The 72,089-nt window shown below is 43.1% G+C and overlaps 1 protein-coding gene across 1 annotated transcript; it reads right to left on the bottom strand.

Annotated features, from left to right (window-relative positions):
• Positions 1 to 23,166: 23,166 nt before the first annotated feature.
• Positions 23,167 to 61,561, bottom strand: CPEB4 (cytoplasmic polyadenylation element binding protein 4). The gene is made up of 8 exons (XM_082291581.1): positions 58,797 to 61,561; positions 49,995 to 50,076; positions 33,245 to 33,418; positions 32,081 to 32,170; positions 31,497 to 31,615; positions 30,574 to 30,688; positions 30,208 to 30,389; positions 23,167 to 27,550 (listed from the first exon to the last, which is right to left on the bottom strand). Exons 1-8 carry the CDS (start codon positions 59,916 to 59,918, stop codon positions 27,323 to 27,325), a joined length of 2,112 nt encoding a protein of 703 aa, XP_082147707.1. The 5' UTR covers positions 59,919 to 61,561; the 3' UTR covers positions 23,167 to 27,322.
• Between the last annotated feature and the right edge of the window lie 10,528 nt (positions 61,562 to 72,089).

The raw sequence follows: 72,089 nt of genomic DNA, 5'->3' as shown, positions 1-72,089 counted from the left end.
CTTCAGACACCGGAAGGTGCTGTGATGTCTCCACACAACCTTCTCCAGGCGGGACGTGCCTGATTTTCTCATCCTGTTCCTAGGATAGGGAAGGTTCCCCAATCCCTTTATCACATTCCTGGCCGTCAGTCACTCTCCCCGATACCCACTCAAATACCCGGGAGGTATTTGACAGGAGGCTGGGCCCAGCTGGGGGTCAGTCACTTCTCCCAGCTAACACGAACAGGAGAAGAGGAAATGGCCTCAAGTTGCACCAAGGCAGGTTTAGATCGGCTGTTAGGAAGAATTTCTTCACTAAGAAGGTGGTCAGGCAGAGGCTGCTCGGGGCAGCAGTGGAATCACCATCCCTGGAAGTGTTCAAAAACCGTGTAAATGGGGCATTTACAATTTAACAGCGGACCTGGCGGTGCTGAGTTAATGATTGGACTCCATGACCTTGGAGGTCTTTTCCAACTTTAGGGATTCTGTGATTCTCAAATGCTGGGATGGCAAGACAACACCAAACCCTGGCTCTGCTTGGCTTTATACTGGGCTCTGCTCCTATTCCCAGCAGCCAGACTGGCATCACATCAGCACCACGCACAGTCACACCACCATCATCACCTCAACCACCACCATCACCTCAACCATCAGCATCACCTCAACCACCACCATCACCTCAACTATCACCATCACCTCAACCATCAGCACCACCACAACTATCAGCATCACCTCAACCATCAGCATCACCACAACCATCAGCACCACCACAGCCACGGCACCACCACAGCCACCATCCCCTGCAGTAGGAGGCTGAGCGCTTCTCTTGGAGACACAGGATACTTCGGGATGACTTCAGCCTGATTTGTTTATAAATTTAGAATTTGCCTCCAGAGCTTGCAACTTGGCACTTTTCATGAGACCTAAATATACTCCTTGAAGGCGTGAACTGTTTCCATAATAAAGCCTTTTAGAATTGACTTGTGAAAACTCATTTAAAGCTGTATTTTGGCAGAGTGAGGGGAAGTGCTGACTGCAGTGGTAGAGCTTGTTCACAGTACAGAGGGAAGAGCAGAGAGGAAGGGAGTAGAGAAGGGCAGCTAAAACTACCTGCTACTAATATCCTGTTAAAGATCCTGTTTGCAACAGTTTCACCTGTTCTTCATGCTTGGGTTGGAATTTTCTCTATCATATTTCTGGATAAGGCCAAACTTCTACAGTAAATTTCACCCTAGAGGGTTTTTCTGGGTTTAAGAATAAAGTTGTGTCATAGATACAACTTAACATTGAACAACTTTTGCTTGGAGTGTTACGAATGTTTGGCAGGTAGTTTTTTGATATTCTCAGAATATCGGGGGGAAAAAAAATCAATCACATCAGAAGGTTTTGAGATTTCATGTTGAGGAAATTCAGGAAAGATTTCTTAAGCGGGGATCCCCTTAGATCTGATCCAGCTCAAGACTGAACAAGATTTCCACTGAAACTACAACTCCAGGTTGCTGCAGACCAGACCAGGAAGAGATGCCTACAAAGAAACTGGCAGGCTGTACCCCACAGGTAAGGGAAAGTGTAGGATTTAGGCTCCATAGGTCTGAGGAAGCAGGTAAAAAAACCATACACTAAAGATTATTGATTAAATGACTTATATAATGTCTAAATATTGCAGTAATACCAGAAATCAGCCATCCATGCCCACCTGGGATAGGATCTGTGTAGATACACAGCAAGTTATACACTCTGCAAAGTCTTTTTCTCATGTCCCTGTGCTGGTTTGGCTCAGGATGGTCATTAGGACCTTCAAAATGTGGAGGCTGTAAGAAAATCCAAGAGCACACACTTTGCAAGTGATGCCAGAAGCCCAGTCTCATCCCAAATCCTGAGCCAAAGCCCTCTGGCCCTGAAGGCTTCTGTCAGAGCATTTGGTGCTGCTCCTGTCCAGCGTCAGCAATGCTGGAAGGAGCCCATCCAGTCCCTAAGGCAGGGACAGCAAGAGCAGGATGCTCAGGGCTGTTTCCAGTTGGGTTTTGAATAATTCTTGTGGGTGGAGACACAAATGCTCTGGGAATGCTGTTCCAGTGTTTAGTCACCCTTACAGTAAAATAGATTTCTCATGTCTAAATGAAATTTCCTGTGTTTCAGTTTGGGCCCTTTGTCCCTTTTCCTGTCGCTGGGCACAGCTGAGAGGAGGCTTCTCCAGCCTGAACAATCCCAGCTCCATCTGCCTCTCCCAGAGGGGCAGATACTCTAAACAAGACAGTGCAATTACAGCAACTCTTTCCCCACATTCCAGTATATTACATTACATGATCTGAAGTGATTTGACCATCCACAGAGATTAGCAGATCTATACTTACCTCCCATTGAACATATGAATTTGTACTACTATGGCTCTTCTGTCAGCAAAATGGCTATTTTCAAAGGAAGGACTAGGAAATATTATTACATAGAGCAAAGAAAACATTGCATTGCAACTACATGAAAATGGCATTGTGGTTTTCCACCTTTAGCTGGTAATTACCAACTTGAGGGCTCTGTTGAAAAGCAAAGTGATGTCTTTCATAGCTTACAAATGCATCCTGTGATCTAAAAACTAAATAATTTTCATCCACATCAAGCAATGAAGATCCTGCTTAGCCAAAATTACATTAATGACACCTAAGCTGATGCTCTGGCTTAAGAGAGGTCTTAAGCAACACTTCACAAAGACAGTGATGTGAAATCTCCAGAGTCACCTGAGCAAACCCATGGAGACTGGGGTTCCATCATGAAAAAATAAGGTTGCAAATAAGGTTACCTGCTTGTTCCTCGTCTCTACTCAGTTGAACTCACAGAGTTTAATGTATTAACTTTTGTTGGTTATGCCTGAATACTCTTCATGCTAACAAACCTAAGGGGCAGTGAGGGGAATCTCCTTCCTTTTTGTACATTTTACCACTGTAAAACACCTTTCATGGAGCTCCAAATCTACTGATAACTAATCAGAGCTAAACTCTGCTGGAGAGATTCCATGTGGCCCAGAGAGCCCAGCTCAGCATGGCCATCACTCCAGCACTGGCGCTTGGAGCCACTTTTCCCCTCAAGCCTTCTAGTTCTGAGTGCCAGCAGCAAGAACCTGCAAAAAATGAGCAGATGCTGCTTTTACCTTTTGACTTTTCAGGGTGGAAGCACATTTTAAGCAATATTTTTCAGTGGCACCATCTGAGAATTTTGGCAGTGTGGTGGAGGGAGATGAGCAGAGAGATAGCCAAAGCCTCCCTCGGAATTACATCCAGTAACTTCCATTTCCTCCAGGAGACTGGACCAGCCCTGTGACTACTTAGGGTCAGTATGGCCCATTTCAGTTTGAAAATACCTCTTTGCAAAATCCCTCTCTCACAAACAAACAAACAAAGAGACTACCAGGAGTAAATTTATGTAGCACGATGCTTCATGGCAAAAATAGATGTCTGAAGTTGCCAGCAAGATCCCAAAAGTGAACATTTTGTAGGGACAACATTAAAGCAAGCCCAAGTGAGTATGAGAAATCAGAGTAACACACAGATTTTCTTACAGAGCCAATACAGAGCCTGACATTTCCGCCCACACAGCACAGCTCAGTGACAGGCAATAAGACACAGCAGCAATATGAGCAACATGAGACTCCAGAGGAATAAACAATATATTTCTTCTGTCAACAAAAATATATGCCTCTCTTTATTCCTTTCATAAGTCTCCCACGATATATTAATGCATTGGGTTTGTGTGGCAGGGGGGCTGCAGGGGTGGCTTCTGTGAGCAGCTGCTGGAAGCTTCCCCCATGTCCCACACAGTGGCTCCAAGGGGGTAACACTTCTGGAAAACAGATTTAAGCATGGGGGGGAAAGCTGCACAGCTGCAGGCAGGAGAGAGGAGTGAGAATGTGTGAGAGGAACAGCTCTGCAGACACCCAGGATGGGGGAGAAGGAGGGGAAGGAGATGATCCAGGTGCTGGAGCTGAGATTCCCCTGAAGGCCAAGGTGAAGTCCAGGTGAAGCTGAACCCAGGAGGAAGGGTGGGTAACAGGGCTTGGGTAGAAAGGTTTCAGTGTATTGCAAATTCTGCATCTTGTAAACAAAACATCAGTCACTGCACGGTTCCTCCTCTCCCCGCTTCAAGCCTGAACACATAAATCAATTTCTCTTCAATGTTAATGAATATTATTCTACTCACTTGCTCCTTGATCTATGAAACACTCATTGTCTCCCTTCAAAAAATACGTTTCCTGCACACCAAGCATTTTTCCCTATAATGGTTCTGCTCATTAATATAAGGAACAATATTTTATCTGTTTTCATATATTGAAAATCTGGGACCAGGCTTTCAATGAAAGCTTTGGAAAATGTGTGAACAGGAAGTAGGGGTTACTAAGAAGAGAAACTACAAAACTTATAAGCATTGATTGAGGACGAAGTTTCAGGAAGTCACAATAGTCATGATAGGGCAATCCTAGGAGTAACATCATCCACCTCAGACTGTTCTACCAAAAGATCCTGTTTGTTTCTCAAACATTCACCTGAGTTCATTTTAAAATTAGTCCAATACAGCAGTAAAAACCAGTACAGTTTCCTTGGGAGATCACAGACAACTTAGCACCATACTCAAAATTTTTTACCCTTTCTGTAGCTGAAGGAATTTAAAATACCAGGAGGTGTAAAAAGTGACCATGTCCATTTTAAGCTGGGTCTAACTGCTCATAGTCACTGCTGTGAGGATCTCATCCATTCCACAGAGTTCTATCAGCACCACTGTTTTCTTGTCACACACATTAGGAACCAGAAAACAATCATACAGCAGAACAGGGAAAAAAGCTAAAAGCCACGTTAGTTTATTATTCATTTCAAAATACAGGAGATTACAAAGATTCTGGAAGAGAGGAAACATTTGTCAGTGCCACCCTGAGCCTTCCAGCACAGCTCTTTCAATCTGCCTCTGTTCCCCCTCAAACAGGACTGCCAGGACTGCAATAAATCTCACACATTCCCAGCACGGAGGGATCTTGTCATGACCTCTGGGAGATGACACAAATCAGATTTCTTCACAGCCCAGCCCAGCAACATCCACAGCTCAGCTGAGCCCCTCGGGTGAGACACAAACGTGGGGTCCAAATTTAGAGAAAGGAGATCCTCTCTTAATCTGCTTCACATATTCAGCACAAGAGACATGATAAAAGAGGTGCCACAGTCACTGGGAGGTCAAAGCACTCAGCATTTTCCAGGAGGTATTCACCCTCCCTGGATCAAGCCATATTCTTTTTTTCCTCAGGGGCCTCCAAACTTTTCTCCCAACAAAACGAAACTGCAGCTACACACATTAATTTTCCCTAGGCTGAAGCTTTCAAATGTGAATTTTTCTGCCTCAGAGGAGAGGGTCCTGATGCTGTCACTAACGAGTGAGAAACTTCCTGTGAATATTTATTAAAAATCCGCTCTGGCTGTAATATACTTCAATAAAACTTGCTCTTTTCCTCCTAAAGTAAAACTGCACTTAAGCCATGGATTCTCCTGCTGCTTCAGTTTGCTGGAAAGCCCATGATGTTAAACCCATCCATGGCTGGTTTGGTTTTTATGCAAATTCCAACCATCACAGTTATACAAGTGCTTATGCAATGAAAATAAACATAATACACAAACCTGCCCATGTATGTCACTGAGAATTATTTACAAGAGCTATAAATCAAAAGTTCTGTTCTGCTTTATATTTAAGGGCCTACTGCACAGGCAAAATGTCATATATGCCCAAAATTTGCTTTCAGTCACTTCCCCCTCCCAAAGAAAAAGAAAACTACAATTCAACTGCCTGCTGAAGGCTATTCCTTAGTCAGAGTCCATGCAAAATTGTATTAGAAGCTTTGAAGTTAAAACATGCACATTGACTACCAGGGAGGGCCCTAAAGACAAAGACATTTACTGGATGTAAATGTTCAGTGAAGATAAAGGTCACCTTCTACATTCCCAAAATCAAACCATGTTGGAAACTCCACCGCCTGCTCTCAAGTTTTGCTTCAGAGCTGAAATCTTTTCATGGAAGGAATCAGCAGTGAAATATTATTAACCTTGGTGATTTATTATGTTGTAATGGCCAAGTTACGATAACCTCAGAGGCCATGGGACTGCAGAGCCTCAGTTGGTGGGACACAGGAATCTAATTCATCCCAGCTCCAGAGCAGATGAGGCATGAGCAGAAGAGCTGCTGGGCAAGCCAAGCCTCCAGCCTGCAGGAAATGAGGTCTTATCTGAATTGGTGGCTTTGGGCCAAATCAAGCAGGAAACAAACCCTTTTGAAAATGCCCACAAACTGGAAATTCCCAGAAAGGTCACTTCAGAAACATCAAAACACTTCCAAAACACAGCTCCCAAGTTCTCAAGGCTGCAGCTGATCGGTGACATTGTCTCTGGCAGCAGCAGCAGCAGCATCTGCACACAGCAGCTCCACACAATAGCTGTGGGAGCTCCTGAAGCTCCCTGGCTCCTGTGCAGCCTGGATGCTGAGGACACCCGGGGAAGGCTGCCCAGAGCCACAGCTCCACAGCAGGGAGTGCAGGAGCTCCGGCAGTCCAGCTTCAGCCAAGCCTCTCAGTGCTTCCACACATGGAAATCACTGTGGAGTTCAGGCTCCCAGCATTTCCCTCCTTCCAACTTTACAGCCACTGGAAGTCGTAGCCCGAGGCCACCAGCTGGAGTTTTGAGCTCCCAAGCCCTGTACAGAGAACTCCAAGGCAGAGTTGCCTGGGTCGAGCTGCTCCAGGAACCAGGCAAGAACTCCCCGAATGGGATAACTTCAACCAAAACATGTCAGGATGTTCTATTTCCAGCTAAACTTTGACCCATCAATCTCCAGCTAGCATGGAATAGTGACACAAACCCCAAAGGCTTTTACTCTCCACTGCTTACCTTCATCCAAAATCATTTGTATTTATGACACACAGGGAAAAGAGCTTATCCAGACCAGCTTTTGGATCATGAGACAAGTGTCTGACACCATTATTTACAGATAACAGAAGTTCAGCAGCAATGCCTTCGGCTACTCTGCGTGCCCTGGCTGCTCCCTCCCACCTCTGTACCACAAGGAGCCTCCTCAGATCTCTTGGCAGCTGTTCACAGAGTTGAGACAAAGAAATGTCAAACTTCTAGAATAAGCTGGAGTTTGTGTTCTGTGTAGAAAGGTAAATTATGCACTGAGAACAAGGCAAAGCAAAGACAAAGTGTGACCTCTGTATTTGCACATCTGCTTCAGTTCACACTCCAAGGGAGATTTGTTATTAAAAACTTCAGGTAACTGATCTGCATTTTGAAGAATGTGAAGGAACAGCAGTGCTGCCCAGGAGCCACAGCAGGACAGTGTGACACTTGCTCTTGGTTCTGCAGTGATGATTAAGGACTTCAGAGCAGAATCAGTTCTTTTCTGAGTCTCTCCTCTGTGATCCAGCACCCTGAGGGTCCCTTATTTACTTCTCACTCCTTTTAACAAAGAGGGTTTCAGTAAATATTTTCATGTTTATCCAACCCTTTTTCTCTTTGTTGAGCACGTTACTTACTTGGAACATGCAAGATATTTCAATGCAGCATTACTTTTCTTTTGCAGTTGACACTTAAATGATCACATGAATTAAAAAAAGAATGCACGGAGGTCTGGGTTGATGGGGATGGTGGTCTGGTTTGCAGAGCTTGAGCTGGGTTCTTCTCCAGGCCCTTTTTTCAGCAGTTTAACTGCTCTGATAACCCTTGTTCCCAACTGTACCTTTGAAATCTGGTCACTACAGCAGAAAGTTGAAATTTATCACCCAAAAAGTCAAAAATTGAATGTGAATCTGCATTTTTCCCCACTGCAACAGCTGTTCTGGCCCAAAGTGATTTGAAATGTAAGAGCCTTTTCAAAGTACTGCCAAATGAAAGTTCTTGATCAGTAGATTCCAACCAATTAATTATCTCATCATCACCACACAGACCCTTTAGACTGAAGGAGGAACATAAGGATGATTTAGTGCCATACTTATCTTTTATAATTTCTTTTAAAACAGTCATACAGACAGAGGTCTGTATTTATCCAAAGAATCTTAATGTCTTGGCTAAAATTCATTCAGAGCTTTAGGTTAATGCACCTCATCTATCCTGTTAAAGCAGCAATTATGCATCTGGAAGAAAAGTGTTTCCAGGGCCCCTGAAGTCTGTGCCAGTAAAGTACCAACTGCAGCTGCAGTTTACAAGAAAAGAAACATTAGAGCAACAACTCTACAATTTACAAACCAGGATTATAAACTAAATAACTCCCCATGCAAACATTTCATTGATAGAACTGTGGGGACAGGGAGATAGTCTCGTTTAGTCAAAAAACCCCCAAACCCCCCAAAATCCCACGTGTGACTCTAAACATGTGTTCGGAAAATACCAAAGAACTATGACATTTTTGCTCTGCCAGAAAAATGATCATGTCTTGATTGAATACTTTGCCTTCTCATTTCCTTTTCCAAGCTGAAATGTCAACTATTTTAAGTAAAATCCGAATATTACTCAACCACAAACCAGAAGAGAACCTTGACGCCGCAGCTGTCCCTGAAAAGGCACTTTCCAGTTCCCCACTTGCAGTTCTACTATGAAGAAAACAGAGATGAAACCTTTCCAAATGCTTTGCTGCTTAATGACACAATCACCAGCATGTTATTAAAGCTCAACACTCTGACACTGCAGTCATTATATCTGCAAACACCAAGGCATTATGCCAGGAGAAAACAATCTTTTTATTGAAAGCAAGGACGCCTCACTGTGACAGGTGAATGTTTTACTCCCAAGATGAACTCCATATACATAACTATTTTTATGCAGTTTTCATGTTCCATTTACACAATTTGCTGGCTTAAAAGGCTTTAACAGTCAATCAAGAGTTCAAGTATTAAGCTGCATAACAGAAGAAAATTATATTGTGTTATTGAAGTCAGGTAGATAAACAACGCCTCGTGATTGTGATGGTACCATTATGAGCCTCAGGATGAATGGGGAGAGAGAAAACATTCACCTGGTTTCATATTCAAAATACTTGCTGAGATTCATGTAGAAATGGATGAAAGAACAGAGGGGGTTATTGTGTAATACTTTAATATCATAAAGTCAAATTTATTCAAATCAGGAAGAAAGGAAAGTGAGGGTTTATTTCTTGTTGAGGAGCTCTGCCTTTCTGAATTTGTGTTTATTATCCTGACAAGCTACAAAAATAAAAGATATAAATACAGAGACAACACTAAATGTGTATCTCTTCTTTTGCAAGCAAACTGTCACAATATTATGCTTATTAAAAAGCTTTCTGAAACTAATAGCTCAGTAAAACACCAGCCTTAATGGCTTGAGATAAATATCTTGCAACAGAGCTGTTTAAGCCACTGTAAAAACAAACCTCTTAAACAGCAGAAGCACAAACACCAAGTGAACAACAGAGAACCTGTGTTCCCTGAAGTCACTTTGCAATCTTGCACTGATTCCAGGAAGAACTAATCAAAATAAAAGCTTTCACTACTTTTTTATTTCCATTGGAGCTGAATCTTCCTTTCTTTTCCTGCTACACCCAGCCAAAGATGAACTCGTCCTAGAGAAAAAAAGTGATAAAAGTGAGTTGGTACTTTCCCATTAATATAAAATAAAAATCTGTATCAAGTGGGACAAATAAAGACTGTTCAGATTCTTCAGATTGTACTCTCGACCATCATGGAAGGATTTAGATCAAGAAGAAGGCAAAATCCACCTCCCTTTGCCTTGGCAAAGGGCAGAGCCCTCCCTGTGAGGATGGAGCTGTTCTGGTCCCCAAACTTCACTGAAATCTTGAAAATATTTGAGCTCAATGTCAGTAATACTTTAGAATATAACTGGCACTTATTATAATAACATTAAACAAGATCAGTGCATGTTTTTAATATTATTAATTTGCTTATTTTAGCTTTTTCTTTGGCCTTTAATGGACTGCCTACATACCCTGTCCAGGTATGCCCCATTCTGTGACCTCTGGATCCTGTCAGAGCCTGCAGGAGAACATCAGGTGGAGGAAAATCATCATTTGCAGTCACATGGAATCTAATCTTAATTGCAACATTCCAAGGAGTAAATAGGTAGCATTAAAATTCAAGTAGACTTTTGTTCTCTCAAAAAGACTATTTATAGAGGCAATAAAATGCAGCATTAATTTTCTGGCTTTAGTAATCTAGGAAAAAAAAGAAGATAAAAATGAACCCAGTTTATTCAGACTTGTTGATCCATATCTAAATATGTGCTAGAATTATTCCATTTGCTTCTTGATTAATGAAAAACTCAGATCAATAGGAGACTTATGCTAGATTTGATGTTGTGCAAAGTCTGCTAATTAGAAAGAAGGTATTAGAATTGATGGTTTTCACTGAAATAGGGCTTAATAGGAGATTCTCAATTAAAGCTCCTGAGAAATGGGGTAAAATTACAATTAAGGCTAGAGTAAGAGGCGAGGGGGAGGGATTGGTTGGTTGGTGAGGTTTTTTAAGTCACTGGAAGTTATATATAAAGCAAATGCTCTTTCTCTAAAAAGAAATGAGTGGCTGAAAAGGGGACAGGCCCTGTCCATAGATCCAAGGTTAAACAGCACATTGTGTGCCCACAACAGGAAAGCAGCCATTATGGTAAAATGGCAAATCCACCCCGGAAATCATATATAAGCAGAATTTTGGGGGGAGGTTTCTTAAAATAACTTGAAATCTAATAATCTATTAAAGATTTCTCCTCCTTTTTTCTTGACATTTGTTCTCCTTTCTCTTGAAATCAAGCAAATATAAATCCAGAAAGATTTTTTTTTTTAAATTTACTGTCCTACACATCCATGGATATATGTGTGTCTTAGATATATATCCAACATATACATTAATAGCTGTGCACAAACACTTCTGCAATGATCTCAGCTGTGGGAGAAAGCACATGGAACAGTTTCCATGGGAGGAGAGATTTATTAGATTGGAACTTCTTAGCACAGAAATGTCACAGAGGCCAATGGAACCTCGACTGATATAAAGAATATGAACAGCACATAATGGATAATTAATGTCATGTCATAATTCCAGAATTAATCAGGAATTGGGTTTGAAGCCAACAGAAGAAGTGTTTTTCCACACAATGCAGAGTATTTGCACAATAATTGCGGAATAAGTTGTTGAAGCACATTGTGGAATTTCTTCTCCTATTCAATAACATCCACTGGGGTAGAGATTTCTGTTCTGAACCAGAATTGCACTTCTTTTGTTCTCATGAAGAAAAATTTTGTGGGAGTGTTTTCTTGTTACATATGTGGAAATCTAATCCAACATTTTACAGAATAAGACACTAGCAGGAATGGTCCTACACATTGGGATACACCCTAACATGCCCCCATGTGGAAAACATCCAGCAGCAGCAAAGCAAGCAAAGAAAAAGTGCTGTGGGTGAACATGGCATTTTTTACTTGCCTGGTAGCTTTTCATGGATTAGTATATTCTTTTTCCTAATAATTCATCCAACTGTGAGGCCTGAAATTCCAATTCCACTTGTAAGCATACACGGTATTATCTTAAATTGTGCAGCAGCTACAATGCCTCTAATTGAAATTGGCTGAATGCAGAGCACCAGTTTTAATTCCCAAGTCATTTTCCAGTAATGAAAGAGCTGCATTCAGGGCACAGAGTGAGAACATGTTTGATGGTTTCGTTAAATTGTGTTACAGCAACCTTTGGGGAGCATCTAATTTATTTATTGTCTGTATGAAATCAACCACTATTTTCCTACGTGAAAAAATAAATTATTATTCATACAAATACCACCTCGGACCCATCTGTGAATAAGTTTAATTACGTATTTCACATGTTCAGAAAAACTTGCAGATGATTTATGTGCATGTCTTTAATGTCAGGCTGCAGCAAACACTTCCACTGTCCTTCCTGAAAACTAATACATACAAGAGTCTCCATGAAACAAAAGGGTTTTTTCCAAAAAAGCTGGAAGTGCCTAAAATATGGAATGAATTCCATTTGTGAGTTGTAACACCTACTACCCAAAACAAACAGCTGAATGGACCTTAAACCTTGGGATCTTCACTTGTATTAATAATGTGTTTTCTCTAGTAAAATAAAATGTTATCGGCTCATTTCCTACCTGTTTCATTAAACTGGCTGCAGCTCAACAGGCGACTTCTGAACCTTTCATTTTCTTCAAGCATTTTTGAAATCACTCTCCAGACCTTGTGCCAAACTTTGGACTGAAAGATGAAATGTGAAGCATATAAAGTTTGCATTAAAACATCCATAGGGCAGAACTTTAAATTCCCCACAATGACTATGAAGTCTAGATGGGCTTTTTTGTTGAGGACTGGGAGGGAAGAGAAGAAGGGATATATATATATATATATATATATGTATGGGATATATGGAAGAATCACCTCTATTTAAAAGTCAGAAACAAAACTTCCTCCATGATTTTTCTCATGAGGTCTCCCCTCCTTTCTTGCCTGGAACTCTTGTGCTTATCCAGGACTTGAGAAGTGCCCTTCTAGATAAGCAGAGCTTATGAAAACATGTGTAGAACCATTAAACTCTTTTCAAAGTCATCCAAAATGGGGGGAAAAAATAAGATTGTTTATTTTTCCAGGAACAAAAACTTACCCATGTGGTCCCTCAGCAGCAGCATAACTCAGGCCCCAAACTCAGATTCCAGAATAGCAACAGTGTTGCCCTTTTCCATATCAAATCCATATTAATCTGTTTTATAGATATTGAAAACCTTTACTTTAGAGGCATAAAGCTCTGTCTGTAGTGGGCATGTTTCAGACTTGTACATTGAAAAGATTAAATTGGAATTGTGGACAAAAGCATTCAGTCAAAGGTGGCCTAACAAACAGAAATGGCTATTGACATGCTGATGTTTGGACTTTTGCTGGACCTCATCTGAGAAACTTGCTTAAATCTAAACATAATTCCTTTCTTGAGGACATTTATTGCTAAAACATAATATATATTCCTCATTGTTTTTGAAGACTATTCAATGCACCAGGAGAGCCATATTCCGGGATGTTATTAGCTGTTCCTCTGCAGTTGGTAAGCATTTTGCTGTTTTTAAATCAAATATCTATGACATAACTCTGTTCTAGTCTAGCTGATTACTTGTACACACATTACAGAATCTCATAACGAGTAACTGCTTAATAAATGTCCCTCTTAAAATTTCAAGCCTTTGTCGAACTACTGAACAGGAACAGAAACACGTTTGTGAAGCAGAAGGTAATTCTGCATTGCTACAAGGATGGCGTTAATAGCTCAGATTCCTGCCTTCGCTTATTTGCAACCCGTGGGATTTCTTTGTTTAAAACATGAGAGGAAGAGGAGCTGCAGATCTTTCTCCTGCTGGGTTTCACCCAGCAAGGTGTGCTGCACCCTGGCCCCAATCCAGCAAAGCATTTCAGTACAGGCTTTAAGTCAACAGCATACTCTCATTTTTCAAGGTAAGCACACACTTAAGTGCTTTATTGAATAAGAGCCAGAATTTTAAAGCCTCCAGAGAGGGAAGATAATACCTTTTTTTCTTTTCTGTAAGTAAGGTTTTCAGTAACAGGCTACCAATTCCATCTTTTAATCTCCTTCATGCTCTCACACACAGAGAACAAGCAGCCTTCTCAAATGCCAAGGCAGCTAATTGAGCTCCCACACTTTGTACCTTTTTCTTCTTTCGTTTAATGACTTTATCAACGTTTCTTGAAGGGATGGGAAAGTCAAAGGTGTCAGTCTTAGCCTCTTGTGGGCCACCTAGAAAGAGTTTAAAAAGCTTTTTTTGAGTATTTACAATACATCCCTAAGGAAGCTGTAGATCACTGGCGCAGGTTGCCCAGAGAAGCTGTGGGGGCCCTGTCCCTGGAAGTGTCCAAGACAGGTTGGATGGAGTTCTGAGCAGCCAGGTCTAGTGTAAGATGTCCCTAGGAAGGAAGTGGAACTGGATGATCTCTAAGGTCCCTCCCAACCCAAACCATTCTATGATTCCAGAGGGATCTTTATTTCTGGTCCCGGCAGATTATAGGATATCAATCCTTACATCCTGCAGATTTGTCCCCTTCTTTACTCCATTATAACCCTGGGGCAAGTGGATGTCTCTCAAATGCCACAAAACAGATTTCAAAATTGCACAGCACCCACACATTAAGATAACAGGCTTCTGGGAGCTTTTAATTTCCTCTTTTTCCCAGAACTGGACACAGCACTCGAGGCGTGACCTCACCAGTGCCCAGAACAGGGGAAGAATCACCCCCCTCCCCGTCCCCGGTTCCTGCTGGCCCTGCTATTCCTGGTACATACAATTAAGACAATACTTGAGCCACCTCCAGCCCCTAGAGGGCCCGACACAAGGGGGTTCTCCCGGGGTCTCACGTACCGGGGGTGCGGCTGCCGGGTCTCCCCTCGCCGCCGCTCCCCGCCCTCCTCCCGCCGCCGCCCGGCTCACGGCTGGGCCCGGCCCGCGGCTCCGGAACGGCCCTCGGGCCCCCAGCCCGACCCGGGGGGCTCTGCCCGGGGCTCTGCCGGCAGCCCCGGCCCAGGCGGATCACGGAGCCGCAGCGGTGCGAGCCGAAGGTGTTCACGTACACGAGCGGCACGGGCGGGAGGGCGCGGCGGCCGCGCTCCATTTGCGGCGGGGCCGCGGGCATAAGGGGAACCGGGGCTGCGGGCTGTGAGGGGAGCCAGGGAGAGAGACTTAGTGAGGGCAGCCGAGGGTCGGTGAGGGGAACGCGGGTGAGGGGAACCGCGGGTTGAGAGGAGCCGGAGCTGAGGGAGCAGCGAGGGGAGCCTGGGACCGAGGGGTCAGCGAGGAGAGCCGGGGCTGAGGGACGGTGAGGGGAACCGGGGGTGAGGCTTAGTGAGGAGAGCCCAGGGTTGTGAGGGCAGCCGGGGCTGAGGCGGCAGCCAGGGGAGCCGGAGGTCGGTGAGAGGGGCCGGGGCTGAGGGACTGATGTCCCCCTGCTTCTGGGCCAGCGCTAAGGTTTAGCACACAGTGCTGCTGCCCGAAGCCATGTTTCATGCAAGTTATTGATCTATTTGTAACACTGATAAGGGGACACCGGGCTGAAGGTTGTTTGATGTCTTGTTTGTCTCTACAGAGGAACCGGCAACACCTCTTTGGTGCAGGTGCTGCTGCAGTGCCTGCACTGATACAAGGAATTCCTCTCCAAGCAGTGCACCTGCTCCAGCCACTTGCTGAACAGTAATGAAACATCAAATACCTTTCTGTCCTTCAGGCAGCAGCAGATGTGTGACCCCGACAGGATGCCCAGTGTGGTCAGTCCAGCCCATGCAGGTGCTCGACATATCCCACTGCAGCCATGGGTTTGTTGGATATGGACACTGACAACTGGAGTTCTCACTGAAGAGCTCAAGTCATGGAATTATAGAATGGTTTGGGTTGGAAGAGACCTTAAACACCATCCAGTGCCACCCTGTGCCAGGGGTAGGGACACCTGCCACTATCCCAGGTTGCTCCAAGCCCTGTCCAGCCTGGCCTTGGACACTGCCAGGGATCCAGGGGCAGCCACAGCTTCTCTGGGCACCCTGTGCCAGGGCCTCCCCACACTCACAGGGAATAATTGACATCAAGCCCCACTGATGTTTTCTTTGTCACTAGAATACTGCTCCGGATTATTTCCCAGAGTTCAGCACACTTTTCAAAGGATTGCAAACTAGAAAGAATAAATTCTCTGAAAATACCAGGTTTTTTTCTCCTAATTGTTTCAGCAGCACTGGCAGCATGAATGGTGCTGCCCTTAGGAATGGATCCAAAGAGATCACGAAGCAAACCGTGGTCATTCCCCAGGCTTTGAAGAGGCTGAGGGTCCCTGTGTGTGTCCAGGAGAAGGGAATGGAGCTGGGGAAGGAGCTGCAGCGGCTGAGGGAGCTCAGGGGGCTCAGCCTGGAGCAAAGGAGGCTCAGGGGGGACCTTGTGGCTCTGCACAAGTCCCTGACAGGAGGGAGCAGCCGGGTGGGCGTCCAGGACAAGAGGAAATGGACTCAGCCTGGAGCAAAGGAGGCTCAGGCTGGACATCAGCGGGATTTCCCCATGGAAAGGGTGCTCAGGCCCTGGAACTGCCCAGGGAGGTTTGGAGTGCCCATCCCTGGAGGTGCCCAAGGAAGGACTGGAGGCGGCCCTCAGTGCTCTGGCCTGGGGACAAGGTGGGGACGGGGCCCAGGTGGGACTCGGCGATCCTGGAGCTCTTTCCCCCCTCAGCCGTTCCCGCTCCCGGCCGCTGCAGTGCGGGCGGGCCCCGCCAGGTGGCGGCCGCTCCCGCGGAACCGGCGCTGCCCCGGTGCCGCCTCTCCGGGCCGGCAGCGATGCCGGCCTGCCAAGCATCCCTGGACTCCCAGCTATTGTACACACTGTCGGGAAAAGGCATGCCGCGTATGCAGCTGCAAACGAGGAAAAACAACTCGCAGAGGCACAGCCTGACAGCTCGCCAGAGTAATTTGTTGTTTCCCACTTATAAAAGGGCATCGCCTGCAGGCTCCAAGGGGTACGGACTAAAAAGGAGGTTGTAGATATAGCACAACCACTGAGTTAGGAGCCTTGAGATCAACTGTGACCTCAATTATCAACTCTGACCTCCTATATCAGGGAAAGGTTCTTCCCCCAGAGGGTGCTGGGGCACTGCCCAGGCTCCCCAGGGATGCCCCAAATCTGCCAGAGCTCCAGGAGCATTTGGGCAGTGCTCTCAGGGATGCACAGGGTGGGATTTTGGGGCTGTGCAGGGTGAGGAGTTGGACTGGAAGACCCTTGTGGGTCCCATCTGCTCAGGATTTTCTCTAATTCCACAATTCTCAACTCCACTCCTTCACAAACCCAAACTCCCTCCTTTGTCAAAACCTGCACTAACCAACTGGCCCAGAGAGGCAGCAGCCAGTGAGTTCATTTTGGGATATTAAACCCAAAAACTTCATTAAAAACTGGTCCTGGCCTACAAACTTCCCCCATTCCATCCATCACAAAGCCCTGGTAAAGAAATCCCTCTTTTAGCTGCAACGCAGCCCACACCACAACCCCCCAGTGAATCCTCACACACAAACCTAAAGAGTCCCGTGTTCATTCCATGACTGTCTCTGCATTGTGCAGGAACACTCGCTGCTGTATCTGCCAGGGCAGGAGCTGCCTGTGCCAGCTGGCAGCTGCTTCCTTCCTGCGGCCTCCTCAGGGCACCACGGCTGCCAAGGCAGTGGTTTCTCAGCACCTGTACTCATGGAAATGTTTCTACCCTGCTAATGCAAACACACAGACCTCATGGGGCACATTTTGTCCACTTTTCCCAACAACACATTGCCAACACTTTGATCTCAAATGCAAATTCAGTTCAGATCCTTTTTAGGATCTGTTGCTACTCAGAAAAATCAATGCCACCTAGAATCTCTCTGCAGATCTGTCAAGTTCAGCTATTTTAGCTGCATACTGCTCTTCACCCACCTTTCCACATGTGTGAGCTGACTACCAGCTGGCCACTATCTCTGTATTAATCACTCTGAGCAAACATCTCAGCTTTTCACCACAGCTGCAACTGTCTGGTTAAAAATAGCCCAGATTCCAGCGTTCAGCCTGCACCTCACCGTGCGTTTGCTTTGTGTTCCACCGGCAGCTCCTCCGGCTCACAACTTGCGTCGGTTCCTGAATTCCATTGTTCCAGTTTTGCTTTGGCCAAGGATGTGCCATCATCTGTGAGCCCTGACAGTCCTTTTAAAATGAGGCAACTTTTGGTGCCTACAGCTGATGCCAAGGAGAGGGAAGGAAGGAGCCATTGGGACATTGCTGCATGCATGGTCAGTGATCCCTGAAAAAACTCTCCATTCTGCTGCTGGTGGAGATTTGAGTTTCTCTGAGCATTCTTTGCAGTGAAAAGTACCCATATGATTCCACAGAGTTCATGGAATCACAGAATGGGTTGGGTGGGACATTAAAAATCATCTCATTCTGGCCCTGCCACAGGCAGGGACACCTTCCACTCTCCCAGGTTGCTCCAAGCCCCATCCAGCCTGGCCTTGGACACTGCCAGGGATCCAGGGGCAGCCACAGCTTCTCTGGGCACCCTGTGCCAGGGCCTGCCCACCCTCACAGGGAGGAATTTTTTCCATACATCTCACCTAAACTTACCCTAAAATTCAACATAACTCAGGCAAGGCCATTGCTCATTAACTGTAACATTATCTTGATCAACTGCAAAGAGTGAATAATCTGAAATAGGACTCTGACACTGAACAGGGAAAAGTGTGCTCATTCTGACAACAGCTACACTCAAACCTTGTTAATTATACCCTCAGCAGCAGCACAAACAATTATTCTATCACCTTCGTTTTCACAGAATATTTAATAAGAGTCACTGGAATGAGGGATTTCATTAGAATGTGGTTACTGTACAAAAGACACTGGGGACCATTTATTAGTGTAACCAGGAATCATTATAAAAACAAAAGTCACGACTTCTGCTAAGTCAAAGCAATGAATTTGCCTTCAGCTTCTTCTTCCTTGTAAAATTTCATAATTTAGCCTGCCTCTCAGTTAATTGTGTGAGCAGTAATGGGGCAGAAGAGAGAGAAAATGGAACAGCACCCGCATTTCACAGCAGTGAACCTGCACAGCTCTCACTCCTTTACAAACCACACGCATGGGAATCGCTTCCTCCACACCACTCATGAGAAGAAGCCAGTTCTCCCATCTCTTCATGCTGTGCATAAAAATATTTAGCAGACTATGAACTGTGTTACATAAAAGCCTGAGCCTCCCCTGGAGAGATTTCCATATCACCGAGAAGATCCACAGGCTTTACAACAAAACCGTCAAGGAGATCAAACCCCCTGGCTTAGCAGAACTTTGTGTTACATCATTTCAACAGATTGCCAGTTGGAAATAAAACTATGGGGAAAACTCAAGGAGACAAAATGAGCCCTGCAACTGCACCAGAATTATCCAGCCTGATTTCCAGGAAAGGCTGGTAGTCAAGTGGATAAAGCAGAAGGCAGCTCAGGACTTCACTTGCTCTGATTTCATTTTTCCAAATGAAAAATGAAATAAATGTGCAAGTTATCGGTTATTTGTTTCCAAATCAGCGACAGGAAAACTTTACCAAGTTTTAGGCTGCAGAGACTATAATATTAAAGACTAAACATCTGCTGTTCTGGGGAACATACACAGTTAGATCCTGAGTGAACACACAGCGGAGGAAATTCAGCCCTACCTGCCACAACCTCCAGATGCTGAAAGAATCCTGGCTCATGCAGGACACAAAAAGCAAAAATCAGTAAATCATCCCCAGATTCAGCATTAATGCAGATAACCCAAGTCCAGGCACAGAAAGCTCACGATTTCTTACCTCTCCTCTAACAGGATCCCAGGCCAAAGTGTGGCCACCAACACATCTGGCTGCAGGAGTGCCCATCCCTGGAGGTGCCCAGGGAAGGCCTGGACATGGCACTCAGTGCTCTGCTCTGGTAACAAGGTGGGGATCGGGCACAGGCTGGACAATGATCTTGGAGGTCTTTCCAACCCAAAAGATTCTGGGGTTCTCAGCAGCAAGGCCACCCTATAATAGTACTGGGAACTTTGAGACCTGCTCCAGATACCGAGCATTTCCTCCCTCCCTCCCTCCCCCCAGAGACATCAGGATGCTGCCAGGAGAGGAGCAGAGCAGGGCTCTGTCTCCATGGATTGCTCTCTCTGCAGAGAAAATGGGAGCAGTCACTGCTTTGTTCTGCCCTCACATTCCTCCACAGACACCCCCTGTAAAAGCAACGCTTGAGCAAATTCCCTTTCCACTGACTGAAGGGCTGGGCTGACTTTGCCAGTGTACAGAGCAACATCTGTCCGTGCACAGCTGGCCCGCTGCAGCAGAGCTGGGGGCTACTGCCTGCTGCTTAGAGGAGAATGCCTCAGAAACCTAAGGAATCCCAGTTAAACTCAGAAACACTGGGCATGAACGTGCTCCCAACCCAACCCAGCGCTAGGCATCAGCTTAAAGCCACGAGCACTGCCTTGCAAAGTGACACTTGGCCAAACTGACAACTTAATGCACAGCAAGGCCTCAACAATCCCTGAGCAAACAGATCCTGGCCCATGAGTCAGCAGCGATGTCAGATGGTGATTTACACCAAGCAAACATTTTTTTCAAGCTTTGGATTGGAGAAGGCTGGCAGAGACTTTTTTTTTTAATGCATTGCTCTCCTTCCACTGATTTCAGATGTGGCTGAGTTACTGAGGCACACAGTGCGTGTCCACTGCATCTACCCCAGCACTCTGCCATTTAAACCCAATGTTCTTCACTCCCATGAAAAGCAAAGCAACTCAGGCTGTTGTAGTTTTGGGATGAAAAAATACCCCATGACTGAGAGCAATAAAACTACACCCATTTTAAACATTAAGAATAATACAAACCCAAAATGTGTCCTCACAGTCATCCTTGACCTGTGCTGCGCTCAGAGGATTTAATCTCAGTTTTCATGACTCACCAAAATTAAATTTCAGGAAGAAAAATGCAATCAAACACTGACTTAATACATCTCTATATTTTATGTATACCAAGAGCACTGAGAATTCTGGACCAGCAAATTTTGTGGAGGAACCTTAACAAACACGGTCTCCCACGCTCCATAAACAAAGTGACTGAGGCAGCTTCCCTTAGGGAGAGATGCATTCAAATAAATCAGCATTTAGTATCAAATTGTCTCTCTGACAAGCCCTACAAGAAGTCAGGAAATTATAGTTCCTGTGCCATGAAAACAGGTGATATCTGATGGCATCAATCAGAGCATGGGGATGCAGGAAGACTTTCCACGATGTATTCAGAGCACTGATTCACCCCCTTCAGTTTCTCTGAGTGCACAGGCAGCTGCGAGGATATTCTTATCCCACAGGCTGTTTTTCACTCTGACAAACTGAATCAGCTCATTTCACACAGAGGAAGGGATGTCAGTGTTTCTCCTCATCTCCCCTTTCCGAGGCTATGACTCGTCCCAGATTCCCTGGAGCCGCACTCAGCATTTTGGGAGAGTCAGGACTGAGCAGAAAGTGTCCGACAACTTCACAGCTCAGAGCCTGTCCTGGAGATCAGCTCAGCCTTTAAATCAGGGGGAGATGGGTTCCATCCACCTCCTGCACCGCCCTGGAATGTGGCAGCTCGTTCAGTGCAAGTGGCACCCGAGAGAGCTCCCGAGGACTGTGCTGGAAGGAAAAAGCTGGGATCCACACGCGGTGGAAATTCTGGAATTCCACCCAGCAGCACCTACCTCCGTCTTCTCGAGTCTGCCTGTAGCATTTACTTACAGCTTCCGTGCAAAGTGAAACCCAGAAGGGATTTATTGGGTCATCTGCCCTAGAAAGTTACCAGCAACTCAGAATCAGCCCATCACTTCCCACAGTGGTTATTTCGAGTTTTGAATGCTCCAGACCTTTCCCCTCATTGATTTAAAAGTTTTTGACTCTGCCTAGGTAAGAAAACTTCATTTATTAAACATTCACCAAGTATTTTGCAATTTTCAGAATAGGATTTTAGAATGAATATACACTGTAATCCCCAACTGTAAATCAGACCTGTTGGATCCTGATAAACATCTCTAAATTTGCAGCACTTTGAATTGGAATGAGTCAGGGAGTGCCCTGATTGTGAAGGACAAATTCACAAACTGATTCCACCACCACGGCATCCAAAGCCTCGAACCCTCCAATATTCCAGGACCGAATTGGAAGTCTGCCACACATGTGAAAAAACATGAACACATAAATAAGCACATATTGTCTAAAAGACCATTGGCACTCGAAAACGATATCAAGAACATGTTAATCCCTGAAAGAGGCTGAACTGTGACTATTTCCTGACAATCCCGATGCAAAGAACAGAGGGATAAAGTTTCCCAGCTAAGTCACACGCTGGAACTGGTCAAGAGCGCCTGGTGCTGCTTGGCTGGCTCTGAGCACCGAGGAATTCCTGGCTCCCTGGGCAGGCACTGCACCGCAGCCACGCCTGATCCCAAGCATCCCAGCGTTCTGTTCAGTCACGGTAAGGGAATCTGGAATATCTGCATGGAATCACCAGCAAAACTTCCCATTCCTGTTAAAAACCAATTTCCAAAGGCAGGAGCTGCTCCACGTGCACCAGGTGAGGCAATGGCGAGTGATCAGCACTGGCAGAACTAATCCCATCACAGCTCCAGGATCTGCTTTTCCCGGAGCACTCATACAAAGGAATGAGACTCGCTATCCACTGAACATTTGCACCACAATTCCTTCGGTGATGGCACTCGAGATTAGCGGCACAACTCTGGAATTCCTTGAGTACCTGCTGGACAGCCCTTGAAGAGCAGATACACAAGGTAGCAACGCTTCACATGACTTTCTAGGTATTTCAAGTTTAGATATTTTAAATTAAGGCTGAAACGAGCAAGTTCTCTAAAATGCCAGATGTCTTCCTTCTGTTACTGTCAGATCACAAGCGTGAGACAATTAAAAAGGAATTCTTGACTATTCCTGCCTTGCTGGGCTCTGCCCTGGCCCCACTCTGGCTCTCTCTGTGTCCCAGTGTGGTTTCTGACAGGATAAAGGAGTTGGGATTGTTCAGCCTGGAAAAGAGGAAGATTTGGTTGACCCAACTGCTGCCTTCCAGTAGCTGAAGGAAAGATGGAGAGAGACTATTTACAAGGGATGGAGTGACAGGACAAGGGGGAATGGTTCACATTGATAGAGAGAAGGTTTAGTTTGGATATTGGGAAGAAATTCCTCCCTGTGAGGGTGGGCAGGCCCTGGCACAGGGTGCCCAGAGCAGCTGTGGCTGCCCCTGGATCCCTGGCAGTGCCCAAGGCCAGGTTGGACATTGGGGCTTGGAGCAGCCTGGGACAGTGGGAGGTGTCCCTGCCCATGGCTGGGGGTGGAATGAGATCAATTTTAAGATCCCTTTCCAGCCATTGTGGGGTTACCTGAGCCTCAGTGGTTCTCTCCTCTCCTGCTGGATCTTCACCTCTCCAAGGAACCTTTGCTGCATTTGTGACCAGAACAGGGCAGCAGAACTTCCCCTAAAGCCCTTTTCACCCCACACAGCCCAACAAAACCCCCTCCCCAAGCCCCACGAGCTTCGGCCACAAAGGAACAAGTTCCTACAGGAAGCTCAAAAAAAAAAAAAAAAAAGGTTTAAGGAGAAACATTGAGTTAAAAGTTTTATTCATTCAACATCTCACATTACAAATATTTAAAAATTATATGCATACTGGTATAAATAGTCATTTGCAAACTATTTAATAACATTAATTTTCACTAGCACTTCAACAAATGAACTCTTTAAAAAAAGTAACTTGTGTTATATAACTTAGAGTAGAACATACAAAAATATGAACTTAAACGTGAAAATGACTTTAATAAAAAATGAATTACCCTTATTTAAAATGCTATAATAAATACTACAACCTCCCCATACACAGTAAAAACTATATGGAAATTCAGCCAAGTAGTACAATTAACTGACATACTTAAATAACTTTTCCTTCTGATAATATGAGCAATACATTGGGGGAAAAACATATTAGGGATTAGTAAAAACTAGACACCCACTTGCTAAAAGTTTCACTTCCAAAAAATATAACAAAAAAATCTGATGAAAATTATAAAAACTAATTATACTTTAAAATTCAAAAATATAAAAAATAAAACAGTTGAATACAATATTGTCCCAATTCTTACAATGCTATCACAGTAGCTTTAAAATAAGATAATAAAATAAAGCAAATGACCAAAACCTTTTATTCCATTTTTTTTTAAAAATAATCTCAAATTTACATTAGTAGAAAGATTGATTTCTGATTCTTTTCTTTAGAAACACCAGCAAGAAAGAGGATTTACTAGAACAGTAGAAAATGACATTTTTAAATGTCTGCAATTAAAAACAAAGAATTACACTGCAAAGATCTTCCAGAAGTCTGAAATAGGTATTGCACATAACTTGAAGTTAACTTGCCACAATTCATCACATTCAAGTTTTAAATCACCTTTGAACAGAAGGTTTTAACTCTTCAAAAACACAAGGGGTGAATTATCAAGTCTTTCCAACAGCATCCTTATAAAACGCTAGATTCAGTCACTGCAAGGTTGAAATTTGCATTCTGCAGAGGTCTGTGTATGGAGAAGTAGAGACTATACCAAAAAAGCACGGGGCAGTGGGGTTCCTTTACATATAAAATAATCAGAAACACTTTATTTTACATTGCAAAAATAACCATGGAATTACTCTGTAACTCCCCCGGGAACGCCGCTGCTCGTTAATGACACCCCCCCACCGGTACCTAATTACACGTTAATGAGCCTGGGGCTACACGGTAACCCCAGAGAGCCCCGTGGAATCAGAAGGCTTTGCCAGCACTGTTGAAGCACAGAGTAATGGAGAGAATTGTTTATGCCCTGTAAATCGAAGTGTAACCAAAGGATCTGTAAACACGCTTGTCACACAATCACAAGTGAGTATTAGTAGAATAACGATTTCTTACATTAGTCATGCATACTAACATTACGTGCCTGCCACCTAGCAGGCTCTCTTTTATTCTTTAAATATAATTTAAAAGAGCAGACACAGTTCTGCATCAAACACCTAACATCGATTCTTTAGTAATAATAAAAATGGCTAAACATTCACCAAAAACGTCTGCATTTGTGTATAATTTTTAAAAACTCAGTAAGAAGCGGTAGACAATTTTGATGGTTCTTGACTTTTAAATTTCTACACTATATTTATGCATTTAAATTTCATGGGTCTAAAGACAAGTGTCATTTGTCACTTTCATGCTTTTTCTTCTTTAATTCTCAACTTTACATATACTATTTCTTAAATTATATGTACACCAAATACCTGGTGCTGGGCTAAGATGTTTAAGCAACATGCTTTCTTTTCTCTGCAGATTCTAAAATAGCATTGCCAGTGCACAACATCCATAATTCAAAATGTATGCAGAGCACTGAAATGTATAAAAAGCAGAATATAAGAAAATAAAATTTATTAAAATTATTTATATTAAAAAATGAAGTATATGAAGATCTCTCAGTAATAAAAGTACAAAAAGCTACTCTTTGCAATATGAAAAATTGAGGTATTGCATAAAGAGATATCCCGTCAGTGAAAAGTGTGCCTAAAAATGCTCACTGTTGGAAAAACAAGATATACAAAAGTAGTGCATAACAAATATACATTATGTGCATGACAAAATAAGTTAGCTACAAAAACACTGTACCGAAATTCAGCAGGTCATGTACAAAGGGAAAAAATTATTATTCAAAGCTAGTTCTCAAACAGTGTTATTTCTTGTAATGGAAACCCACCTCACCTGTTTGCTGGGTAGGATCGGCACAATAGCACACCCCAAGCCACCTACAAGCATTAAAAAAATGAAAGGAACATTCCAACTATAATTATGTACTTCAGAGAAAAAAAAGTCCCTGACAATCTACACAAGAGCACTCTGCATTTGCATTACTGTTGTCAATATTTTCAGGGATTTCAGTAAAAGCAGCTCCCTTGCTATACTTGACTAATAGACAGCAAATGTCTCCATTTTGACCTTTGGAACTTGGTAAGGTATCAGTTCATTAAAGCCTGTATTGAACACAAAAACTGCTTCTCATAAAGATAATGGGGGCTGGGGGAAGGGGATGAGGGGGGCTTTGAAGGGAGCAGATGTTTTCCAAGCAGTGCCAGGGCAAATCTTTGGTTTGGGAGACTCTCAGGTGGTCCCAGGCCCCTGGGGCCGGGCAGAGATTGCCACAGAATCACTTTGTTTGCACACTGCTACATCCTTGGTGGAGAAGTTGGCCAGGGCATTTAGTTCAAAAGTACTAAAAATAAATTTTCAGAACTACTCCTTCATTCATCTGTTTCAAACTAAACCCTCTGCACCCGCTCGTCAGCGTTCGGTTCACGTGTCCTGGGCTGATGCTTCTCAAGGTAGGACTGAGTTCCAATAAAGCCGGCGTTAATTAGCGATGTTGGCACTTCAAACACCTGCGTGTCTTTATCTCCCCACAATTAGTTCTGAAGAGCTGGGATCTGAGCTGGGATTCTTTCTACAGCAAGAATAAGAAAGGCATCTGCACACTTGCACCATTCCATGCACAAATTCAGCCCACAGTGCAAAGCAACATTTGGAAACTCCTGGGTTCATGCCTTCTGTTATAGCTAAATTTGAGGGGATTGAAAAGTGACTTTACAGCCGAGATGGGAAACCAATAAGCAGCCAATTTGAGTTTGTGTGCCACAATGGAATATCAAAACTCCAGTAAAAATCAGTGATATCCTTGAGGTATCTTTAGGTTTTCTACTTTTTCACGTCAAAATGGAGAGCAAAGGCTGGCCCCTGATGAATGTTAGTATATTAGGATATAGAGTTATATATAGCCATCAAAAATAAAATCTATATATTTATCCTTCAGGAGAGGAAATGCCAGTTCACTAGTTGTCATTACTCTAGCTTTGGTAGGATATCTAGGGCTGTAACCAGACAATTGAGTTCTCTTAAAGAAAAAAAAGTGCACTCCCCCCTCAGTAGTAACTTTACTCAACTTTTACATTCAGGAATTCTTAAAATGTAATCATTTTGATGAAAATATAGTAAGCTCTGCCTATCTCATTAGAAATTTGGATGTGGGTGGTAGCCAGAGGCACGGTCAGATACACACCGAGCTAAAATTTCAGCCTCGAAACCCTTAAAATATTTAAAAAAACCCAAAACAAAACAAATCATTATTATAGTGCTGCTTCAACTTTGCTCATGCATTTTTGTTGCTTTAAACATGCTCTTTCCTGTTGGTAGGTAAATGCTAACTTCATCTGTTGCTGGAAAAATCCAAAGTCCAAACAAACAAAAAAAAAAAAGAGGCAAAAACAGGCTTCCCTGGGGGAAAAGTGTCAGAACAGACTGATAGTGTTATTGTTACACGGTTATTTAATAAAAGTATTATTATGTTCTTTATTAACAATAATTTAATTAAAAAACCAAAATACTCTATTGTTTCAATTCTCTTCTCTTAATATTTTTCTCTCCTCTAAGAAAACGTTGCAGGAAATTAAGTGTTCTCTCGGTAGTAAAGACAAGAGAATGCAACTCGCTTGCAACATGTTATCGATACGAAAAGGAGTTCCCAATACAGTTTTCAATGACAAGATTCTATAAAATACCCATTATAGGTCATTCTTTCGTTAGACTATTGTTAAATTACAGACTACTACAAAAGGACATGCTGTGAGTGAGGGACGGGGTGGGGAGGGCAGTCGGGAGAACAGAAGAGTGCACTTAATTGGAGGCCTGCAAATGAGCGATCCTTTAGTTCCAGCGGAATGAAATATGTCTCGGGCGGTCCCCTCCCTCCTTCACCAGGGGCTTGTGGAATTCCCTGCCGGCCCGGGAATGGATAGCAGCCCAGCAATATTCACAGTAATACTGCAGACACGTCACGTTAGCACAGAAGAACGGGGCGAACTTCCCGCCGCAGCGGGCGCCCTGACACTCGTCACACAGCTGATCGTCCAGGACATATGGCTTAACTTCCACCTGCAGCCACAAAACAAGACAATTTATCATTCTTCGTTGCAAATTCTTAATTGCACACCCGTGTTCTAGCAGGCAGCCAGCAGTTAATGAAGTAGGGAATGCTACACTCAAGATTTCCCCCTCGTGACGCCTGATCGTGGCTGTTGGAACACCCAAAACTCCAGGCACTTCAACACTCCTACCCTCTCCTTGATCCTTGAAAAACACCTCCAGAAATCAGTGCTGACCACTGATCACACCTGCTGTCTCTGATTTACAGAAAGGTCCAAACAACCTACTGTTGATACACAGACTGACACCAAAACCCTGGATAATTATGGGAGTTATTTTTGATGACCAATTAAGTTCCTTCCCTTTCAGGCAGGAATGGAAACTGTTTATACAGCACCATAACTGTGGATTAAGTATGCACATGGCCTGCAACTTTCAATGTCCAAAGTCCCAACATTAAAAAGAATTAATTTATTCTCTAAATAAATACTCCATTTCTGTATTCTTTTTCCATGGCTTAGTCCTCTCAGCTAAAGGAAATCCACCTGATCTTGTTGGGATCAAATGAGAGGCTTAACATGGGACTGATGCCCTCCTACGCTGCTGGCATTAAGGGCCAGGTGATGGGCAGGAATTCAGAACAGCAGCAATATAGGTTATGAGTTCCTGTTCTAGAAGGGTTTGTGAAGCGTCTCTGAAGCTCATTTAATGTGATGTTTTCACCAACATTTTCAAACACCCAGGCTGTGACTGGTATCTCTGCTGTTATCTCTGCATCTGGCCTGGGGCTGCTCCTCTCTCTGCACCTCACAGGTCTTGGACACACCTCAGGCAAATAAGGACATTCACAAGTTCCTGGGTTTTTAAACCCACCTAATTTTATCACAGTCCAGACAGCACTGCAGTAGTTTGATGTCATTTTTGCTTACAGGACACATAAACTGCTCAGAGACAGCACAGCAGCCTTTTTAATGACCTGGTTCTCTCTTCCCATCAAGCTGCATTTCCCAAAACCCCTCCCTGCCAACTCAGTCAATTTGTAGAAGAGCAGAAGCAGGCAAATATTCCTAACACTGCATTCCCCATCCCCTCATCTGCTGTGTAGTGTGAGGTTGGGGATTTTTTGAGGAGTGCTGCCTTCTCCAAGTGCTAAAAGGATAAAGATGCCACACAGGCTTCCTTCATGTGGTGATTCTGTTCCCTTCCCTCTGCTCAGCCATGTTCAGAGGCCAAACTGCAGCTCAAGTGTCCTGGCCACATTTACTGGGAGTGTGGCAGGGGCTGCAACTGCTCCCTGAGCTGGGCACAGACAACTTCCCAGCTCCAGAGAGTTACAGCAGCTCCATCAGGCCCACTCAGGGTGGGAGCCCCAGCCACTGAACCCTTCCTTTGCATTATCTCAGGGCACACCCTTTAGCAGCACCTTCTTGCCTAATTTTACAGGAAATCCCTTCTTGTTACTTTGTTTTTCACTAATTTTATTTTTCTTTTAACAGAAAAGTAGTCTTAGAAAACTATTAATAAATAGAACCTTAACAAAAAGTAGTAGTATTGGTGTATTTTTACCTCCCTCATGCACCCAAACTCTCCTATGATGAATCCTCTCTGAACATTTATCTCCCCACACAAAAACTACACAAAAAAATGAGGAAATAAGGAGTGGGGGGAGAGGAGGAAGGGGAAATAGATTGCAAAATTTTGTTCAGTTTACAAGTACTTACTTAAATTTGTAGTCCCACCAGCTTCAATGGACCTATTCACCCAAGTGTCTGCTTATGCAAGCACAAGTTGCACAAGGACAGCCCAAATTATTTGTTCAAAGCTGTACAGAACTCATTTCAGAGCCAAGATTAGAACAAAGACATTCCAATTCACAGGCCCACAGTCAAATTGTTGTTACAATTCTTCTGCCCAAGCTTTATAGCCAAAGCAGAAGTGAAATGATAATGGGCTAATCAGCCAAGTTTGGAGGTTTTCCGCTGTATTAACTATAAAATTCAGATCAGTAGTGACAGTCATGTAGGAAAAATCCAGAGACAAAGGATGAATTACAAGAGGAGATGTGAGCATCTGAGTTTCCCAAAATTGTGGTCTGAAGATCACCATAACTGGCAGTTCTATTTTAGAGAGATGAAGAGGGCAGAAGCAAGTGCTGATCCATATTCCTCTAATTTAAAATAATGAGGAATACAATAATGAAGGAATGAAAAAACCAAACACAGCCTTTGCACAGGCTGTGGGAGGGTGAATGTGAGGCTGCAGTGCACAGTAACAAGTTTACAAGGCATGGGCTGGTTCTGCCTGGCCCCCACAAAGATGCCAAGCAGGATTAAGAGCTGCCCCTTCCTTGGCATGCACCTCCCTCCCTGCATCACACGAACACCACAAATCCTTGCAAGGGGAGCATCTGAGGAGTGCAATATTCTTAGAAAAGGCCAAGGCAGCTGCCACACTTCCCACTACACTCAGCAAGTCGACAAAGTCTGTTTCACAGTCACCTCCCACGTGCCAGAACCACCAGCTCCCTACCACTCCATTTTATTGCGTGCTGCACCTGAGAGGCACTAAAAACGGGATTAATCTGGTGTAACATTTCCAAGGACACCCCATGAGGTGGGAGAGGGCATTTCCAGAGGAGCCCAGGAGCCCAGGGGCGCAGGCCTTACCCGTTTATCAATCTCTCCGTGCTGCAGCTGGACAAAGCGAGCGCTGATAGCAGCAATGTAACTCTGTTGGTTGGAAAATGCCACCCGCCCTGCTCCTTTGGGGTACTTGAGCTCGGGGTCGGTGTCGATGCCGGCGTAGCAAACCCCTCCGTAGAGCCGGTCCATGATCATCGCCAGCTCCACTAGAGCACAAAGCAAAACCAAACAGCGCTCTAGGCTCCGTTGTTTCTCTAAAAGCACCACATCAGGCCAGCTCGTGTCCCCCACTGTCACCACACTCGATATTCCCTCGCTGCCAGGCTCGCTTCCCCCAGTGCTCCCCAAACCAGGCTGCACATCCAACATGCCCAGTGCTGCAGTGTGTACCTGCTCGTAAAGGCCGAGGAACACCACCAACAAAAATGGTTTTTCTTGGGTCAAGAGGCTGGGAACCATCCATAACAAAATCACTATCACTAAGGTTCCAAGGCCGGATCTGAACCTATGGACAAAAAGCCTGGGTTTTTTAACCATTCACAATTCAAAGTGTCTCAGTAATATAAATTACAACAGTGTCCTACAGAGAAGCAAACCTCTTAAACAGCTCTACTTTCTAAACTCTACTTGTTCAGCAATCATTTCTCGAAATGGTAACGAGCTCTCTTAAGACAGACCATTTGAGGGTGCTAAATTTCATCACTTCCTTGTTACCCAAATTTCTGGGAAAAAACCCTCACCCTCTACTGACACATTTACTTAATGGTGACTGAGCTGTGCTGTCCAACCCCCCTGGTCACACAGATGTGCACTGCTCCTGTTGTCCCAGCCTTATCTCAGTGCAGCAGGCTCCAGAGTTGCCTGTTTATTTACTGTGTTGCTTTGTATTTGGTTACAGCTGGCCAAAATTTGAAGCACAGGACTAGAGCAGAATTCTCCCCAACTATTGACAAACTTGCATCAGCCCCCAAACTATTTGTATATTAATAATTTATAGTTCAGTGGTATGTTTTTAGGATTTATCTCTGTTACATACAACACTCAGACAATATGAATTCTACATGTTTGTCATTAGCAAGCATAAAATACCTGTCTGGAAACACATCTTTTTCTAACAAAAATAGGCATTGTAACAAGACTAAAACACCTTCCTATGTCTCGTTCAAAAGTAGTAACTTGGTCTTTTCTCTTCCAAGAACTTGACACCTTAAAGAAATTTTACCATTAACGTTCTGAAGACAAAAACTGCATGTGAAGAACCAAATTTGTGTTTATCACCCAGGAATTGTGCAGGCCCTGACAATTCCACCTACCGGCTTGTCTTTGATAGTGGGGCTGGAAACACAGAGATAGAGCTTTCCATCTTCTTCAATGCATGCATCAATCAGTGCCTGCACGGAGCTTTCATCTTGGAACAGCAAAAACGCATATCCTGGCAGAGGGAAAACACAAACATCACTGCTGCTGGCTGTTTGTCTACAGGATCATAATTGAACTCAGAATTATGTTTGACATCACGCTGCCACACAGGAGGGGAAAAGATTTAAGGTGCTCTCATCACACATTTCTAACCCGCAAGTGCTCTGGTTGTTCATGTAAGGGACAAATCCTTCCCAGCTGCTGTGGAAGGCATTTAGTGCCTTTAAAGAGCTGTTACTACATGTACAACAACAGGGAGAAAAGGGAAAATGAAATAAAGGAGAAACAGGAAGTTAAGGAAGAATTCTTTCAGTGAGTAATAACTGCAAAGCCACATTCGAGACTTCACCAGTTTAGAACAATCCCAAGGGTTAAACTCTTTTCCTTCTCAACACTGTGTCACTGTCAGACCAATCTTGTATCTTATCACAAAAAAATTATTCTAAAATGCTAATCTGATTTGGTTTTAGATGTTTACCTTTAGGAGGAAAATAAGATTTGCTCTCTGCCTTGTGTGGCCAGTCTACAATCAAAGGTCCAAAGCGCCGAAAACTTGCAGTGATCTCATCTGGAACAGCAGAAAAGGGAAAAGGCATGAACTTAAATTCAAATAAATTGAATTTAAGGCATTTGGAAGACACTGACTTCAGGAAGCTTCACCCTATAAACAAACATTCTGTGACCCTCCATGTCCAGCAGCTCACAGCAGTGCTCAGTAGCTGACGGGGAATCTTTATGACAAGGCAGAACACTCCTTATAAAACAAGACAGGCCAAAGCTCAAGCTTTTCTTTCTACTGATAATCACAAAGGTTCATAACCCATTAATTCACAAGAACTGAGCCACTGCATCTGTACAGTTACAATAATCCAGCTTCAACTACTCTCATGGCTGACATGACATTCAGGCTGCCATGTCACAGCAGTGACAGAAAAAACCTGGGGATTAAAACAATTCTGTGATTAAGAAAAGGAAACTTTTCAGCTTTATTGTTGCATTTCTTCTAACCACTATCCCAGCAGCGTCATACACACAGAACACACAGCTCAGGTGAAACGAAGCTTCACAAGACCTGTACATGACTTTTTAGATTTATTTCAATAACAGCTGCAGTGCTCTGGGCCCACCACAACTCCCTGGTGCCTCAGGATGCCCTGCACAGATTCATTCCTGTCTGGGTTCTCACCATGCACATGTCAGAAGCTACCACAGGACAAAAATCATTGCTGGAAACAACCTCAACTACACAGGAGCAACCAAACACAGAGTTAGGACTTACTACCCCCACACAGACCTTATAAAACTATGAGCAGCTTTTCCTACGCTACTGACTTCTGGGGCCTGTGAAATGATGGCAATGGATTCATGAGTTTCCACAGGTGATCTTGGCTTGTTTAATTTTACACTTTTGTACGTTTTATCCTGCTGAAGTCAGTTTAACGTGTGGCAAGGAGATTTTGTTCTTCGGTGGCAGAACAACACTACAACCTAAACTCATCTGAATTATCTCACGTCTGACACGTGAAAGCTTCATTTCCATATCAAAGCTTGGAAAACACCCATCCCTGAGCTCGCAGACAAAAGGTGTCACAGCCCAGTTCTGTCCCTGAGGCAGCAGAACTCCCCTGGGTGAGGTTTTTACCTTCATCGATGTCCGGTGGCAGCCCTCCCACAAAGACCTTGCGGGAATAGCGTTCCACGCGCTCCCCGTTCTGGTGCGAGAAGCAGTGAGGAGATCCCAACCCGCTGTGCAGGGTCTGATCCCCACGGCCGTCATCCAGGAAGCCGTCTTCCATCGGGAACAGCGAGGACTGACCTGAAGGGGGGGTTGGAAAAGAAGAAAAACAGGGAAAAAAAACCATACTAACAGAACAAAGCACACACTGTTGGAATAATTGGGGAAAATGCACCAGTTGCTGCATCAGCAGAACCGGGAGTGATCTGCCCTCTGAATGAGCAGTTATGTTCTCGATTTCATTGCACCCTTTTAGTTTTCAGTATCATCCAGCAGCTCAAATGCATTATTTCAGAGGAAAGGCTCCTCCTCATAACAAACCAGGATTTCTAACGGGTGCTCGAGCTGACTGTTTTCCATCATATTTTGTGTTTCCAGTTAGGTTTCTTTCAAGAAGTATAAAAAGGGAATGGCCAATTTTGTTTCCGGGGCTCCCACAATATGAAGCCATATATCCCATTTCCCAGTGAACAGGAAATAGATACAATTTCAAGGTGAAAATGGGAAAACAAGAATTCTACCAGTTACATAAATTACATATTTAAATTACCTGACATCAAAACATGTCATAAACCACCCACTAGTAAATAACAAAAATAACCTGATGAAAACAGCAAAACCCATTTACTGCAAAGACTGAAAACTTTGTCCCCCCTACAACTTCACTTCAGCGTTCCAGCAGAGTTTTGTTAATGGCCTCACTCTAAGAGAAAATGTTGTAAAATGAGAAATGTTCCCCTCACAGTCCAGCATCCTTCTATGATAATCCTTAATAATATTCATTACTTTTAAATAAGGTTCTTTGCTGATAAATGCCACTGTATAATATCATAAATAGAGCACAGGAGCTGTTCCCTGCCAGGAATTCCCTCCTTAGTTGCATTATTCGACAGCTACGCAACAAACTGAGACTTCTACTCATTTAAGGAGCATTTTAGGAATAAATGTGTATAGGGAAAGTGAGTAATGAGGCGTGCTACAAGTTTTAGGACACATTTCCTTTTCCCTATGATGTGATACGCTGGGTCTGCTTTTTCAGGATTCGTCCCAATCTACCACAGAAATGTACTGGTGAGGTTAATTTATCCTGTTCTTGCTTCCTTCCTTCCCTCGAAAGAAATTGATTTTAAAAAAGAAGACATCTCAAAACCAGAAAGTCTGACCAAGACACAAGACATTTTCCATGAAAAAAATCAAACAGCTAAGAAGCTGAAAGAAAAAAAAAAAAATTAATAAAATCCACAGCCCATAGAATTTATATGAATAAAAAATGGAAGGCTCGGTCAGGTTGCTTTATTTGAAATTTCAAGAATCTTTTATACACCTTTAATTAAAATAAAGTCAAGTATAATCAGGCCTCTTTCTGTAGCTGGGCAAACCTCATTCCTACTATGATAAAAATATTGTAATATTGACTTAAACCTTGTTTTTCCCTAAGGAACTGGTGCACATGTGATTTGTTTCATCTCTTAAGACCCCAGTCCTGCAGGTATTGTTGGGAGGGAGCAATTCCCAAACTTAAACCCCCTTTCCAGGCTCCTCAGCTGCTGTTGGAGAACTCCACACACACACTGAACCCAGCAGGTCAGACACTCACTGTATTTATGTTCCATCAGCACCCAAAATTCCCAAAATAAACTTCTCCAGCATTGGGATTCATAACACACACACACACAAACACAGCAACACAGCCCCCCAGGGTCACAAACCATACAGGTGATGTCCACTGTGATCATTTCAGCCTCAGGTACTCCCTAATCCAGTTAAAATGCTGATTTATGGCATGCAGACTATGTAAACGTACGTGAAACTGCTCCCTTATAAGCTTAAATTTTGGACTTTGCCCTCTAGTAAAAACTTAATGTTATTTCTCCCATGAGACATTGTCAACATTAGAAAATTAAAGAGGAATATTGTTACCTCGCCTTCTCCCATATGTCCTTGCTGCATGTTAAATGAGAAAGAAAACAGCCTTTCAATCATTGTTATAAGGACCAAGAGACCTCGTTTTATTGCCTTTATACTGACTCAGTGATTCTCAAGCCTTTGCAGATCCAGGTCATTTAAAGTAAGTGTTCACAAGGTGCCCCACCCCACCCTCCCATGGCTTCCTCAGCCCAGCTCTGTTACTTACTGATAAAACACGTTGACAGGAGGCTGACCAAGTGGATATGGATAATCAAAGAGACTTTTGGAAGCAATTTTAGCCCTCAATTTGCACATTTATTTATTTATTTATTTGAGCTATTCCTGGGGGTGTGCCTATAAGCAAATGGATCTTTCCTCATGCACCAGGCTCTCTCTGCCTTGCCAAGCTCCAGAATATTCCACCACTGCTCTCCACCCGAGCTGGAGGAGAAGCCCTGACACAAGGAAAGTGAAAGATTGGTGCCATACTTTCTGTTTGAAATCAGGTTGCTTTGCACAACCCACAAAATCCTTGGTTCAATTCTGACTGGCAAATAACCAGCTGAAAAACTGAAAAGTCAAGGAGGAAAATTGGGCCACTAAAGTTGCCTTCCAGACTCCTGCAGTCTGTGTCCAACAGGATGGATTCTCTCACACTAACCCAGGACACTGCGCTGGAATAATTCAAGTTACCCACTGGTTCCTACTTTTCATGTTTCAGAACAAATCAATCCTACCTCTAAAAACAACAGCATTTTCTGAGCTGGCTTGCAGGAACCCATTGTCAGAGCATGGCCAAACTTTCTAATCAAACTTGCACATTCTTTCTCTTTTAATCTCATTAAAATCTCTTTCTGAAAGCAGGCCAAGTGTTTTCAAAACTTGGATTCTTCCTGGCAAGTGCTGTGAGAAACTCTGAGCACATAATGTGTTTGATTTTGCTTCCCCATTCAAAATTGAGGCCCACAATTAGTTTAAGCATTTAAATATTTGTAAACCACAACAATACAGGAGTCGTTTCCTCTTTCCAAATAAAAACTGTATCAATCCAATTTACTTCATGATTATTTAACATCCATAAGATCATTTCACTCCTCTGGTAGAGACTCACAATTAACACCGAGAACACAAAATAACAAAGCCCTGGTCTTTGGACTGGAGCATATTCTTGAGGCAAAGGTTTTATGGGAGAATCTTAAGGGCTGAGGACCTTTACAAGTATGGTTTTTCTGTGTTGATTTTGAATTTAGAAATGCAGGATGCTGATACAGTCCTCAAAGGAGAAATTTAAGGAAATCACAAAGCATCAGCAGTCCTGCTGTGTCTCTGACTGAGCCCAGCAGCCTTTGCATGTTTTGGAGCACATCAAGCACTTTCAAAGCCAGCTCTGCCTATAAAGCCATAAAAATCCTGCTTGTGGTTTCTGAATTACTGACAAAACCACACAGCCTCCTTCCCTCTGTGCACTCACTCCTGGCAACAAAACACAGACACGATTCCACTGTGGATGTGTGACCACAGTTCAGACCAAGGGACTCCTCACAGCTTCCCCACCTGAGGCACTCAAGACAAGAGGACTTTTCTCCTTTACCAGGACAAAAAAACCCCAAAAAGACTCAGCCACCAGCTAGGAATTATTTCCAGTGCCAAATACTAGGCTTGGAGAACCAAATACTATGATTTTTTTCTCTTCCTCTTCTTAATTTGCCTCTTGTTTTCTGCGTTTGCTTCACATTTAAGCCGCAAAATACCAACATCTGACATTTCAAAACATTTCTCAGGAGCCGCAGTTTATAAACTCCCCCAGCACAGCAGAGATACAAACTTTCTCTGCTCCCTCAATGCAGAGTTCATCACACGCCATTAATTCCACACAATGTGAAACTTTGTGAAATACAAACAGCATTGAGGCAAGGAATGCTCTCTTGGCAGGCCAGGAAGGCAGCGGAGTCCCCCCTTTAGCTCTGGCTCTCCGAATTTCAGATTAAGAGAAGGCTTTGCTACAGGAGTACTCAGCTTAAGCTGCTGCACAAATGAAGCCTTAAACTGCCACCAACCAGAGGAAAAGGTTTAATTTGTGGATCACAACATTTGCCCATCCTTGGCTGAGAAATGAGACAAATGCAACCTTGGTTTGGATTCCTCAAAGCTGTTTTCCCCTTCCCCATTTCTTCAGTTCACATAATTGCATAAAGGGCCTAAGATTTATTTATCTCATGAGATATCTGAGCAAGAGTTTTGCTACAAAACCTAAAAAATACGAAGTGTGCGTGCAACTGGTTCAGCTGCTCATTAATAACCAATGCAGAGATGTTTTCACCAATAAAATCAGCCTGAAATTTAAAATGCTATTAGCAGCTGCTACAATTGTTTTGTCCCCTCAGCCCTCCCTTTATTTCTGTGTATGAAATAAAGCCATAGAGAAAGTCAATGATCGTTTGCAAAAATCTGCTGCTTTTACTGTCTTTCATTTTAAGGAACATCAGGAACAAGCAACCCACTCAAATGTTTGTGTCTTCTCCTCATTTGAGACACTTAATGGGCTCCTGGTCCCTTTCCTTTCTCCTTTCTATTTCAAAATTCACATATTTTGTGTCTATACCTCCAGTTAAATGTGCTGAGCTCTCTTCCCTCTAGAGGAAGCACCACAAAACCTGTCAGCATCTTGGGTATAACCCCACAAACACATTCTGCTGAAAAACCCTGAAAAAAAGCTGCAGGGATCCTAAATCACTCAAACCCCAAACCTGCTCCAATTTTGTGCTGCACAAAGTGTGCCCAGGTTGAGCACCTGATTCTTGCTGATTCCAGGTGTATTTTGTATTTATATCTTCAGCAGCTGTTTGTTAAATATTATATAAATGGAGAAAAGTGTCAGAGGCCAGATTTCCTGGTCTTTTAAAGGGGTATAATAAGATTTTCTCTATATTGAAACCTCTGTTATTAACATTGGTGACCAATGTTGTTTATGTTGGAAAGTAAATATGACCAATATCAGAGGGTTTCAGGCTTTCACTGAAACTGGGAAGGTAATCTGGGGCTGGGCTGTCTTTTGCTTCACTTAGAACTTAACTTGTACAGCAACAGAAGTATCAAAGTTCCACAGGATTATTTCTAAAAGTGAGCTGTATATCCTTGAATCTACCAGAGAAAACATTTAGACTTTCCTGAATTTTAGTTTAAAATTATAGAAAAATACCTGAAGCACTATCTGCTTTAGCCATTACAGCAGCAGAACCTTATTCCTGCATTTTTTTACACTCACTTTGCAATTATATCGAGCTTGACAACGCTGTGCACAAGGCCATTAAAAACATGAACTCTGATATTTTACTACCTTTCTCCCCACTACTCCTTGAGACCAGGCAGGGCTGGTTGTAACTCCAGAGTGAGATTTTATCATCACTTTGTGTTTCACAACTTGTTTCACATGTCAGGAATGGATCACATGTTTCTGCCACAGGTAAGAGGGCATTCCACAAGAGGTTCTGTAGGGTCACCTCTGTTCCCTGGTGAAACTGGCCTCATCTAAACATCTCCTTAACCAAACCAAGGGAAGAAAAGGGAGAATTCTAAAGAACATCTCTGGTTAATGCACATTTGGTTAAATTATTTCTATTAGAGAGCCAAGCAGGGATTTTGCAGAGAGCTATATATATACTTTGTTAAATGAACATAGAAATCTTACCAACCTGCATGTATTATACACCAAAGTATTTCTTTCTATTTAATAGAGTTTAACTTAAGCCTTAGATCACATTTTCAGCATAAAAGCAGATAACATCATAAAAAGTTGTGTGTGTCTTCAACTGGGAGTGATGGGGCAAGGGGGAATAGCTTCAAACTGACAGAAGTTTTAGATTAGATTTTGGGAAGAAATTCTTCCCTGTGAGGGTGGGCAGGCCCTGGCACAGGGTGCCCAGAGAAGCTGTGGCTGCCCCTGGATCCCTGGAAGTGTCCAAGGCCAGGCTGGATGGGGCTTGGAGCAACCTGGGATAGTGGAAGGTGTCCCTGCCCACAGCAGGCAGATGAAACTAAATTATCTTAAAAGTCCCTTCCAACCCAAACCATTCTGTGATTCTGTGGTTCTAAGGCAGGCAAAAAGGTGCTCTTTTTTATGCATTCCTTGGTTTCAGTTCTAAAATACAAAAGGATCAGTCACCAGTTCCATGAGTGTTAACATGAGACATTTGCATGTGTGCAGAAACATTGCCCAGCTCAGGCACTTAATCTCATTCCAGGCAAATTATTCCAAGCACATGATGTGCTGCTGTGGAACAACAGCCCATACACGGCAGAGGGCACCAGCCCAGGACACCTGATCCAGGAGAAATTTTGTCAATACAGAATAAACTGAACAAAATATTAACAAAACTATACTGACAGTGAATGTATTCCATGTCAGAGCTTTGCATCTTACAGTCCCAGCCACCTCTGACACTGTCAAATGAGGTCCCTGTCCTAAAAATTGTTTTCCAAACCAAGCCATGAAAAGGGAATTTGAGAGGTTCCCTTTTTTTGTGGATTTCAAACGCTACCAAACTTCAAAGAATGAAAAATATTCCAATAATATTTTATTAATCTTAAAACAGTCTTACAAAAATTAAGCAGCTCTATTTATACATGTGAAGAATGTGTATTTGACACACTTTCAGCAATGTCAAAGTCAGCATGAAACCAGCAAAGGAGCCTAAATTTGGCTGCACAGTAAAACCAAGGATTAGCACCTCTGGAATTACTGATGCTGCAAAATTAAGCAGCAGAGTTGCCAAAACTTGTATTTTTCCTCCTAATTTACTTTTCAAGAAACACAATGTAAAAAGAGATTTAAAAAACCACGTTGTTAAGAAATACAGCTCTACCTTATGTCCAAAACGTCCAAACAAATGCTGAAACACAGGAGTACTCTTGTAGATGCAAATATTATGCTTTATTTCAAGTAAAGCCAGATGCCTGAAGACAAGTATTTACCATTCCTTCTGTCAAGAACAGGAACAAAATGAAGTTTCTGTTATTCCATAGCACTCAAAGTGCAAGTCTGACTAGAAGCTTTAATTTTCAATTCCAGGTCACCGTCACAAAAAAAACTGACAGACAAAAAGCAAACAGGTTTCTTTCCTTCAAAAACCCTGTGGAGAATCTCCCTACAAAATCCTTTGGTAAATAACACTGTTTTACCTGTGATTATGTTGAATTAATTGAGTTCACATGGTAGAAAGGTAGAACCTGAGTGAATGCACAAAGCAGATTCTCAGCATAATAACTGCGAACAGGGAGCATTGACAACTTTCTACATCAAATAACCAGGGCTGGAGGAGAGGCTGGGAACACTGAAAGGGAAAGCAACTGTTTCTAAGGCGTGTGGAATGAGCTGCAAGTTTTCAGGGCTTTAATCTGCCTAAAGCAAAGCTGCCTCACTGGAGAGATGGGGCAGTTACAGCCAGGAAAGAATCATCCTTGGGAAAAAGCCCCCCACACTGATGGCCCTCATTCCCTACAGGCTGCCCAGGGGGGCCATGGATTCTCCCTCTCTGGAGAATTCCAAACTCACCTGCTCCAGGTGACCCTGCCTTGGAAGAGGGGTTGGACTGGATGGTCTCCAGAGTTCCCTTCCAACAACCCCAACCATTCTGGGATTCCCTGATTCCCAGGCAGGGACAGGAAGGAACATCCTGCTTCCAACTCTGCCACTGCAGCCCAGCACAGCTTCAAATCCACCTCTGTCAGGAGCTCAAGGTAACTACTGCATTGGGCAACTGAGCCAAAAAGCTCTGGACATGCTTCCAGCAATTACTGAATCCCAGAATCACTGAGGTTGGAAAAACCCTCCAAGGTCATCGAGTCCAAGCTGTGACTGATCCCAATTTTGTCACCCAGCCCAGAGCACTGGGTCACATCCAGGCCTTCCTTAGACACCTCCAGGGATGGGCACTCCAAAGTTCAAGCCTAAGTCTGATGGGGAAATGGGATGAAAAAGGTTAACTCTGAAAACCCCGAGTTCAGTTTGTGGCAGGGCTTTAAAACCTACCACCAGGTCACTGCTTTGCTGCTGATGCTCTGTCAGACCACCGGGGCCTCTGGACTGAAGGAACCTCCAGACAGGATTTTCCTACGTTTCAACAATCACTTAACTACTCCTGAAAGGTGACAAAACCAATTCAGCCTCCTTCATCTCAAAACATACAGAAGCTTCAAAGGTAACTTTGAAGTTTTCTTTGCTATCAAACAGCAGAACACAGAGAAATCTCCCAAGCCAACCTGCCATAAATCCTGAACAAATCCTAGACACAGCTACAGCTTTGTCTACCAGGGATCAATATTTGTTCCCTAATTCCAATTATATTCCAGTGGGATACTGCAAATCAATTTAAGTGGGAGCCTTAAATATTGTATGTATTTGATTATAACTCTTCTCCAGGATCCCCCACAGGGTGTGAGGTAAGAAACCAAAAGCAGAGGAGCAAATCATGGAGCACAACCCTCAGCTGGAGACTGGATGTTAGTTGGAATTATACTGTATTTCAGAAAAGCAGGCACCCTACTGCTCATGGCACTGAGCTTATTTTAAATTCATGTATGACTGCTGGAGAATAGACACCAAGTTAGAAAAACATCGTATCTTTTGCCTCAATACATCTTCCAGTTTATGATATGGAATAATTGGCAGCATTTATCTTTTGAACACTTCAAGTGTTACTATATTCACTTGAAAAATAAGAAATGAAAGGCAGAGTTTGCAGCTGGGGGAAGGAAAAGCATTACAGGAGTCAGCTTCTCAGCCACAAAACTACTTCAAACGTGGCAACTTCATTAATGACAGACTTTCAGCTTCATTACTGACAGATTTTCTGACAGGAGGGAAGGGAGGAATAGGATGTCATATGCTAAAAATTGCCAGATAAAATTTATTTTGTAAGTGACAAGAATAATTTATTGAACCCAGTATAGAATTTATTGAACAATTTATGAAAAGGTGTAAAACCTTCCCAAATCTCCTTTTTGCTGTCATGGTTTGTATCACTGTGTTCCTGGGCTCTTAATATGCAGCATTTCACCCCAAGATGAAATCACCAATTCCTGCACCAGGAATTCTGTCCAGGCTTTTTCCTGGATCACCTGCCTGTGACTTGCAAGAGCTGGATTTACACTGTGAGATCTAAACCTGGAGTTCCTTAAGTACAATAATAGGTTCAAAGCAACTTATTTTTGTCTGTGGAAGGAATGATCACAAGACAGCCTGGAATGCAACACGAGGCCTTGGTTCCTTTTTTAACCATCCTCTTAATTCACTCCCAAACAAGAAGGGAACAGGAACACAAGCAAGTCAACAGCAACCCATGAGGAAAGGTTGAGAAAAGTGGGATTGTTCAGCCTGGAAAAGAGAAGGATTTGGGGTGGCCTAATTGTGGCCTCCAGTGCCTGAAGGAGCCAACAAGAAACATGGAGACGAGCTATTTACAAGGGATGGAGTGCCAGGACAAGGGGGAATGGCTTCACACTGCCCGAGGGCAGGGCCAGATGGGATACTGGGAAGAAATCCTTCCCTGTGAGGGTGGGCAGGCCCTGGCACAGGGTGCCCAGAGCAGCTGTGGCTGCCCCTGGATCCCTGGAAGTGTCCAAGGCCAGGCTGGACATTGGGGCTTGGAGCAGCCTGGGACAGTGGAAGGTGTCCCTGCCCATGGCAGGGGGTGGCACTGGATGAGCTTCAAGGTCCCTTCCAACCCAAACTCTTCCATGGTTCTATGATGAAGCACACTCACGTCTCTGTACTGTGACATTTCCCCATTCTTCATTTTTCCAGTAAAGGGCACAGGTAGGACACTCAATTTCCCAGCAATGTGATAAAACTGTACTACACACTTCCCCACACCCAATCCAAATGGGAAGAGAAAATGAAAACACTGCTTTAAAAGAATCACCATTTCCACTGCCTGGATTCAAAAGGTGCTGCACAGGACCAGGCACCAGCAGCATTTATATCAGTACATATTTATATCAGTATCCCCACATTCCATGCACAACATTCATCCTTTTCTCATACCCAATCTGAGTGCTGAGCTGGGATTCCTGCTAATGGGATGTCTCAGTAAAGCTGAAATACCTGCACCTCATTTGACATGTGCCTCTCTGGAGGCAGCAGGTCACTGCTCCACTCACCTGACAGCCCAACCATCAACACTGGAGTGGAAAAAACCTGCCCTCACAGCTGACCAATCTGCATTCCAACCAACAAAGCATTAAGCCAAGGATGGATAAATCTACTCTAAAATGTATTTTCAAACTCGCCTCAGCAATAGTTGTTATCATTCCAGCTAATGCTGGATTAAAGTAAGTGGATACTCAATACACAAATTCTATGTGCATCGTGATTCTTTCTTGAAATAGCTTAAATAATTGATGAAAAATTCAGATTTTAGTCACTCTTGGGTATAGGCAATGACTGCCCACAACTAAAGAAGTTATGACTTTCTTAGGACCAAAATTTTTCCCCTTTACACTCACACCTCAGCATTCGCTTCCTTATTTTTTCTCAAAACTCATCCCCTTTCTCATTGCACCCATTTCTTCTTTAACTCCAGTCTCAAGAAAAGCACTTCGGGCTTTTCTTTCTGCTTCTTTCATGCCATTTCAAGGCTCACAAACACGACGGCAGAGATCATGAAAATGTGGCTAACAAAAGACTCAAACGGTTCAACATCAAGGCAAAAAGTGAACAAAGTGAGCAAAAAGCAAAAAGACAGGTACTTTGAGCAGTTTGGGAAGGGAAGCAGGAGAGTTCAGTGTCTTCTAAAACAAGGAACAGACACCACTCATGAAATACAGCTCCAAATTAAAGGCTGCTTTGAAGATGATCCAGAATGGTCAGAGATTATCAAAGCAAGAATTCAGAAAAGAAAAAAAAAAAAAACAAACCAAACCAAACCAAAACCCACTTGGTGGACAGTGATATTAAACAAAGCAGAAGATTAAACACACTTCTAAAAAAAAAAAAGGGATGGAATTAATTTCACGAAGCCACAAATATAAAAAAGAAAGCAAGAAAACCTTAGAAAGGTTTTAATCAGATTAGCAAGGCTGCTGTCACGGCATTCAGAACGATTTTGTTGGCTGTACCACTTCTGAAGATCAAATCACCGAGTTAGACATGCAAATATTCAGCAGTACTTCCATGTTTTGCTGTGTTTTAAAGAGCTCTAACTGCCACATCATTTACAGCACATACATTCCTAGGAAATATCTTGTCTGAGAAGTATGAGAGGCATTTAATTTTCCACGTGGGCTCTGGAGATGGGACAGCATGGCAAGGGGCCTGGGAGAAATGACTGGACAAAAAACCAGGTCTACTCCAGTGAATTTCACAGGAATCCTGACACTGATTCCCAAATTGGATTAAGATCAGAAAACCCTGGGATTTTTGTACTGCTCTGAGGTGGCAGGGGAAGGAATTTCCTGGTCTCAAAGGGTGGTTACATCAATACCCTCTGGTTCAGTGCTAAATGGCTCCGTTTTGGACAGAGCATAAATCAAAGTTTCCCCACCTCAAAACCCTGCAGGGGTGAAGTAAAACCAGAGTAGTTTGATTATTATTTGATATGTTCATTATCAAGACCAGCATTTCTATAATAGACAGGTTATCAGAAAGTTTAAACTGCTCAGTAGTTCTTGTCTGGCCCCATCCTCTGACACTGCTTGGAGATATTTATATGGAGTGATGGGATCCCCTCTCGGTCTTCCCTTCTTCAGACTGACCAAGCTCAGCTCCTGGAGTCTTCCTCATCAGAGATCATTCTTCCCTGTGTACTACCTAAGAGAATTCCCCTTTTTTCCTTTTTTTTTTTTTTTTGCAAGGTTCAGACAGGATTTTTTTCTTCCCAATCCAGTTTAGCCTCTCTAATCCTCACCAAATCCAGCATCTCTTCCAAACAATTTCGTTGAAGCCACAAACCCAAATGTCCATTTAAATGGCTGGAAGTTTATGAGGTAACAGCTAATGAGTGTAAAATCATACATTATTTATGGTTTGTATCCATTACTTCTATGGCAGATTAGAATCCGATCTGTGAATCTGATTTCAGTGTTTATTAATAGAAGATTTTAGCCCCTTCCTGTTGCCCAGGTGATTTCATTCTCTTACAGGATTGTTGGCTGTTTCTAAACAACAGCTGTGATGAATCCCAAATATTGGAAAGGCAGGGTTAATTCAACAAACACTTCAATTGAAAAATTAAAATATTGAGTATTGCCCCAAAATTTTGAATATTAGCCAGAATTGGAAAGAAATTTGCTTGAAATATGAACAATTTACTTGTTAATATTTTAGAATATAGAATAGTAAAATTACTCCTGCTTTAACCCACCTGAAAACAGTGGATTGCAACAGGCATGGGAACTGCTGATTTCAAATAAAATTCCCACAGAATTTCCCCCATCCCAGCTCCCTCAGCACGGGCTGTAGTTTGGTGCTATTACACCCAGTTCTGCAACATTGTGACATAGTAAAAGAATTGGTTTTCCTCTTAATTAACATACACTCAGGCCTGCAAATCCCATTAGCCTTTCCTGGCCCAGGAGGCAAAATTCAGGAAGATCCTGAGGATGAAACATTCACACGGTAACTCATCAACAATTTCCAAAGAAAATGAAAGCAAACCTGAACTGTCTGCAGCCTGAAAGGAAGGGGTTGTTCATTTCATTTGAAGCTGGATACATTAAAAACTTGCAAATGAGCAATCCTTAGGTTCTGGCCAAGGAGATCACTCCAGAAGTCTGAGGTACAACCACCACAGCAGCTGTGAAAAACCTCAGAACCCATTACTTTACATTTTAAAGTAGGTCAGATTTTGTCCTGTGCATATAAAAAGGACCCTAAACCTCCCTAAAGGGAATTGGGACTGATTCTCAGCAGATTCTCATTAATTTTCGGGATCACACAGAAACCCAAATGTCCCATTCTACTTCATTAATAAGAACATGCTGCATAATCCATATGGCTTGAGAAGAAACAACCAGTTAAGATTCTTATCCAATATTCAAAAAAAGCTCCCAAAACTATTTGGATCCCTTTCATCAAAGAACATTTTATAAGGTTTACATATTTTCTTCAATTCTGCCATGGTTTTTGAGGTGAATATTAAGGGATTGGTGATTGCTTTAAAATACAGCTCAGTCTCTCTGTTTGCTTGGAGAAATCTGAATGGTGCAACTTCTCAGCATTCTGGCTTTTCAAAACTAAAATTTACGGTTGCTGTTCAACCCTCTCAGTGTCTGACCTTACTCTACTTCTAAACCCTTCATTTTTTTTCAGAAGTTTTGTTTTTCAGACTATGTCACAGTCACAGGATTCCTGCAGACACTGAGCTGTTCACACCCAGATTTTACGGGAGTGCTTTGCAGTGCTGGAAGCAGATGCCCTGGCCTGCTGCTTTCATCCATCCCACCTTGCATCATTTCCAGGCAATAACCTGATCTTCTCAACTGAAATATTGGATATTTCAGTAGCAAACCAGTCATAAAGCATTTAAAGACATTTCAGTGTCACTTAACAAGGAAATATTTAGTCAATCTACTACTATTACAGTAATGCTCAAATTGCCATCTGGAAGACCCAGATTCAAAAATCAGGCTCTGGATCCCAGGCTCAGCTCAGGGAGGCCGAGTACATTGTAAAGAAGATGCAATTAAGTCTCCAGGGAAAGGCTTCTGCAGGCTGACATTGGCTGTGCAGCACGCAGCACACTCACTGGGCTGGATAAAAATAACATATTGAAATGGCAGCTGCTCAGCAAAGGAAGAGGATTTGAGCAGGGATAAAAATATACCTTAAAAGAAGGGGAGAAAATGGTAAAATGCCCCCTCAAAGCATTAAAAGGTAATACTGAGTGTACTGAATCACTGTAAGATTCACCTTTTAACCTCACGCAGAAAATATTATTTATTTCATATAGCAAGACAACCTAAGAATGTAATTATTACTGACCTAAACAGATCCAAGCCTAGCACAGCTTAATCACCTCAGACATGAAGAACACACTGTGAATGGATTTTGTTACATTTGGAAGAATTCCTACTCATGATTTTATCAGAGAATTCCCAGCCTGCTGCTCTGAGCATATCATTTGAAGATGGAAATGATTTCCCAGAGACAGCAGGTTCCAAACTGTGACTGATGTCTATTATCATGCCCATACTCTAAGTTGCTTTGAAGGGGTATTTTACATAGCACCTCTTTCTCTGGCAGCCCATGACAATATGAAGGGGTGCTGTTAGTGTTACACACTAAACTCATGCTGAGGCAGGATTAAACCTCTCGCAAGATAGCAGTGAGACCTATTAGATCATCTGAATTATTTCCATGCCATTCTGAGCTTGCTCTCCACAGTATGTTTTATTACTGTCTTGCCCAGGCTATTTTTAAAGTCTCAAACCCAGAAGCTTTTCCTTTCTGAGAGTATCCAACTTTAGTTCAAAGCACTGCGTGCACTGATTAGCCCATTTAAAATGCAAACTGAAAAACTTCTTATGGATCTGCTGATTTAAATGCAGGTGTTTGAAACAGCAAACAAGATTTGAGCTGACAGCCATAATTTGTCCTATTTAAAAATTTCTATATCTGAGGTTTAAATAAAGATGGGGCAAGAAAAGAGAAAACATGAGACAGGATCTGTGTTAAGACATAATGATACAGCAGACGGAAAATAAACACAAAGGGCTCGTGATCACGAGCCCCACTCCAGACCTGATGTGGAATGTTTTGTCCCAGCAGTTTACAGTTTTTTTCCAGCTGTATCACTTGGTTTAACTAAAGGTATTTCCTCTCCTTCCAGACCCCACCCTACTCAGGGATGATCTCTGCAGCGTTACCACGGCATGGCGGATGCTGGGTTGAATAAAGATCCATTCCTTAAATACACGACAGGAACTCGGTCACTGAGTGCTGTGCCAGAGCAGCACAGCCAAATTCAGGCACTGCACACTTCACTGTAAGCAAAGTTCATGTTCTTGATGAGGAGATCCTTGAAAAATGAGGCTTCACAACAAAGTATTTCACGTAGAGTCACTTAAGTGTCTCATCTCGGCTTTGAGGCTTTTTTCTGTACAGTTATGTAACTGTCAACTGTGAAACAGAATAATTCACAAGGAATCTGAGCAATAATTCCCAGACAGGACCTCACTGATATCCCTGTGCTTCAATCAGTGTGAGACAAGGCACACAGAACTTTTGAGAAGCCACAGATGACTCTGCAGAAGGGATTAACACTCAGGCTAAAGCAGGAATTAATGCGTGTCAGAACTTTGTATTCTTTGCTGACATACTTATTCCATCACTCTTAAAACATGTTAAGCACTCAAAAAGAAAAAGTTCAACTGCAAAGAGCCTTTTCAAAGCATTTAAACTAAACATGAAGCCATTTTCAGAAGTACCCTTGCTTAGTAGCTGACCATAAATACATATGAAGCAGACTTTGTTAAATTCAGATTTAAAGGGAGATTTTATTTGTTCTATGGCCATGTCACCTTGGGCCAGATTTCAGAGCTGTAACCTGGTTTGGGACTGCCTGGAGGTTGGATAGAAGGTTTTGGGGCAAATCCCAGGTGCTCAGTCAAGGAAAGGCACCTCATTCTTGGTTCTGTATACAATGCTGGGGGCACAGGATGTTGCCACACAGAACATAAACCAAATGAAATAATAAAAGCCTGCTCCCCAGTGCATAAGGAGGGAAGGTATTTTGGGGTTTTAACTCATTTGGCATCACTTTTACCCACATCAGGCTCTCCCCATCATTTCAATAGGGAAGTATTTCATGGTGTTTCTCACCACACTGAATTTCTGCACAGCACTGGGGATGGGAAACTCAAGCTGCATTTCCAGACCACAGAGAAGGCAACAAACACAAGTTCTTGCCAGTTTATCAAAGGTTGGTCTTCTGAGCAAGAATCACTATTAAAACAAGTCAGATTTCATTACCACCACAAGCCTTGATATCAAAAGGAATTTACTTGCAGAAACCACAAGAGCAGGTTTGTTTTTTTTTTTAGTGGTCTCATGACTGGTAACAAAAGTGGGTGGTTAGATAAGAAGTGTGTGTGAGAATTTGACTACTGCACTCATACAAGTAACCACTGAACTGAAATGGATTACTCATCCTACAGGACATGAAACTACAGCTCTGACTTGTAGACCATAAGCAGTTTCTATTCATTTTTTATGTGCAGACAATACTTTGAATACTTTGTAAGCTGAGATATTTCCAAAGCAAGATCACCTCTGGCAAAAAAACAAAAGAAAAAAAAAAGAGATAAATCCCAAATGCAAGTCACTTCAACCTCTCTTTTCCTTTCCCAATTGTTCCAAAAAGGTAAAAAAAGATGAAAAACTCTGTGTTTTTCTCAAAAGGACACGGATAAACCTTATTCCTTCCCAAGACAGAAAAAGCTATGACTTCATCAAGAAAACCCTATTAAGCAAAAAGTTCATTCTTGCTGAGCTGCACAAGATTCCTGAAGTTGATCAAAACCCCTGGCAAATAACAAAACAGGGCAGCCTGTGGTTGTGTTCTGCATTGCTCTGGACAAGGACAGACACCCTCAAGTGCTCCTGTGTTGTAACAGCTTCATTCGGGCAGCTGAAAAAAGGCATCAGGTGCACAAGGTCAATTCCCTTTTCCTAACCAAAACTGAAGTCTCTTACTCTAAGTAAGCCACTCTCCCCAGTTATTTACTGCAGGAAACAGTCTCTGTCTAAATTTACCTTTCAGTGAATCATTTTCAGCCCTCATTATGTCAATTAGGGAGTTCTCCAGTGAGTGCATGTCAAAAGTCCTCGTGCGATCCTGCAAGCAAACACAAACAGAGCCAGTGTTAAACAAGAGCACCTGAAACACAAAAACTTCACTTTTCTTCTACATAACCACAGCAGAATTAAGCAAAAATCATGTACCATAGGGAGTCTGATAAAGGAATATTAAAATTTATAATATTCTTAAATATTAACCTGATCTATAATAATCTTATCATAACCAATGAAGTCTAACACCAAATATTTCTCCTTCCTATTAACCAAAGCCATCATTTAACAGGTGCACAGGTCAGACTTTCTCAACCAAACAATAAATCCCACATCATACAAATCTGATGTTATAGAAGCAAAAGACAACATCAAATATCCTGGCACTTCTCTATTTTAATTGGAAAATTCAGAATTACTGAAATTTCTTGTAATCTCTGAAATCTTTACAGTATCATAAAAGGTCATAAAAGGTCCCAAAGGGAGGCAAAAATCACTCTAATTCCCAATATTATTCACATATCCATGCTTTCTGTGTATTTATACATTTGGACTTGGATAGAATTTTATACAATTACATTAATCCACCCTGATTTTAATTTTTTTCTGTCCAAGAAGCTCTCTAACATTGGCTCTAAAGATTTTATTTCATTCCTGCTCTAAGGAATCCCCTCTGAATTGAACCCAAGCATTGGGAACTCTCTGTTCAAACAAGAAAGAGAAACGTGAGCAATTCAGGACATTTTTGCTCTCAACTCCTTCTCCAGGACTCTTGTTATTCCAGCATTGAGTATGTTTTTTGTCCCTAACACTGGCTGTGAAGCTGAAATTTCTCCAAAGCACACAGATCCAGCTTGGAATATTTTTAAAGGCAGTGGTGAGTTATAAAGTGCTTTATTTCAGTGCTGAAGCAGCAGCAATTTCATGTTGCAAGGGCCGTTCTTGATTTCACTGATCCCTCATTCTCGACTTTAAATACCTCAGACTATTCCAAGAGCAGGAACTCACAAGCTCCTGATGCATTTCCAAGTTGTAAATTACATTCTGATCACTAAAAAATACCATTTTTCAATCAAATTTCCTGGTATTTCTCCTCTCTTCAGAACAGTTTATTACTGAGACAGAACAGGCCACGTATTCCAACCCGGATGTGCTGTGTCTCAAATAGCATTAGAAAGGCCAGAGTTTGGAACCAGCTCCTTTATTAAGTCTAGCAAATATCAAATTTGCTACAAAAAGCACAGCACTGCCCCTGTGTCCCCACAGGATTTATTTCCGTGGTCATTTCTATTACAAGATAATTGAGGCACCTTAGAGAAACGATCAGGAGCATTTAAATTCTAAAATTCTAAATGTGCTTTTCTCTCACGTATTTCCTACAGTTTTCTGCTTTTCCTAGCAGAATTAATTTATTGGTTTGGTTTATGCATTGCTAGCTCTTGCCTATTTCAAACTCTAGTTACACTAAAGTCCCTTAGCAGGAGTGAGTACAAGCCCTCAGGTTTTGGATCCATTAGGATCCAACAGTTGAGTAACTCAGGAATGGATATTAAAAGGCAATCTCTGCATTTCCAGCAGTCCTCCCAAAATGACAAAAATAGCCTAAAACACAGGTGGGAGCATTTTCTGAAAACCTGATGTCCCTCAGCAGCTTCTCCTTCCTGAATTCCTGTGTTAACCTCAAGCCCACCCCATGAACAGCTCCAAAACTCTAATTTCATGAAGTGCAGATCCTCAGTAATTCCAAATCTTGGTGCAGTTGTGGTACTTCACATTTCAGTTGTCTGAGAGACACCAAGGAAGTGACCCAGGGCAGGTAATTCCCAGTTTATTGTGCTGAGCACCTGAGCCTGAAGGAAGCCTCTTCTCTCTAAAATATCTGTGCTATGTTGGCTTGACCTGTAGTAACAAAGGGCTTGCTGCAATGCTAACTTTTTAATATTGAGAGAATTTAAACACTTGAAGGGAAAAAATAGAATTGAACTGGTTGGCTCTCAGGGAAGCATGTCCTCCAATGGAAGCTGTTGGTGCTGAGGAATTTATTTTCTTTTTCAAGAGAACCACAAGCTGTCCCTTTTTTAGGGTGAATCACACTGCGAACACTTTAAAACACGACCCTGCACTCTTGTACAAAAGATTAACTGGTTATATTCCCACCTGCACCTGTCAGCAATCCCAGAAATAGGAGGAATGGCTAAAACTTGGTATGTCAGGAAGCCTGTGTACATCTATCCAAGGAAAAGATGCCAGTCCTAAATAAAGGCCAGCCAAAATGCCAAGCACAGCTGGGTCAGAGGTTTGCACAATGCTTATTATTTAAAAAAAAAAAATCCATTTGTTTAGTTGATTTGCCCTGACACTGAAAGGTTGCACACTACTGGAGAAAGTCACCACTGGTAGTTTTGAGAATTTTTATACAAATTAAAGTCCTTTTTATAGTGAAACTGCCTTGAAAACAGTAGCTCAGATTTCGTCAGTCTTAACTTCCAAGACATTTTAGCAGAAGCACATCTGAAATATATCCATTTATTATATACAAAAGAAGAAATAAAGGCTGGTGAAGGTTAGTGGGAGTGGCCAAATCCCTGAAGAAATGCATAACTCTGCATTTCATTCTATAACATCAAAAATAGCTCTAATAATCAAGATATTGATCATGAACTGGTAACTAAATGTGAGCTTTTCTCATATACATGTTACTCATGAATTATAAAGCACATACACCACACTGAACTTAGGAAAAAATGATGTTTTCTTCAAGACTTCATGTAGAGAGAATAACAACATGGTGATGGTTTTAATGAATCAATTCTCAAAGTTGCAGTGCTTTGGAGCTGGATTGCTACTGTACACTTATTTATTTATAAAGAAAATACATTGGGGTAATGACTACCCTGGACTAAAGCAGAGTATGTACAATTCAGTAACAAAATGTGGCAACCACAGCCTGATATTATTTACCTGGGTTCCAAAAGAACTTGGCTTTACACAAGTTTGTTTAGCGCATCTAAAATGTTGCTTTATCAGAGGGCTCAAAGGCTACACACTTTTATCCTTGGGAAACAGAACTGAAGCAGAAAGGTATCAGGTAAACACAAGGCCACAATAAAAAAATTTAGAAAGAAAACCCAAACAAACAAAATACAAACCAAATTAAACAAACAAAAGCCACAAAACAACCAAAAAGAAAGAAATCAACCTGCAGTCTTAACACATGACTATGTTTAAAGTTTCAGCCAAAAAAACATTTCAAAAGACATCCATTAAACATAATTTGGAATCAGCAGTGCTGTTTGCACAGTGTACAAGAGGTGACAGCCTGTAGATCTGGTGAAGAATGAATTATTGAGTCTGTAAATGTCCTACAATATCCAACAAACCACTTCTGGACTCTGCACTGGCCATCTCTGCCTACAGAAAAATTAAATTCTAACCCCTATTCCAACTTTATTTTTCAAAGTCCAAAGACATTTCATCCCAAAGAGAAAGTCACTTGGTGCATAACACATATGATATACACTGGGTCATCCTCCCATGCAAAATAAATTCCCCGTCAATTTTTCCTGCACAGGAAGATCATACTTTGAATTTAAAAATCCCATACCTTAATGGTCTTGCACATCAGAAAAATGTGCATTTAACTTAACTATTAAAGGGAAAGTTCATGAAATTTGATCTGCACCCACAGCATTACCAGCACATGAATAATTAAGAAGCCAGAACGTGAGAACACTTCCCAGGATGGGCCTTCCAGTGTTAAATCCCAAATCACACAAAAAAAATCAAGGGATGAACACTTGCTGGTAACTAAGACTGGGCCTAATCTCTTAAAAAAAGCTTGATCTGAAGTCCAAGCCATCAGTAATAATGCAAAAGATGCCACTGCATTAACCAATTTATTGATCAGCACTTATGGATTAGGTGTAGCTGTAAAAGTGGGGCTTGTTTTATCCATTTAAATCTTTGTCAAACCAGAGTAATTGTGCAAATCAAAAACCTCACAGCTACATTTGTACCTTAATTATAGCATGACAAGCCTGAAACTTTCTGAAACCTTGTTCCCATTTCCCACAATTCCAAAGTCACGTGTCTCAGGCACAGGAGAGGCAATATCACCATATTTATCATCCTAAATACAAGTTCCACATTTCTCTTTTAATTGCAACACAAATTTGGACTGGATTATGCTTCTGGGTAAGCTTCTCCTCCTTCCCAGCACCCTGCAAGTGCAGTATTCCAGCTCCCAGTCCAGTATCCAGTGAATTAAAGGCTTTGAATAAACAGGTTTTTCCTGAAAGGATGTTGCTGTATTCTGCCTGGATCATCTTTTATAGCTTCACCAGGGAACAATAAGAAAGAGCTGGAAAAGTGAAGTGGCACAAAACACAAAGTTTAGTCCAACTTGAACTTTTTAAGTGTTAGAAATGACAAACCTTTACTGGAAATGTTTATAACACATGTGATTCTATTTTAGCTGCATATTAAGTTTATCATGTATCTTCCAGAAATTATTTTCCACAATACCTTGCGTTCTCACTGTTTGCTGGGCTTCTAAGTATGCAACTTTCAAAGCAAAATGCTTAATAAGAGTACTCCTTTTAATCTTAGGAAAAAGACAAACATAATTCAAATAGCTTCTAACAAAAGCTCTCTTTAAACAGAAACCCCGAGGTCAAAAACACACAGGAGGGCCAAAGCCCAAGTATTAACGTCAGTAGTAAGTTTATAAAACAAGAACAGTGTTAACTTCCACAGCACTTAACTTGTGCATGTCATACCACATTAGAGTGCTGCTAATCCCACAGATCAGCAGCTGTGGGGAACAGCACACAAAACACTAATTACTACACAGCTGATGGAGTTACAGAAAAATGGGGAAACAGGTTTCAAAACCCAACTTCAAGTATTTGTTCTGTTTTCAGATGATACCTTGACATTTCTGGGAATAATTGCTGTTGCTAGAATAAAAATTAAATTCTGCAAAACAAATAACCTCTTTTTATGCAGCCAGCCATTGTGAGTTATGAAAAGGTTCCTCAAACCCAAATATTAAAACTAAGAGGCATGGTAAAGAAATTGATTTGCAAGATCCCTTCAAGAGGAAAGTATGGCAAATGCATCCAAGGGACTATTTTTTTAATTCCAGTTCCCTGTGAATTTGTTTAATGCACTTATTAAATCAGGCCATTTCTATGGGCAAACAAATGCTGACGTAGAGCTCGGAATTCAAACACGTTTTGTAATCATGAATGTGTTTTCTCAAACATTCCATATCTGCCCGGGGGAAGAGCAAGTCTCCCTGGCACAGGCCCTGGCTGGATTTGGAAGGGGTTATATACCTGGAAACCAGCCACTGGGGAAGAAAGGAAAAAATATTTTGAACAAGTGGATACAATGAACTGCTCTCATGTACAAAATTCTTTGAAATGGGCAGTTATTTTCGAGCCTGATTCCGGGAAGAAACACAAATTCTTTTTAAGCATTTTTACAGAAAGCTGAGCACTATTGCTTCACTTGCTTCTGCCTTCAGAGAGCCATTTAAAAAACATCGTCATGCACTGAAGATGAGATCTGGAAAGCTGGAAATGCCTATCAAAGCAAGATTTATGCATTGCATAACAGGCAGGATGTTCCACTCATGAGGAAGTGCAAGTACACAGCCAAAGAAAAGCCAAAACAATCTTGAAGGCAGCGCTGCCGTGAAACGCAGTTACTGAGCACTGAGTTTGTCAGTGCTGCTGGGAGAGAAGTACAAGGAATTACTCTTAAAAATCACTAACTTGGTAAGGTGCCACAGTCAAAGCATTTTCATATATTAATTTTCAGGGAAGGCTGTGAGAGCCAAAAGACTCCGTTTTTTGCTTTTTCATTTTAATTCAGGAACCATTTTTTCATTTGGAGACCATTTCCTTTTCAAACGAACACACAAAGAACAATGGCTTTTCTCTTTTCAAAAGATCTTTGAAGGGGGGAGCCTGCCCAGTGGCTAAAGCGCAACATCAAAACTTAATTTCATTAACAGATCTGGTTAAGTCTTTTCTGACCTTGCTGCCAGTTCCATCCCTGCAAGAGGTTCCTACAGACATTCTCGTTTGGGAATTGTAGGAGACAGGATTCCAAATGGAAAACACTTAGAGCAGAGAGCACAGGGTTTGCATGCAGCTCTCAGTGCCAAGGCAAGGCATCATCAAATTGCAAGGTTATCAAACTGATCACCACAGTATTTTCCTTTCATCTGCACCATTGAGAACACCCATTTCATCCCATGGGCAGGGATGTTTGAAGGGAGCAGGAGTTCACAGCAGTGGCTTATAGGGAAATTATGCAACGCCATCCTCTCCAAAGAGGAAAAGAGCTCTTACTCCTGGTTATCCTAAGATTTCCATCCAAACACAGACAGAACCTTGTGTGTCACCAAGCTCTGGAATAGAGACAACCTTTGAGAAAAAGAAAAAAAAAAGAAAGCAATCCCCAAATATTTGCAACTGCTGGTTTACATTTTGCCTTCTAAAGAAACTCATTTTCACTAGATTGCAGCACCACTTGTTAATGATTTAAGCAGCAAAACATAAATATTAAATGAAAGGGATTGTTGTATCAAATTACTCCATTATGTTGCTGCAGCGAAGACAGCTTTCAATTATTTCCTAAACAGGAATCTAAGAAGATTCCAGTAACAAAATAGCCTTGTCCAGTACATGATTGCATCAGCAAGGATATTTCGGGGGCAGAGAGAGAGAAAGAGAAAGAGAGAGAGATGCATGAACACAAATAAGTAATAAGCAAAATTCTGCTTTGAGTCAGGCATAGAACCATGATAGCCAAGAAGAAGAAAAAAAGACATCAAAGGTCAAATTTTATATCATTTGTTTTCAGTGATGCAAAAATTCACTGTGCTTTCAACACTCAGCTAAAGAGACCAAAGCAGCTAAAGACTTTACACAAAAGAAAAAAAGTTGTAATAAGCAGTTGTCCAAGATGGCTTCAAAATTAATCAGCATCTTTCTAGGGCTGCAGTGCTGAAGTCCTGTCCTGCTGCCCTGCCCTTTTCCTCACAGAGTGATAGTAACACACTGGAAAGCACTTCACTCCACACTTTCCTTCTCTTGGCATGAAGGAGTGTCAGACTTGGTCTTGACATGTACAGCTTCATCAGAGTGTTTATGTAAACAGACATCAACATGCCACACCAAAATGATTTCTTTACTATGATCAAACTACGTGTGTCTGCTATTCTGTGTCTGGAACACCATCCAGAAGTCAAGGTTGACTTTGCCAGTTTCCTGAAATTTCCTTGATGCCAATCCAAGTGCATTGCTATGCCTGTGTATATATTTGGGGCTTACACACAGCAGCAAGGACACACTTGATCTCATTCTGTCACTCTCAACATCAGCTACGTGTCAGGGTACAGAGTGAATCAAACCGTGAGCCAAAGCTCGCTGCAGTGAGGCTGAAAAAAGACCAGCTCCAGCTGGGTCCCTTTTTCTAATGGTTTCACTGGATAAATTGGGTATGCTGGACACAGCTTCATTATATTCATTACAAATCCTGACATTAAAATCAATTATTACTCTGCATTCTAAATTTAGAAGGGCTCTACCTGATAGTGAACCAGTCAGTAGCACTGCAGCAGAAAAAAAAGGGCTCTAAAGGAAAGTTATTGCCAGCAGCTGCTGTGCTGTCAGCAGGCCCTGCACACCACCAAAAACCTGCAGTTTGCAAAGAACCCAACTATGCACAAATCCACGAAGTCACTGTTAAATGTATTTGTTTCTTTACATCATGAGACACATTGCACAGTTTGTATCTTGGAAATTGTATTAAAGTAGGTCACCCCAGTTCTTGCAGTGTGGCAAGAAACACTGCAATCACGTTGAGAATTTTACTTTTGCCCTCATTTGAAGGGCTTGAAAAACAACCCTGGAAATGTAAAAGAACTCTTGGGTCTTTCAATTCACCCTAAAGGAGTTTACAAAAGGCGCACACACACATAAAAGCTGGGTTTAACTGGTGGTCAGATGAAAAGAAGGGGACCTCTGGTTTAATTTCTGCTGTAAATTAGGGTCAACATTATACAGTTCTTTTCAAATTCATAACAAGTCAGCCCAGAAGGAGAGGCTGAGCTGCCAGACAACCTGCCTCCTGCCAAGAGAAGGCCACAGGAAAATATAGGAGACCACCAACTGATCTCATCCACATCTATTTTTAGTGCTGATTTAATGGCCTGTAACCAAAATTTGCTGCCATTCCTGAGAGCAAACTGCACTGATTACCGTTATTTGTAAAGAGCAAAGTTCCCCCCAAAATGCTACAAAAATTATGTTGCACTGCAAGCCCATGTGATACTGTAAAACCAAATACAATCACTCCATACTTTTTCTCAGATGTGGTACAATGCTGAATATTTTAAAAGGCCTCAAATTTTTCATACTCCACCAGGCACTTTTTTCTCCTTTTTCCTCTTTGTAGAAATACTTGTAAGTGCATTTCTTCATAGGCTATTTCTGTCTGTGTGTAAGTATTAAGCTGAAGCAAAGTGGCCAATACAGATGGCTGGTGGGCAATAGATATTTAAGACCATCACTGTTAAAAAAAACCATGAATCACAGCTTGGAGGATCATTCCTACTATGACATTTCAAGTCAGCCATATGGTTTTTTTCCAGTAGCAAGCACAGAAATCCCACAACCAGGGCATTTTAATGCTCTTTGGGGAGAGGGTTTGTTTTTTTTTTTTCTTATGGATACAACAGTGTGTGCTCACCTGAAAAGGAAAAATGTTGTCAGCTCTGTTCAAGCTGTCGTCCATCCAGGATTTGGGAGCGAAGGCTGAGCTGGGTCGTGCATACTTCTGCAGCTGGATATGATTACTTGCAAAATTCTTCTTTAAGGGCGAGATGGAGTTCAAGGGGGTTATCCCTCCGTTCAGTCCCCGGCGGTGGTCTCGGCCCTGGGACCCTCCCCACCCGCCGTATCCGCCGCCGCCGGGGCTCCAGGAGGACGGGGTGGGCGATGGGCTTTGGTAGCTGCTCCACGGAGAAGGTGGCTTGTTAAGATTATTGGCCAAATGAGGCAACTGATTAAAAGCAGCATTTCTATGTGTGAATGGAGGTGGGTGAGGACTTGCAGGAGACCTCCTCTGTTGCTGATGCTGATTGTGATGATGCTGGAAATGGGGGTGATGAGGGTGGTGCTGAGAGAGGGGTCCGATCTGGGGGGAAAAGCTACCACCAAAGCCAGGGCTGACGTGATGTGGAAAATTCTGAAACAGCAGAGCACCATTATTAGCTGAGGCAGTAGGGACCCCTCCCTGGTGGAAAAAACTTGCATCTTCATTGATTATTGTAGAAGAAGAAGGAGCAATAGCTGCAGACCAGTTACTAAAACCAGTCAGAGAAGATGCAGTGGATGTCAAGGGCTGTGTCGAAGTACCAAGCCCCGAAGCCTCTTGGTAATCAAATCCTGTTAAAACCGGCGATTCTATTCTTATTTTCTCCTTCCCATTGCCATTCTCTGAAGAATTATCGCCCTGGTTTTCTTCAGTTTTAGCTTTCTCAGGTTCAGAGAGCATGCCTGCTTCCTGACTTTGACCAGGGGAAAGCTGCTGTTTTTCTAGGGACTCTTGCTTTTCCTGTTGCTGAGTTTTAGATTTTTCTGACCCCAGAATCTCATCCTGAATATTATGGGCAGCTGGAGCAGGAAAGAGCCAAGCTGACCCAGCACTACTGCCATTGGCAGCTGTGTTATTATTTATAAAAGCAGCAGGGCTGGGGGTTGCATTTTGATGATGGTGTGGAGGCTGCAGATGTGGATGAAATCTGACTGGAAAAGCTGACTTATTTCCAGTATTGTTTTGCACTAACACTCCAAACCCGTAATCCCCCATTTATTATATTTAGGGTTTGAATCCTCCCTGTAAGAACAAGTTGATGTTTAGTGTTTAGCTTGTCCTCTTGTGAGGCAAGATTAGCAAGTATCCTGGTTTTCACTAGATATTCCAGTTTCTCCCTCCACGCTATTGATTTCAGATTTGGGTAAAGATGTTTGCTTTTTGTTTGCAAAAGACGGATCTCTGCAACTATTTCAATGTGTCAATTTGTGTCCGTTTCCTTCCTTTGGCCAGGAGGAAGGGAAAAATAAATCTTTGGTTCACAAAATAAGAGGTTTCCTTTTTCTAAAGGAAATGCACAGCAATGAGAAAATAAGCTTCTGAGAAATAAGGATAAAGAGATTCTAACTATCCTGTTTTTTTCCTCCTCAGCAGCCTTGACTCGCCCATAAATGAGTTAAGAGGGAAGAAAAAAAAATACAATGACGTCTGGTCCCTCAACCCCTTGGCAGCAAAAAATAGATTTAAATCTGGAATAATTTAATACATCTCTATAATCTAATATATATTTGTGTCCTGTTCAAAAAGAGTCTTTGCTGTGGACAAGGGAAAAATTTACCTCAGGATCTCAGCATTCAGAAGGGTGAAATGGGGGAGTGAGTTGCAGAAGAGGCTTTATCCCGTGCTGCTGGGTTTAACCTATTATATTTAGCAATAATATACACCGTGTGTGTGTGCGGTTGTTTAAAGGGGTTAGATCTTATCTCAGGAAATCAGTATTCTCTGTGTGTTGGGTGGGGAGTGAGTTGTGCAGGAGAAGGGTGGATTCTTGATGCTGCTCCTTCTGGGCTGGGTTTCTGAGCTCGCCAGACTCGCTTCTTATTTATGATCCAATATTTGCGTGTCCTTCATATGAGTCCTGGCTGTCCGAGGAGGAAGGTTTTCATCTCAGAAATCAGCGTTCACCGTTCGGGAAAGGGAAGGGAGGGGACAGCGAGTTGTGCAGGAGGAAGGGGAAGGAGGTTTTCTCTCGCTCTCTGCTGCCGGGAGGGTGTTTTGTGGTGCGGGGCTCGCCTCCTTCCCCGGGAATCGCGGCTCCCGCAGCCCAGCGAGCCCCCGGAACGCGCTCCCTCCTCAGGCACTCGGCATCCAGCGGGGCCGGGCTGTGGGTGCCCCGCGCGTCCCCCGCCCTCGCTCGAGCCGGGCAAGGCAGGAGGGGTTTTACCTCAGCAGCGCAGCAGCCTCCGGCAGGGAGGGGAAGGCGCGGCCGGCCGGGCTCCTCTCTCCCCCATGGAAGGTGTTTAAGCGGCTCTCCCGGGTCGCCCGGCGGGGTCGGGGCAGGCTCTGTCTCGGGGCGCAGCGCTCGGGGGTCCGGCGGCGGCGGCTCGGGGCGCTCCCTGCCCTGCGGCGGCTCGGCTGGGCTGCGGCCGGGCCGTGCCCCTCATGTACCGGCCGCACCGGGGGGGGGGGCTCCGCGGGCTCGATGCTGCGGGGGAGCTGGAAGGACGAGGCGATCGACAGCTTTCGGTAGCCGGCGACGTGTCCCCGGCGCGCAGCCCTCGCTGCCGCCGCCTTGTTTCGCGTCTTTTTCCGTGTGTTTTTTCTGCCGCCTTCCCCGCCCCCCACCCCCCCGGCGGCCGCCGCAGCCGGTGCCTCGCTGGTCCCCGCGCGGCCGCTGCCCAGCCCGTGCCGCCCGGACCGAGCGGCCGCACCAAATGACAACCAGCTGGCGGGGGCCGCGCGGCGCTTCCGGGGCGGTGGCGGCCGCGCCCCCGGCCCGCCCCCGGCCCCGGCTTCGGCTCCGCCCGGCACCGCGCCGCCATCTTTGGTGCGGGCAGGGACTCCCCGGCTGGGGCGGCCACCCCGGCGCTGGGCGCGCACCGCCCGCGGCGCCGCCGCCATCTTAGGTGTGGGCGGGAGGTCAGGCGGATGCCGGCGGCGCCGCCATCTTGGAGTGAGGAGCGCGGCGCCCGCCATGTTTGTGCAGGGCAGGGCGGCACCTGTCACCGTCAGTGCCCGGTGTCACGGAGAGCGGCCGCGCTTGGCAGCGGCATTAAAGAGCTTCTCATCCCACCCCTGCCATGGGCAGGGACACCTGCCACTATCCCAGGTTGTTCCAAGCCCCGTCCGGCCTGGCCTTGGACACCGCCAGGGATCCAGGGGCAGCCACAGCTTCTCTGGGCAATCTCTGCCCGGCCCTCCCCACCCTCGCAGGGAAGAATTTCTTCCGTATATGCAACCTAAGCAGTCCGAGGGCAAGCATCAAAAAGTCTGTCTAGTACAGATCTGGTTCATGCAATAGTTCATTTTGGGGATGGACGCTGGTTTTGCACACGTACAGATTGCAACGCACAAAAAAAATAGTTCAAAAACGAATATCAAAATATAGTGAAATTGAAATAGCTATATGTAGATACACCATTAGAAAAATCAAGTGTAAAAGGAAACGTGCAGAAACATTTTCTCAAAAGTTTTCACTTAGGAGAGGGCTGTCCGCTACTTGCTCCAAGACTTCCCAGCCTACTCAGACACATGACTGTAATTAGGATGATACTTTTACTAAACCCAGTATTTCCCAACGATTTTATGAAATAAACTTTTTCTTCGCAATCACAGACGCTGTGTTTTGGTGTGTGAAAACGGCCTTGTTTACACATTGTGAAAATGTAATTACTGGGTTAGAGTTTCCCCTTTTGTTTGCTGTTTGCAACCTCAGTGAGCCCATCTGATACTGAGCATTATTTTCCTCTGTATTTTTCTAGTCATGCTGCTGTTATCATCATCATCATACGGTTCAGGGTTAACAGGCACTTCTGTCCGGACGCCACAGATCTGGCTCCAGCAGCAGATTGCTGTTCCATGAATAGTTTAGGAAAGACTGAGTAGATGGCCTTAATTTAATTTGAGGCACACCCTTGCAATGCATTAGGGTAGATGCAGTGATACCAGCAGAATTTCTAAAATCTGACTTTAATCACTTTGCTTGAAAAACATCATTTGCTGAAACCATGGGAGGTTCCTCAACGGCCAGTGCTGGGATGGTTCAGCTGCCCAGCAGGATTTGTGGCTGTTTATTCAACCTCTTTGAGAAAAAACGCCTGACCAACATGCAGGGATTGCAGGCATTAGTTACCAAGAAGAATAAATCACTGAAGAAAGTCAGTATAGTCTATAAATAAGGGGATTTAACCACCTGTGAGGAAGGTCTCACTTTGGTGGCTGGATGATGTAAAGAGAGTCTCAAAGAATACAAAGCTCGACAGTGCCATAGAATCACGGATGGTTTGTGTTGTAAGAGCCTTAAAGATCATCCAATTCCAACCCCTACATTGGCAGGGACACCTTCCACTAGACCAGGTTGCTCCAGTCTTTTAAATCAAGCCATAAACTCAAATCCCTGTAGAGTCAAATTAACCCCTTTATCACACTGATTTTGCCATAACTTATGCCATGATCAAACTTCTGGATGAAATTTGAAACATAAGATTCAAATAATTAGAAAACCTTCACCACAACAGCAAATATCCAAGACTTTTTAAATGGGAAGGAAAGGGGAGAGTTCTTTGAGTAGGATTTGCTCGCACACAGGGGTGAGATTCATGCCCAGATTTGCTGCCACATCCACCAAATTGGTCCCTGCAGCTCATTCCTGATGTATCCAACACTTTTCACCTGAAAGAGGTTTCAGTCTGAATGACACTTGAAGTACTTTAAGTCATCATGGTACCTTCCGCTAATCACCATCAGCATCTAATGGATTAATTTCTGGAATCACTTTAACTCTTCTGGGTTCCTTAGAGGAGAAGATTTCTCTGGCCATTCCAGCTGCCATCATTAGGCAGCTTTAGCTGACGACTGCCAATGGCTCTGTGCTCTACCCAGGCTCCCCCCAGCATCAATCTCCAGGATCACAAACCCCTTAACAACCTCTTCACTGCGGGACTAAACCACAAGTGGGAACATACTGCTCTGCTCTGAGGATTAGATTTCTTAGCCTGCTTTTATTCCTACAGTCTCACTGTGAACGTCACATAATAAGTGCTTGACCGTGACTCAGGTCACAGGAAAAACTCAAGGTGGCTGAGCGGGTGTAGAGAAATCCGTGTGCTCACTTTTGCTCAGTCAGAAACAATCCTGAGGTCTGTGGTTTGCTCGGCCTTTCAGTGCCCCACACCCAGTGAAACACCGCAAAGGGGAACATCTTCAGTTTTGTCAGGTGTACTCAAAAGGTCGTGTGCCTGTGTGGTGGAATTGCTAATGATAATTTAGTAGGATAAGCTCACAGATAAACTGAACCTGAAAGCAAGTGGGATCCCCAGGAAGCAGCCTCTCCAGCTCAGTCACACGGCTCATCCTGGCAGAGCAGATGTGCCGTTTGTGATACGCTCCGAGTGTTATCAAATCAAGGTCCCATTGAGCGAAGAAGTGAAAGGACTTGCAGAGCTGAGAAGGAACTCCTTGTGAAAATGCCTTGCCAGCAACCCTCTCTTTTTTAAATCAAAGGACTGCCAGCTCTCAGGCATCTGCTGGTTGCAGCTGTCACGGTGTCATCCGGAGGGAAAGGTGAGCCCTCGGTGACTCAACACCCGAACGTCAAACACTGACACTGCTCACGCTGCAGAAACATCAGATTGCTGCATCTATTTCACACTGTTGGTGGGGAAACAGAGAATTCAAGTGTCATTTAAGTCATCTTCTGCCTTAGAAGAAAAGGAGCAGAAAGAGGATAAGAATCTCTTTTCTAAGGGCAGAATTATCAGCTATTTCTTATGTCTCAAAAACTGTAACTGATGTTTTCTTGAATGTCAGTAGGCCTGTTAGGATGTTCACATCTCCAGTTTTATACTAAACATTTTTGCTGTATCTTGTCCACATGACAGCATATTAACACAGTTTAGTAAATCAAATTTAAAGTCAAAATTAACCCTATACTTACAGAACAGGGATTTTAGGAAGGGTGCAGTGGGATATATTAAAATTCAAAGGGATCATTTATGGGGTTATTAGTCACTCAAGTGTTCCTCCACATTCCTTTAGGTCTAGTGTATCACAGAAGACACAAGACTTGCTCACATTCAATGGTAATAAAAGCAGCTAACAGACCTGAAAAGCTGCATCAACATTTTATCCTAAACAATTGCTCCAGGAAGGCTGAGCTAAAAACCCCAGGCAAGCTGTCAGTAGCTAATATTAGCCTACACGTACAGAAATTTTTTTAATTCCAGAGCAATTTCCAAAGACTGCAGAAAAGGTTCTCTGGGCTGCAGAGAAAACCCAACAGTTCATTTTTGTGCTGATGCAGCTGCAACTGCTGTTTGCTAGATCCTATCTCAGCTTGGTCATTGCAATATCAAAGTATGATTTTAGAAACCTTTTAACTCTTGTGTAAAGCACATTATACATGCTAATGGCTTCATTTGACTAAGCTGGCTTCGTCATTTTGCTGCAGCTGGGTGAAGGTACTATATATTGATATACCCTCATATGTTAAGCAGCCCTTTAATGGAATGCATTGCCATGGAGTCTTTAGTCTTTATGAAAAAAATCCTTATCACTGCCCAGAGAACTATTTTGTGTGCAGTAATTATGTAATATTAATGAACAGTATTACATACAACTGTTTTCTAGCCCTATTCTTTGTATGGCATGTACTTTAGAATGACCTGACACTGCAAAAATGCCTCTAGCTTCCATGGCTCATGTAAAATACAATAAATACATAAATAATTTAGAAGAGGAAATAGGTAGTGTTGCAAAGGCTGTGGTGTTCTTACCACTGCACTTCAAAATCCGTCGATGTGACCTTTGCAAATGCGCTTTTCTATTTTCATTTAAGGATAACGCTTCCTCGAGCTGGACAAAAAAAAAAATCCACACAGGCACAGAGTTTTAAATTTGAAAACTCACTTTGTAATCTTATTTCTGAAATTGTAGAAGGAGAGAAGCACCCAGGGGATGAGCCAGGACAGTGTGTCCAGGGACACCACCGGAGGCACCTGGAAAGCGATGGTCATCCAGTGAATTCCATGGGAAGGAAGCCGTTTATCCCATGGAGACTTAGCTTCTCAGTCTCTTGGGGTTTGGAAGCTTCTTTCCCCACTTCTCAAATAAATAACTGCTTATTTAATTCCTCTTAATAATGGAGGAGTGCAGGTCTGTGTCAGGGGCCAATTAGTCAGGGCTTGCAAAGTATGCTGGTGCCGAGTATAATTTTCACTGCAAGTCGGTGACACCTTCATTTCTCAGAGTAAGATTTCATAGCCTGCTCATTTACAAAGTGGGCTAGTGCCTTTGGGTATTTGGGAAGGGCAAAAAGACAAATTGAAAAGCATCAAATCATTTAATTTCAAAGTGCATTAAGTGCACGCCTTCCAATTTTCTGACTAAAATGTTCATTGGCTTTTTCCAAAGAGGTTTATATTCAGGGCAGAGAAATAGTTTGTGGATTTTAGATTCCTGAAATACTTAACAATGTTATTCAGGGGAAAAAACACAGGCTTCTTGTCCTAAAAAACCCAGATTCACGTGCAAAGTGTTAACGAACCCAAGTGACAGCTTAAGCATAAAAATAGCATAACCCTCCCTTCCCCCTCAAATGGTAGCTAATCAAACATTTTCTAGAACAGAATTTTTGACAAGTCTGGGATATAATAATTAAAAAAAAAAAAAAGGGCAAAAAGGACAATATCAGGAGTCCAGTTCAGAGACACCAAAATGAGATTGGTCATGTTTTCCGCCTGGGAGCCCCAGTACCCCAGCACCTGGACCTCCTGGCTCCTTTTGGAGCATTGCTTGCTGGAATCTGTAGTCTCCAGGCTGCATCTCCATTATTAAACAGGAGAGCAGTGGTAATCTGCTCCATTTTAGGAAAATTAAGTGCAGCTCTTTGGCTCCTGGCACATTCCCAGCGTGGTCCTGAGATGAGCATAATTCCACAAAATCCGTAAGACTCAGAGCCCATGACTGCCACTGTTCCCCCTTCCTGTGCCTTGCAGGTAATGGGAAGTCCTTTGCTGGGGTCCTTGCAGGGGAAAAAGACATTCTGGATGAGTTTAATGAATATTGGGTTTCTGTGAGCTGAGGGAACCAGTTCAGGAGAGACTTCAGTTTTCCCTTTGAGTTCCCTACCTGATGGGTTTCATGTCATATTTCTGCTGGCAAGGGAAGGGGGGGACGTTGCATATTCAGTGCTCCCCTCCTCGTGCCTTGCAGGGGGAACAGGGTGTGTTTCCTCAGAATAGAATGAACTCGTGCTTTCCAATTTTTCCCCATGTTAGGAAATAGGTCCTGTCTCATTACTGGTGACAGCACATATTGGTAGGTCATAGAGCAAAGGGAGAGCCTTGCGTAGAACAGCTGGGGCCCAGAGCCAGAAATCTCATTAAAGTAAGCTGCTGCTATTTCCAGCCTGTAATAGAGCTTTGGAGCTTGATTATATTCAGTGAAAGCAGGTCATTACAAACACACTGCTTTTTGCATATTATCTAAATTGAAATAATAATATGTTCTCTCCTTTCATGTGCTATATTGATAAATCCCAACTTATGAATGAAACATGTTGATTAGTTAGTTAAAAATAATTAGTTCCGTATTATGCCTCCAAGTTTAAGGCTTGATTAGTGCAAACAAATAACTTTTCTTGATAATAAGTCATTTACAGAGTATTCTCTTAAGTGGAGCACACAGGCATAAAAATAATCTGTGGCAGTAAATTGTGTTATTTGTTCTCTCTTTTCTCTTTGACTTCAAATATAACAGTACTTCTAGAACTTGAGAGACACAATATCTATATGCAGATTGTGATCTCAACAGCAACTGCTGCAGTGCCACTGGCGTTATTTGATGGAGGTGGCAGAGCACCAGATAAGAATGTGACCCATAAATGTTCTTTGATTCAGCCTTTTTGGCCACATAGCCCCAAAAGAAGAACAATTATTGCTTCCAGTGACTGAGAATATCGCTCTGTTATTTAACTTGCATTTAAATATTCTGATATTTGCATCAGAAGTGAGCTAATGAGTGGGTTTCCTGAGCAGTGGAAGTTCTTTTGAAGGAAAACAAAACGCTGCATGAACAATTTTTTCTAGTCATCAGTTCACTGAAGCCAGCACTATTCAACAATGTCCATAAAGCTTAAACCCCATCCTGAGTATGACCAGTTTCCTGAACCAGGGTTTGGGACAATCATAAAGTCTTTTTTTTTTTTTTTTTTTTGGCCCCCAGAGGAGATTCTTCTCACAATGACAAAAGATGGGTCCAAAACTGTTCACAGGACACATCCCTAAAAGAAAGGCTATGCCTTGATAGGATTATGGAATAAATACTGCAATAAAATTAGATAACATCCTGGTAAAAAGCCTCAACTCTGTTGATACTGCTGTCTGTGCTGCTGCTCCCACCTACAGAGCCTCTCTGACGGAAAGTTATGGCTCTCAATTATCACTGTGAAAATCCAGCCCTATTTTGGGAGTGCTCATAACTTTGAGCAGTCATCGAGGTGTGGGAGTTTGACGGCGTTGTTGGAGAATAACAGCCTTCGTGTTGAGGCGCTGAGGCATGATGAGCCTGCAGGAGGCAAATAATACACCTCTGTAGAGCAGTTTTGTAAAAGTCTTCCCTTCCTGCTTGACAGGAAAACTTGCAAAGCCTGGGAAGAGGACCAGACCTGTGCCAGGAAGGGAATTAACCCAACGGCAGCAGTTGTGGTCTCAGCAGATGACACTGAGACTACCAGTTTTCTGACTCTACATAATCACCAGACAGCCATGAGTAGAAATGGCTAAATCTCTGCTCTTTTGTGAAAGAACTGAGGTGACTTACTGGTTAAAAACTCTTCAATCCTCCCCAGTCCTCTCAGAGGGCACTTACTGAGAAATGGTAATGGTTTACAGTCTCAGAGTGCTTTTAGAGCACTCAGTGTCAGAAAAAATGGCATTAACCCACTCCCTTCCCCGTATTCTGGACGTGTTTCTCAATGCTAATCAGGAGTAATTTCACTGAAGTGAAGGGAGTTACACAAGACCTGTGTGAAAGTGGAATCAGATCCATGTATCATACATTTAAGATTCCTGGCAAAATATGCTGTATTTACTTGAGGAAATTAAAACATTTCAGAGTCTGGATGATTTAAGGGCTATGTTCTTACTTCCTAGAAATTAGAACAGTACCTCATGTAATCAATAAGTGTATAAAACTGTCTGAAATGCAAGGTCAGGAGTGGAAAAAACACAGCTGAAATCACTTTACATGTCATACTGGAAAAGCAACATTATTTTTTCCAACAGCACAAGGAAGCCATTGCAAAAGGCAAGAAACTGGCTGAATGGTATGGCAAAGAGCATTTGTTTGATAAAGTCAATTTTGCCACTTCCGTGGCAAGTAAAACACAAAATTGGACTGTTCAGGGAAGCACTTTGGTTCCAATCTCTTTTGAACTTTAAGAAGTTTGGGGGAAAACGCCCTTGGGTTGGGTCTATCTGTGTGGGAAACACCACACTGCATTCATACCACACACAGCAGCAGAGTTATTTTCACATCAGATCACAAGCACCAGGCAGGGTGGGCTGTATTCTCTCCTCCGTGGTCTGGAATAGAAATTACTCGTGAAGCCTTTCCAGTGTCTTCCACAAGAAGCAGCTCCATTAAGACCAACAAAAGTGCTGATTCTGCAAAAGAGATGCTGCAGATCCTCCAGGAGAGCTATAGGACAGAAATGGGCTCTTAAACATCTAGAGAGTCACTCAGCTCCCACCTTCAAACCTGAAAGCACTGCTTGAGGAGGTTTTGTGGAGTCATAGAATATCCTGAGCTGGAAGAGACCCACAGGGATGATCCAGTGCAGCTCCTGGCCCTGCCCAGATGCCCCAACAACCTCACCCTGGGCATCCCTGGCAGCGCTGTCCAAATGCTCCTGGAGCCTCACGGCCGTGCCCATTCCCTGGGGAGCCTGGGCAGTGCCCAGCACCCTCTGGGGGAAGAACCTTTCCTGATATCCAACCTAAACCTCCTTGGCACAGCTCCAGCCCTTCCCTGGGTCCTGTCACTATCACAGCGGAGATCGGAGCTGCCCCTTGGGAGGAAGTTGCAGGTTTGATGAAACTCGGAGGTAAATAAGAAATTGAAGAAGGAGATATCCTGGACTTTGAAGGCACAAATAAGCAGCACGTGGTTTTCTGACTCGTGATAACTCACAGATCACTGTATCAGCTCCTGAGCTGCTGCAGGAGTGAAGGAGGCTGCTGGAAAGAGGAACAAAGCCTCCTCTGTGCTGCCCCTTCCCCTGTGTTACAATAGCCCAAGGCTTGTAATGTTTGGCCAAAGAATGGTGAAACCCAGGAGTGACTTTGGACAGCACTTGCTGGTGATCCTGAATCACTGGCTCATGCTGAAGTCAGACCTGCAGTCAGATGTGGGGTGTGCAACAGGGACTTTGCCACCAGTGCTTTATGCCTGAATTTTGCATCACAAATGCTCCTGAAGGCATTAAAAAATCCATTTCTGTGAACGTCCAGTGAGGGGAATCGACCCCTGCAGAGCCAGCCTGGGTTTTGAACAGGTTGGCTTTCTTGGCTTGTCACATCTTCCCGGTCTCCAAACCTTTGTATTGTTACATGGTGTGCCGTAAATATCGGTAATGGAATGGATTACATCAGCCACCCTCGTGTTGCCAACCTCAATATTAAACTCTGCAGCAGCGAGGAGCCCTGCCCAGAGGACTATGACAACTATTCAGCTCCATTTATATTAGAATACAAAGTACAGAATAAAGCCACAGCGTTTCTGGCAACTGATACTACGTGTCAGATAAGAATGGCACAGGGGAGAACAATGCCAGAGCACTGAAGTTCCTTCTTAGATTAAGAGCTGACGATACTCGATATGTGCCCTTCCAGAATGTGCTGTAGGTCAGTCATTTTTTTATTTTGATTTTTTAAATAGTAAACCCCCACTACCTAGGCAAAAGCAAAATGTAGTTTCCTATTTCTACACCCACTGACTCTGTTAAGGGTGTGTTGTCTGCAACAAGGGAGAGAGGGAGATCTGGTTGGATTTTAATGTATTTTCACTTCATTTCAGATACTCAAAACACACTGGTTAAAATGCTTAAAAATATATTCAACATTTCCAGGCGGTTTCTCTTTGCTCATTCAGCTGCACATTGACTGTACTGCCCTCACTGCAATTTCAAGTTTGCTTGAGGTTGTTTGGGCCAAATAACATCCCATTCCTATGAGATAAGCCAACATTAATTTCCAGGGAGTTTGACCAGAACTATTGTCCCCGTGTTAGACTGTTCATCAGAACTTTTTCTTTTCCAACCCTCATCGTGAATATCCTTGGGAGAGACTGCTCAAAGATTTAGGTAGCAAGCGTGAAGTAATTAGACTCAGTGAAACACAGGTGCTAAAGAGTGGAAGGCATGATTCAGCATTTCATCTTTTCAGCATTAATGATTTGTTGTTTATTTTTTGTAAATCTTCAAGGGCAAAACTGGACTGACTTCTCTGCAGGGGACTTAAAGATCATGTAACTGGAAAGATAAAGGAGTTGGCAAGAACTGGCTTTATCCACCATGCTGCTCTCTGACTGCTGCTGGGCCTACAGGCATGGCTCCATTCCATCAGTATTTGCTGCACATAAATTGCAAACAGCGTGTTGAGATGCTCTGAGTAAAGATGCAATAAAACCCCAGAAAATATGAATGCTCCAAAAATGATGTTGTCTGCTGTAGGAATATGGAACCAGATCCCCGAGTCCTGTGCCTTTATTTCAGCTGAGGAGCTGGGCTATTGTTTCTATTTAAAATTGGTTGCCATGGTGGTTTCATCCGGGCTTTAGCCCTGCTGAAAATTGTTTGCATCAGTGACGCAGCAGCGCTGGCAACCCAGTGTTTGCATCTACCTCCAACACAGTAGCAACTGTGGAACTGGAACCTGACACTTCACCTGTGCACCCCAAACAGGTTCCTTAAACACCCAGGGAGTCCTGGCTGTCAGACCTGAGGGGAAGTGGGAAACCAGCTACCACTCAGTGGTTTGAGTGTCTGCAGTTCCTGAGGCTGCAGAGACCTCAGACAAAATCAAATCCTGAAGTGAAACCCCACAGCCAGGGGGATCTTTCCCCAGGCATGATCCTGGTGTGCTGTTTGGATTTTGCAGCACCACCTGGAATTTCAGGGAAGTTTCAGGTCTCACGTTTTGAAAGTGATGGGAAGCCTTGCCTGACATT

The sequence above is a fragment of the Coloeus monedula genome (assembly GCF_965178545.1).
Source record: "Coloeus monedula genome assembly, chromosome: 15".
Taxonomy (NCBI): domain Eukaryota; kingdom Metazoa; phylum Chordata; class Aves; order Passeriformes; family Corvidae; genus Coloeus; species Coloeus monedula.
Note: the sequence above shows the minus strand (reverse complement) of the source record. Positions and strands in the feature narration are given on the sequence as shown.

Excerpts from the sequence above, each read along its gene's own strand:
- CPEB4 (XM_082291581.1), bottom strand. The coding sequence starts at position 59,918 with ATGGGGGATTACGGGTTTGGAGTGTTAGTGCAAAACAATACTGGAAAT. Across the intron at positions 30,390-30,573 it reads TCCTCGGCCTTTACGAGCAG|TGGAGCTGGCGATGATCATG; the intron begins GTACACACTGCA and ends TTTGTGCTCTAG. Across the intron at positions 27,551-30,207 it reads ACGGAGAGATTGATAAACGG|GTGGAAGTTAAGCCATATGT; the intron begins GTAAGGCCTGCG and ends TTGTGGCTGCAG.